Here is a 72089-nt window from a genome sequence, read left to right on the forward strand (position 1 = left end):
AAAGGGTATCAGCCACGCATTCCTACCAACCAAGTGAAGAGTGAACATCGTGGGTTAGATTACAGGAAAGCAAGTGGAGATGTTGCCTTCTTTCCTCAGTACATCGTGCTCCAAGAGAATCTGTGTAATTTATAGCAGTGGTAACCACAAGGGTAATGTCATTTCCTACAGGCTGGCCAAGCTGATTCAAACCAAATGACCCTGCAAAGCCCCACTGTAAATCTCTTTCTCACACAAGTTCTCTGAAGAAACATTGACTCACCATGGTCCTCCACTCAGAGAGTCTATTTGTTGTCAACGTCAAGCTTCCTGGCCCCCTTTCAGTGTGCTGAGCCTCATCCCACACTGCATATGCTGAATCCTTGCTTGACGCTCTTGTTCTGTACCAGCATCAGTGCTCTTCTGCAGCTTCTGCTGTTTTTTCCTCTAGATGTATAATTGCAACTTGTATCACTGTAACAGAGCTTTTGGGGTTTTCTGACTTTTTGAAAGGCAGAATGTATCCCTGTAGTGTTTACACTCCTTTATTTGTGTAAGGAAACAACACCTAAGTGGTGGGCTGCAGGCACAAATTGAGAAGATGCAGCAACTAAATTCTCTTGAGTGTTAGATCAGAGGTCTTGCACTGGAAATGTTTTTCCTCATGAGCATGCTCTGATTAGAGAAAGCAGTTTGACCTCCTGCACTGAGAATATTGCCAAAGTTCAAGAATTCATAAGTTAATAATAGCTTCTAGCTTCCTCTACTGCCTGGAAGAAATTAACACCACTCTGCATTTCCCCGTCCTTTGCTAAAATATTGGGCTAAAATTCTTAGAAATTTTAAGCTAAATTTGTGACACTATCTCTCCACTAATGCTAGCAACCATGCTATTTTCCCAGTGTTTAGAGATACATGAATGAAGCCTGATAAAAATTATTGGAGGAAGCACTTTTAATAGCAAGATAACATGGTAACGTTAGAGAGAGCCGTACTCAAACATGAGTGGGAGAAGGTACCTCCCATCCTCCCTGCCTTCAGGATATTTTCAGCTATCCTTCCCTGCTGTGTAGAGTTAGAGAAAGGCTTTCCCATGCATTTTTGCTTCTTTAAGTATCCAGATATGACACCTATTCCACACTAGAGTTTATTGCCACGAGAAAAAAAACAATTTGGAAAACCATGAAGGAGAAATGTGCAAATATTTGATTTATTAGGTTAGGGCTCGTATAATGGGATGAGTTGTGTTGGTCTCATTAACAAAGAGAACTTTCTTTCTCCAAGCCATCTGGAGTAACAAAGGCAATTGTGTGACAGTTTAAATGAAACTAAGACATTTAATGTAGATTTTATTTCTATTTCTGATGCTTACTAGTCACAGGAATAATTTCCAATAGAAAAAAAATAATCACAAATTCCAAAGAAAAACCAACAAACCAGGCAAAACAACCCAAGGAAAAGACACGCTTGCATATCACCTGTAGTAATAACAAAAATGTCATTCGGACAAAACGTTGCAGCTCAGGAGAATGCATATGCTTAAAGAAATTATTAATGTTTACGTGTTTGAAACATTTATAGCTTTTTTCTTTTGCCATTGAAAACCAAGGAGACAAAAGATAATATAGACATCTGTTGTATTTTTCCTGAATGTAATGTAGTTAATTATAATCAGTGAGTTTTTGCTTTTTATGTAACAGTCTAATATACTGTTTAAAATCAGTGTTGTTCAGATCAAATACAAAGTATGACAAAGCTGAACCGTGTCAACATATTCATGTACTGTCACAGGCACAGGCCGTTCCAGAAATGTGTTTGTCATACAGAAAATTCCCCTTTACTTCAAAAGGGTTGGGTAGTCTATAGACAAGACATTGAATTTTTCTCCTGCTTCTAAATGGTGCAGTTTCAAGGGCATGATGCATCACAGAATGTTTGATATCAGCTAAAATTAATGTGATTACAGTATGAACCAAAAGAAAAAGAGACATAGATTTGTATTTGGTTGTAAATTTGGAATTCAGACAGTTTCATTTAAAAGATCTTTAAAGTTCATAAGCCTACACATCCTTTCAGATGAGTTAGGGATGATTGATGATCCTGTATCCAACATCATTTTAATATTTTAATGCAAAACATAGTAAATTATTTTATTGTTTTGCATTCATTGAAAACCGGCAAATATTTTTTGACAAAGACTAGTAAATTGTGTCTCTTTTCAGTTAAAAATTTTACAAAAATTGTTTATTAAAAAAAGTAGTATCTGTGCTCATAAGTTATTTATAGATTAATTTCTGTAAATAATTATTGTCTCGCAAATGGGTCATTAGATATGCTGTGTGCTTGACATAAAATCAAAGGTGTTTTCATTATTTTGTTTTGGACGTAGTACTTGCACAGATGATATCAACTTGCTGACCAAATAAATATGGTTCTTAAAAAAATATTTGTACTTGCATATTCACTATTTTGAAATCAAAACTGTTCTTCAGGAGTATTTATTAATTGTTATTTTATGTTGTACTATTTTTTAAAAAATATCTTCCAGTAATTGTTTCTGCTTAAACAAAACAAAAAAATCAAACCAAAACAAAAAAGTTCATGGAAAGAATTCCTGGAAAAATTCTAATGGACACAGGTTTGCTTAAGCATCCCATCCATAACTTAGAGATGCTACTGCATTTTCATGTGAAATGAAACCAAAGAAAATTTTCATACGAACTTTTAATATTTCTTACACTTCTGTATTAGATGAAATCCAAATGGTTTAAAAGATTGTTTCTGATGTTAATCCAACTAGTCTAGGAGTCAGCTATTGACTCTTGGATATTTTTTCAAAATTCCCTCATTTCATCTAGGCTAGAAATATCATTAGAATAGCTTTGCATATGGTAATTTTGCTAACACTTCTTCCTGGATCAAGTTAAGCTTGAAAGTATGAAGGTATACAAAGAACGTATATACAGCCAACAAACAGACATAAAAGGGTGAACAACTGCTCACACAATGTTATAATGATATAGCTACGTAAATAAGGAAAGAATTTAAAAGGTGTTCTATATATGAGGATCAATGTGAAATAATGATCAAAGCAAGAAACAAAATCATTAAATTGCAGATGAGGTATTACTGATTTCCCTGGTAAGCATATGTTTTGTAAAGACATGATAAGGTAATCACAAAGAAGTCCTTTAAAAATTCCATTATTCTAAGTAAGCAAGTTGGGAAACACCTTTAAGACGGGGTTTTAATATATTTTTAAGTAAAGAAACAAATATCTGCACAGAAGGAGTAACAAAAGCAATGCTAAGGGAAATCAAGATTTCTTTTACACTGAGCAGTCTTTATTAATGTGATATGTTTATTGATGATGCTGGATAAAACAGCATCATCTCTCGACACAATTTCCCCAAAGGTCAAGGTTTCAGTATATGTGTTAGAAAATTACAGATCTCACATTAGATTCAAACCAATATACGTTGTTCTTATACCTTTGGGAGTATTCACAGTGAAGGTTTTTGTTTCAGCCCCTTTCTAATATTTATGTAGTCTACACTGTGAAAGTGCCAAACTCTTAGGAAAAGTAGACCTCCTTACTCTGTGCAACTTAATCTTTGCAGAGAAGCAGAAAGACATAGCCAAGTTCCTTTGAGCAGACTGTTAGTCTGTAAATTACTGACCTGAGAATTTGTATAGTTCTACTTTATATTGAATGACCAAGACAACATTAAAAAAGAACCATTTTCACTCTTGAAGATGTTAGTTTATAACATTTGAAGCTGTTACTTTATACAATATTTATCTTTCATCTTACTATAGCCATGTGGGTTTTTTACTAATTTCTAACACAGTTTTCAAAAAGAATTAGTAGCTTTATGTAAGATGGGGTACCAAACACCATTAGTCTATAAAACCCTTTTAGATGAATAAGAAAACAGGACTATAACGATGAATTCTGTCAAGATTTAAGTCAGAAAATTGGAGAGCAATAAAATTTGAACATTAGTTTTTTCACTTTAATCTTTGGGACCCAGTTAAAGGTTTATGAGTGCCCATTCAAAATCTTACAGGATTTGCAAAGGAAAGGCCAATAAAATGCATACTTATGAAGACATATCTTTATGAAATAACCTACTTTCAGATCTTGAAGAAAAAGATATGCAGCAACGTATCTGAGGACTATCTAATGGACCCAGATGTAAATAAGATCCAGCAAAATGAAGTATGGAGTAGGAGTACAACATTATTAGATTAAAACCACCCAATGCTAGAAGTGAAAGACATGATTGTACAAAGCATCCAGTCTTTTAGGCCCAAGGCAAACCCCAAGATCAAACAATCAAAAAACCCAGCATGCTACAACTGAAGACAGTTCCCAAACAGGATCTGCAGCAGAGCACAGGGGTACACATGTGCATCAGGGATGCCTTGCCAAGGAACACTGGCCCCATTCACACCTCCCCATCATGTCCAGCCTTGTGGCCAGAAGCAGCTTTGTACTTGGGCATGGCTCAGGACCCAGTTACTGAAGAGACCTCCTTGTTCATGTGGCACCACCAAACTGAGACCCCCTGAGGTCTGGTGCTGGGACTCATGGATGTCATCAAGACTATCCTCTGAAACAGTGGGTGGCTGGCTGCCATGGGACCTGGGAAGGAGCAGTCTTGATTTTGGAAACTGTTTCCTACCTGTACAAGAGTCAAATCTGATGTCCTCTGTAGGACTTTCTAAAGTCTATCTTCATCTGGAGAAAGGAATGGTTAAAAGAAATTAATCTGGTGCCTGTGACAGCAATCGGCTACACTGGACGAGTCAGACTACACCACAGTATACAGATTTTGTTGGTTTGGATGTGGATTTCACAGTGAAGGAGAGGCACAGTTCTTCTATGGCATAAACAGGTAAAAGACAAATGTAGTTAATTTTGAAAGTATGCTTAATACTAAATCTGAACCATAATTTTGTATAGAAGGGTCACTTAACTGGGAACTATAAGATGTTGGTATATTTTTTTCACTTGGTCATGTAGGAATATCTACATCTCAGATATATAATATATTTTGAAACAAAAATAACTTCCAAGCCACTTGCCAATACATCTTGACAGAACTCTAAAAACCACTATGGTACTGGAACAGTGAAATTCCATTAGGCAAGCTGCAAATACCAAATTGAAACAGACTGAGATCTTAAAAATTGGTTTCCACTTGGCTAAAACCTCCACTGGAGAGTGTTAGTGAATGTGTCAAGCAAACAAATGCTAGCTGACAGGATTTTAAAGTAAACTTGCTTCATAATGATCACTATCTCATGAGAGAGCAAGAATGAAATAATTTTTTTGATTTAATTTGCCATTAGGATATTCAAATCTCTTCCATCTTTTTGAAACAAAGTTTCCTTTCAATTTAAACATTTTTACATTACTGCATTTCTTACAGCAGTGCACAACCTTGTTTGCCAAGAATGCAATTAATACAGTGAAAGCGCTTTGCTAATGGCGCTATCTTCCTTGTTCTTTGGTATATTATTTCCTGCAGCTTAAACCTAACTAATTTAGATATTTCTCCTTAAACCAGTCTAGTGCTGTTGTACACTTAAATGGACTGAACAGTGACAGCAGAGCTTGGTTCATGTTTAGGGGATAGATTCGCTGTTAACACATGCTTATCAATACTAAAGTCAATACCATTGCCCCAGGTTTAAGACCTGTGTGGCTAAAGTTAGAGTGCTTGATCAAGATTCAGGATTTTTACTTCAGCATTGAAGATTGAAATTGAATCAGTTGTTTATAACCAAGATTCATAGTTATTGTGAGACAATTTCTTTTTGTGAAAAGGCAACCAACAGAACTTGATGGAAATATGTTTCAAGATTAAATTATTGGGATTAATCTGAAGACTTACCAGTCTTAACACTAAGGGCTGAATATTGAATGTCTCAAGTAAGACAAAGGTAATGCATATGGATTCTGATATTTGCATTTTGTAGAGAGAACTGAAATGTTGTTATTAAACTACAACATCTATCTGTGTAATGATCTTCTAAAGAGGTAAGGAGATACATATGATCACCTCTAAGATAAAACTGAAAATTAGTAAGGATTATAATAGAACATAATAGCACGAGCTTGTAATACTTAGCAGATTTCATCTTGCATACATTTATATACATGATCATACACACATAAATATGCACTTATAGACACAGAATATGATGGCTGGGGACACTTCTACAGATTGGTTTTGCATTGATGAGTCCAATTAGCTGCATCATTGTCTATATTTGCAGCAGCTTTGGCTTTAATTTAATATCTCCTAATTTACTCCCTAAGAAGGGGGACATGGCTAGTGAAATTAAAAATAGAAATGAGGATAGGCCATTATTGTATGTATGCCTCAATAGAATCTTTCTTATGCAGTAAGTCACCCCAGCAACCCAGTTTATTGTGTTTTCAAGTTGAGTGGTTATTCTGTGTTGTGCTTGGGGAAAGGCACTGTCCAAGCTGAGAAGGTTCTCAGCAGGCAACTGTGCACTTCGTTTGCAACATGGGGGCAGGGCTGGTTCCTGGTCCCTATCCATCACTAAACATTTACCTGCTGAGGTCAGTTCTCTATTACCTGTTGATATTTAAAATACCTCCAAGGCTTCATCTGATTAAAACTGGAAAAACAAGGTTATTATAATTTGCATTTCATGTGAATTTTGTACGCAGGGAGCACCAAAAGAACTGATGGAAGTGAAACAAAATGAGAGGAGAAGTATCACAAATGTATGTGTAAGAAGTATTACCTCTCACTGTATAGAAGATATCTTCCAGTGATTGGGAAAGAAATCAGTGAAGCTGAAAAGTAACTGAAAGTCTGGATAAATCTACCTGTTACCAGGGTGTCAGAAGCAGTGGCCTGGGATGTGCACATATCATATGACGCTTCCTCAAAGGCTGGATCATAAAAGATACAGTACAGGGTGCTAATGTGATAACTTCTAAGAAACATTTCACATGTCAAGTAAATGTAACCCCTACGTTATGCCCTCCACATTTTCTCTGAAATACTGCAGAAGGTGTAATTACAATATTCAAGGATAATGATTAAGCAGAAATCTGTTCCTTAAAATATAAATATAACATAAGGAAACCAGGAATAATGTCCACAAGATCACCTTGCCATTGAGTGAAGTTAATCCATATCAGCATAGGCTCTTTTAGCAAGAATGGAAAAGCGGTACCACTCATCTGAGTGGAAACAACATGCAGTGCAACACTAGAAATCAGGTCAGATAAGTATTGTGGTCAGACTCAGACCAAAGTTGGTGGGTGGTATTTAGGGCAAATCAGAACACGATGGTCTGAAAAAAAAAAACAAAAAAAACCAAAAAAAAAAAACCAAAAAAAAAACCCCCAACCAAACAAACAAAAAAAAACCCAAAAGTAATTCAGAGGTAAAAGCCATGACTTAAGGCTGAAAGTAAATATAATCTCAAGGCAGTCTAACCCCTGTTCTCAAAACACACCGCTGTTCAGGAAATCCTCAGCGTTAATGAGCTGAAAATCAACCCCAGTTTGAGGAGATGTAAAACTGGCTGTTAAATCAGTTTTGAATATCCTGGTCCAAACCTGTTACTGTTTTTCTGAAGCGATGACCTAAAAAAATTCTGAACAACAAAAAGTTCGAGATATTTAGATATTTTACATATGCAGTTTTGCAAAATGCGAACTAGCACAGATGATAGAATTTCCTGATGTGGTTCAATTATATCCACTGGAATACCATAGTAGAGACACTTGCAATTTCTATTTTTCAAGACAGCATTGACTTCCTCATTTAAGGTTCTCTGAAGCACATTACAGTCATGTAACTAGAACTGACAACTGCAGCACTGAAGATGCCCATGTACTCAAGTCACAGTGGTTTTTGTGTGTAGGACAATTTTCAAGCAATCAGAAGTTTAACAGAACAGATGTCTGAATTTCTGTTGTATATTGAGGATCATAGGTGTTATTCACTGAGAAGATACAGTTCATATCTTGCCTATTTTTGCCAATTTGACTTGTAGATTGCTGTAGCCAATTTAGAGTCCCAACTAACTCCCCTTCCAAAGGAAAATCTCTGTAAAAAGGCAGAAGAATTTTTTGTTTCCTGTGCTATTATAAAAAAAAATGGAACAGTAACATGGTAAAACGACATGAAGTCACGTGGCCAGAAATGACAGAAGAGCAAAATGAAAACCTATTTCTGCCTGAATAAAACTTGGACCTGGAAAATGAGTTTCCAGGCAAAATGCAGTGTAAAAAAGTAGGCATAAATTAAAACTACCACAAACAGCATAAACATGCTAGTACAACTGGCTGCAAGGACTTCTGCAAGTATTACTTTTTCTAATACAGTAAGCAAACTGTGGCAAGCATTGGTATGGGATCACCTCATGGCATCACATCACGTTTCATGGACTTCTCTTTCTGTGTGGATAATACCCCACAATTTCAATTACAGAGGCACTGCAGTCCTATTAAGGTATCAAAATCCTAATAAGGTATCCTAATTCGTATACCCTGCAATCATAATAAGGTATCAAAACTTCGCTAGAGTCCATCTATACTGGCATCTTGCATGAGAAAAAGTACAATATTGCTAATAAGGGCCAAAACAATTTTTGGGCACAGTTGCATTGAGTGCTGAATTTGATCACATTAAGCTGCAGCTTTCCCAACAAACACTTTTGTGTGCATTATTACATTATCTATGCACTGTGGTTTGTAAGAATAAAATAGGAAAAAGAGCCACAATCCCAGGCTATATACTCTCTTAAATTCCAATCAGAAAACAAAACCAAAATTAGCAGCAGACTTTACCACATGCCAGCTGATGACTTCAAGCTTGAGAGAGTTTGGGAAAATTACCAGCAGTAGCCAGCTTAAAGCCTCTAGCAAAAATTTAATACACCCCCTCCACTCTCCAAATTGCACAAAACCTCTTGTTTCAAAAGCAAATAGCTATGAAACAGCATTTGGATATTAACAGAGAACAAGCTTAAATTACAACATGTACTATAAAATTAACAAATAAGGAATATTATCAATAGAGTCCTCATGTTAGACAAATTTACTCCGTATGAATTGCAGAAGTCTTAAATGTTCAATTAGCAATGAGTAACTCTCTAATGATTATGATATCATGCCATAAACTAGCTAATGAGTCCTAATGAGTGAAAAAGTTCACTGGAGATATATACGTATTAAGAAAATCAATGGAGACTGTGGCACCTAAATGAGTTTCTGAGTACTGCTTTCCAGAAATGTGGTACTATTAGGAGGAAATCACATTTTTTAAATGGTTAGCAGGGCGTTTTTTTAGTTATCTACCTGCTTTGTGAATGTTCTGGTCCCTCAGGGTTCTTCAGGGAGGGGTTGGGCAGGTGGGGACAGCGGCACCAAAGATGAGGGGGCAAGCCACTGGGTAAACTGGAAGTGTGCAGGATCATGACCAAGCTCACATTGCAAAGCCCTGGTGGTGGGAAGCTAATCCCTTCCCCTGACCCTCATACAGCCCTCTGGAACAGGGCACGTTTTCCTCTCCCTGGGTTGTTTGATGGCATCTAACAAACCACATTATGAAACTTGCAACTGGGACGAGCTGGTGATGTCCAGAAGTGGTCACATGTTCACTGCTCCATCTATAGGAGGAAAAGGGCATTGCTACAGGACCTAGTTAGCAGCAGCAGTCACACTGGAAAGGTCACCTGATGACCAGTTATAACATCATTACCCACGTTAAATAGAAGAAATATCCATTCAGGCTCTTCAGACACCTTGAAATGGGAATACTTCAGCTTTCTCAGAGGTTCATTCAGTTGCAGCTTAGCACAGGTGTTGTGGACTGGATGCTTGGAGACCCAGTGCTAAGCAGCCTCAGTTATTACCACTCTTCTGTTCTTGAAAAAGACTCCCACATTTTGTTCAGTGGGACTTGCCAACCCTGTGTTCCACAGCTACTTTTAAGCATCCAGTTTGTAACGAAAATGCGGTCACACTGTCACCGTATAAACTAGGGATGGCAGAGGCAGCGTATGCCTGAAGTGCTCAGGACTTTTTATCCTTTGCTTCAGAGAAAGTCCTGCAAATGTAAAGAAGCCTTATTTCTCCCTCTTAAACATCTGTTCAAGATTATTTGTTGTGTTATGCTCACTATCACACATTTCCCAAAAGCCACAAGTCTCAAGAATTGTATATTTAGAAATAGACCTTAAAAAATACTCTCAGAAAATTTCTCCCCAAACCCAACATAATTTTCATCAAGCTGCACTCCAAGTATTAGAGAAAGGCAAACAGATGTTCACACTCAATCTTATGGTCTAAGAAAATGCTGAACCTATTGACAGATGTAGTAACAAATCCAGCTTTAAATAAGTGGAACATCCCAAATAATCATGCTAAACTTCTACTTTATTCTGGTAGGCAATAATATGATTTAAACACAGAGTGCTGCTGAAACTGTAAAACACACTTCAATGTCAGGGGAAGAAAACATCATTACTACTCAATGAAAATCAAAGGAGATTATTTAATTAAGATAATTTCATCCTTTATGCAAATAAAATAACCTGAGTCTGTTTCCTTCTGCCTTGCTTCTTCCTGCCCCCCCACCATCAGTTCGTTGAATCATTTTGGTCACAAGCACAGTTTAAATCCACATCATATGCTTTCACAACACCTATTTTACACTTATTAGCCATTTCTAAGCTTTCTTTAAACAAAATAGGGGGCAATCATTTCTAACCACATCTTCCAGAAACAGGTTCCTTATTAGCATTTAATCTTACTTTCTTTTCTTTCCTATCTTCTCTATGGTCAATTATCTTGTTTTCTGCCCTGTTATTTCTTTTTCTAATCACAGCATTATACAGTCTTTCTCTCAAGGCTATATTCCACACTGTTAAGATCTTATATCTTCACACTGCAAATATAGGAACTCTTCAGAGTAGGTGCTGTGTCTTAGCCATTACAGCAATTTGGTGCCTGCTACTTTGCACCTTTTGTCCTGTAAATTCTTTGTCTTAAAATGGCAGTAATCTTCACAGGTTTTTTATTCTTTAATGCCTTATGACTAACAGAATAACTGATTATTATGCCAATACAGGTAAAGTATTTACAACAACATCAGATATTTTACTGCAGCTAAAGCTACTTATGTATTAACGTTTATCAGAAAATACGGGACTTTTGAAGGAATAATATCTCAATACACAGACATAGGTTTCTTGTAAGTCTTCTCATTTCTGCCTCATTGCAATTACTTATTTTTCTCTTATTCTTTCACTTTCATGCTTAAGTTCTGATCAATTCTGAGTAGTTGCTTTCATAATACTCCTTTCTCTCTTTTCTCCTCCAGAAAGGAAAACAAATAATCCCAGAGGCCAAGAACTCTTTTCATGTTTTCTACATCACAGAATCAAAAAAGACCATTGCTTTGGTATGTATGAACACCTCTGTTATACATCTGGGTTGAAGAACACATGATAGAATTTGGGTTGGGAAAAAAAGACAGGTCCAGGTTTTCTGCAGTATTGCTGAAACATTCAGTATGATTTTACCCAAAGCATACTTTTTTATAAGCATTGCAGTGACAGCACAGTCACCACCACCAGTTAGTACCATTGTTTGCAGATTCAGGAAGTTATGAATACAGAGAAGCTTATCTTCTTTAGTAATATGCAGTGCTGTGTACATGACATCAAAGAACAACCTGAAAGGAAGACTGAAGACAACACACTTATGTAATTTTTTTTTTTTTTTTTTTAAGTAAAAAAGAAGAGCAGGAATGAAAATATTCTAGTACATCAGAAGAATTTAATGCTGTGGAAGGAAAATAATAAAGAACATGCGTTTGGTTCATGCCCAGAGAAGTTCTTAATTAATTTTTCTTCATTGATATAGAGTGGGGGTCCATGCTTCCAAAAATATTTTAGGAATAATTGCAAAGAGAAGTAATACTTTACAAAATTACTGTGCTATTTTTTAAAAATAAATTTTTGCACCATTTCCCTGTAATATTTTTTTTTTCAAAATAGAATATAATAACATAACTGGACTTAATATGGCAAAGATGTTGGGTTTGTGGCTACGTTATACACAATAGAGCATCCTATGTCTATTTTGTAAGTGGTTGGTAAAGGCTTTTATGGCCAAGATAAAAAGTATTGCCATATTTATATGGGCAAAAAATCTTACTCACTCAGAATAAGCATTCCTGAACAATACCTGTCAACAAATAGACAGGTGCCCCGTACCACCAGAATTAGCAGGCAGAAGACAGCCTTATTGTTCTTTAAAACAGAGTGAGCAAGAGCAGTTATGCAATTTAATCTTTTTCCCAGTGCTGTACACACCCACTCACAGATGGACGCTTTGCAAGAAGTACAATCCAAATGGAGAGTAGATAGGGAGCAAGGTGGATACTGGGCAGATAAATGTATTGTAGATTGGGACCCTTTTGGAAAACTCAGGACTTAGATCTGAGAAAAATCCGATGAAGGATGAAGGCCCATGTCCACATTACAACACTCAATGCAGAAACCTGGTGTGAAGCTGAATGTTTTCAATATTTTTCTGCCCATAAGAGGCTAAAGCTACTACAAGAACACCAGCTTTGAAGTGCTCCCCTATTTTGGTTTGCCAACTGGTATGGTCAGAAAAATATCTGTTTAATCTAGGTGGAGCTGACACACTTTTTCTAGGTTATTGTGATGTCACATAGTTTGTCAGGCTTTGGCTAGGCGTAAGACTATAACAGCGTTTAAGTAAAAAGTCATAAAGACCATAACTTCTTGAGTAATTTCTACAGTGGGAACTTCACCTCCAAGGTGGGTGTTGAGAACACCTGCAGTCAGAGAGAGCGCCTTTGGGGCTTGCGTCTGGCCTGTGATTTCTGATTCACACCCAAATTGAAAGAACAAAAGTTTGGGATGACAACAGTAGTGCCTAGAACTAATTTCACATACAAGAAGACAGTAGGGATTTGTTCAAGACTCAAGCTTAACCTTCTTAAGCACAAATAATAGGAGCAAATGCATATTTCTCTTAGGTTTCATTTTTGTCTTTGAATGTATTTTGTTCTGATTTGCTATTCCAGGAACCTTGCCAAGTGTCCCAAGGATGTTTGAAGAGTATATTGTTTCTAGCTAGTATGTCTTCTGCCAAAAAATTCCACCTTGTACCTCTTCTTTTCCACAGCACCCCAACAAGTGAGAAGTGCAGGTTCCTTCAGGGCAGTTCCTCTTCCTGCCTCCTAGGAGCAGGGGCAAATTCTTGCATTGTTTGTGCCAGCACTCCTTTGAAGCTCAGTACAGGTTCAGTTTAGTGTCAACAAATGAAAAGGATCAGAGTAGATATATATAAACAAAATTAATTTCAATACCTAAAGCATAATCTAAAATTTTGCTGAATATGCTAGCAGGGAAAATCTCACTTTTGAAGTAGGCTTTCAAATAGAGATAAGTCTTATAGAAGAACATCAGAGAGCACTGATAGCTGCTTGCTCTTCACTCAGCCATGTGAAAATATTGTTTAATTATGGATCAAGTTCAGCCTTTAGCTCCTTGACCAGTGTTGATTATTCTTTTCATTTCCTTCTGTGAGATCATGCTGAGCAGGGTTGATGTGCAGATAAAATTTTATATTATTCACCCATCTATATTCTCTAGAGAACATCAAAAACTATAAAAGGAAGGAAGAGGAAATAAAAAAACCCACCCCTTGGTGTGCTTTGAATTAAGACAAAAGATAGAATTGAATTAGACAAAGGATAGAATAGCGAGAACTGGGTCTAAAACAATAAAGTACAACTCTCTCTAGACAAGAGATTCGAGAAATGGAGACAACAACCATTTTTCTCAGGCACCTAAATTAAAAAAATATATAATTCTTTGACAAAAACACATAAAACAGATCTCTCTTAATTCTAATGCTTTTATTGTTAATGCAAAGCAGGTTGTCTCTGAATAGACCATTTTTTTTTTATTTTCTTTTAATGGACAGGATAACCTAAAGGGCAGTTTGCTCTCTTCTTTACCTTAGCTTATGTCTCCTGTGTGGTGTATTTAGCTCTAAAAGGGTTATCCGGCAGCAGACAGCAACTTGTCCCTTATGAGGTGTTCAGAACATTGTTACTCCTTGAAATACCAATGGAACAGAGAATAGAAGTTGCAATGTAAGACCATTTTTTTTTTGGACAAAATTCCTACATGCCTCACCAGCCATTGTCTGTGGTTTCAGACCTTTGCATCTATTGAGAACTCAAGAAATTAATGGGTTTCAGTATGGTGTATCAGGATCACCTCTGTGCACAGCAGGATAAAGACAGTAAAAGAGCTAAAACTGATGTTATGCACTTATCTTTGAACTGCATTGATTGCTTTTACCTTACCTTCAGTGTTTGTTTCCTCTGTGAGAGCATAGCTCAGCATGATTTCAGCAGCTGTGTTGATCTCCTGTGAGATAAACTATTTTTAACAATGCTTTATCACAAACATATTTTAATTAATACAAGTGCAAGAAAAGACCAAATTAGGAACTGTTTCTGCATCTTAATCACACATATGTAGACATTTTCTATAGACTTACTTGAAATGAAGCCAGTGAAGCATGATTAAGAAACTGTCAACTTGGCCTAAATAAGTGACAACAGTATACTGAGAGCAACTGAGTAAAAGCTCAGTATAGGTCACTAGAGCTGCCAAGCAGATGTACCCAGCCATACCTATGAAGAGTTCGTGAACCATTTTGTCATTCTGGAAAGCACTGGTGAGAAATGAAACAAATCAGCAACACTGACTAATCTAATACAGTTTATGTCTTTACCTACACAGGACAACAAGAACTGTGTCTTTCCTATTGCATCTGTTATTCTTTCTCTCCCTGTTTGTTCCCTGTGTGGTTGTATTAGGTTAAAAACTCCTGAGAGTTTAAATGAAAACACGACCAAAACGCCCAGCATCTGTGCAGCATCCACTGTACAGTGTAGACATTCAGAATAAGTAAAGACAAGAATTCTTAATTACAGTGATTAGCATAGTATAACACAGCCAGTCTGTGCTGAAGATCCTGAGGGAAGATTTGCTGAAGGACCAATTTTTTTAACCTGGGATGACTTAATGGTATAATATAAAGAAGCTCAGGAGTCTATTCTAAACAGCAGCAGCCTCTACCTTCATCTGTAGCCTATGTCTGTCAAGCCACAGTGTGAACATGGCAGATATCATCAAAGCCTGAGAGCAGAAATGACTGCCTGAAGACCTGCATTCAGTTTCAAAAAGTAAAATTGAAGATATGACCTTTATAGCTGTATATTTTTCATTAATACCACATCATATACTTTGCAAATCACTCCAACAGAGAAAATGTTTTGCTTCACTTCAAAAGAGCTATATCATGTTTTGTTGTCAAGCACAGCGAGAACAGTTCTTACAGGTTTTTTTCTTTCCACGTATCACATCAGAGTATGTCTACACCAGCATAGTAAACATCAGCCTAATAGAGGTAAATACAGGGGCAAATTTTTCACTGCAACTTATCAATCACTTCTATAACATTCTCATTTTGGGGCGTCTCTGCCAGATGTAGTTACAGCCCACTTTCTCCATCTGTCTGCCACCAGACATAGATCAGCTACTGTGAAAGGCATGTAGCTTAGATTATTGACAAATAGGTCAGTTATTTCCTATGCAAAGTTCAGTCTCCTCAGCAGAAGTACATGAATAGAACTAAGTCTTATCGGAAGCTTAAGAGTCTGTATAAATGTTACACATTTCTCTGTAGAGTTGTACTTAGTCCTGTCTTAATATTTCACAGACAGCAGCTGGTTCAATCTTTTTTGCCATCCTGACATGCATCCAGTTGCTAAATTGGTTGCTGTTTAGGGTATGTCTATTCTGCAATTCAAAAGTGTGACTGCTGATGAGGCAGACATATTTAACTTGCCTTTTAGAGGAGAGGAAGGTGACAGATGTGCCATCAATCTCTAAAGGTGATTCAAGGGTAATCCTTAAAATGACACACTTGAAAGTCAAACACGCCATTAAAATTTGTTTCCAGAAAGATTAAAAAAAAATAAAAAATAAAAAATTAATGACCATTGGGATCAATATGACATACTGGGAAATAATCAACATTGCTTTTGTAGCTGGAAGTCATAGCTAATACAGTCACTAGATTTATATGAAGAGATCACCTAGTACGTGTGGGTAAGCATGAGATAGCTGGTACCATGTAGTTGAACTTTCAGAAAAGCTTTCAGCCTTGCTTCTCTTCAAACACTGGTTCCAAAGGTATTACAAGATAGGAGAGAAGACAAGGCCAAGAAATAAAAACATATTAAAAATAGGAAATAAAATATAGAAAGAAATGGTCATTTTTATCAAAAGGGAGGAAGCCACAAGATTGCTACTGAGATCTATGGATTTTACGTATTTATAAATAATAAGGAAAAGATGACAACTAGATAGGTGCTAAAACTTGCCGACAACATTGGAGGCATGAAATGGGTTCCATACAAAAAAAAAGAAAAAAATGTACCAGGATGCTTTATCTTAAAAATAATATGACTGAAGGGATACAGTTGCAGTAATAAAATGACAAAGGAATTATTCAAATGAAATTATCAAAGAGCAGGTTTAACAATCATCCAAACAGGAATACATTCACTTCTAAGCTTTCCAAAGAACATATTCAAGTTTTGCCTGAAAAAGCAAGGTTCTCATACTCAGATTCAGTCAAAATTGTTCATAAATGTCCCTTAGGTGAGGAAACCAAAAGAAAATCTAGCGGTTTATTCACCTGATTAGATACCAGGAAAAAGGAAGCTGCAATTACCATGAGGAGTGCTGCTGTGATTTCCCCCAATGGATACCTGTGGTCCCACAGGAGTAACCCTGACAAAGTAGACTTACGGGACTGGCTGCATCAGCACTTCTCCCAAGTACTTAGCTTTGCATCCTGCCCTGTGCCATTAAAGAGCAAGGACAGATATGTGCTTTGGGGGACTGCCTGCTAGCTGGGCTGAGTTTTGTCTGGCATTGTTGATTTACCCAAATAATGTTTCCACCAACCGGTCCCACAGCTCAGCTTCCACCAGCTGAATTCAAAAAGTGAATCAAGCCTACTAAGTCTCTCCAATAAGTGTGGAAAAAGAGTAAGTAAGAGGATTAAATAGCTAGTAATACCATGGAGAAATATAAACTCAGTACTGGGGAAATTGTTCCAGCTCATGGGAACATTTTGTATTAATATGTGGCCTTAACATCTTCTTTTGTAGTCCAGTGCAGTAAAAGAATGGAATCACTCCCTTATTGAACAGTATCTACAGAAAATAACAAAATGCAAATGTTTCTCTGTACACTGCACATGGGACATCTGTAGGGTCACATCATCTTTTTCCTTTCCTTAATATTGCAGACTCTACTAAGAAGGACTGAGAGCTCAGTCTTTCCCTTTTGGCTTTCCTTAGAGCAAGCCAGCTGCCCCATGGAGCTATCAAGCAGGGTTTATTTTTCCTGGCTTGGATGCAAACCTCTAGTTATTAATATGAGAGTGAGCTCTGCTAGCTGACAATTTAAGATAAAGTAAATTGGAAGTGACATAAAGGAGCGTGTGGGTGTTAATGTGCGTCACCAAGGTTCTTTTCTGACATCCTGAAAGGTCTCGTCTGTATGGTCGACACTAGCAACCTTTACCAGTGACCCTGTGCTATTAAAGGGTAGGCACTCTCATTGATTTGTAAAAGTGACAGATGCGGCATGTGGTTGTAAATTAGCCATGTGAAGTCAGTCTCCAGAGATTTCCAAGTGTGTTTTTTCCTTTGCAATGATTTGTGCTCTTCCATTTGCCAAGCTGCATGAAGTGAAGCACTTAACTCTTTTTCACCATCTTGTTGTACTTCACTTTTTTCTGAGTTTGTTTTATTTCTCCTACTCTCTTTAAGCTATTGTGATCCATAAGGCTAAACTTCTGCTCAATTGTCTCTCAAGATTTTTTTTTTTCCTCATCATACCAGTTCTGATGGTTAGCAAAGTCATCTCAGGATAAGCTGAAATCTCTTTCACCCCCTAAAGGCCTAGATTTTATTTACAAATGTGTATATATGTATGCATGCATAAATATGTTCATTAATTTTGCGTATAACAGAATGTTCTTGTGAAGGCTTAAGTGAAGGCTTTGTTAACAACTGAACCATAGCCACTGCTCACATGCTCTGCAGATACAGACTGCATGAGCTTCCAAGTGTCTTCAACTCTTACACAGAAACCCAGCTGTGACAGAATTGCGCAACTTGAGACAGGGCCAACAACAACTGCATAATCGAAGGATGATAACATGAAGTAAATGTTATTTTCTAGGCTCAATCACATGATTTGCTTCAGTCTTCTAACAGGTATCTACAGTTATTGCATGAAATTAAGACTTATGGGTGATCTGGAACAACCACATGGTCCATCCCCACCAGGCAGGCATTAGTTAGAACACACAGTCTGCCTTCTCTGTTTAGTCTGCTTGAGAATTTCTTTCCATGGAAATTCAATCATGCCTTTGTAATGCTGATTTTAGATATGCACTTACATTGTAATTAATCTGCTACAATAAATCAGAATTCCATTTATGTAAAGATTAGCTAGATAATCAACCTTCTAATAATTAAATTTAGGGCATCTAAACACTTACCACAAAAAGTATCTGTGTGCCACTGCTACAAAACCAAACCCAAAGCAAAACAAAAACATGTCAAGACAAATTATTCCCTGGACTAAATGTCACCAGCTGTAAAAAACACCATCACAAAAGGTGCAGGTTAAAAGGTCATGACCCCATAAAACTACTATTCTCGCTCCTTATCCTAAATCACTTCCAATTATGTATGGTAAGGTCTTTTCATTTTGAACTGGAAAATACTTTTTCTGAGAATTTCAAGCTGGGCATTCAGCACGGATCCAGAGGGGAAAGGTTCAGAGTTTTAGCTGCTAAGCTACCAAATCTCTGTCCTCTTCTCTATTGTCTTTTCTTTTGAAGTTATTTGCAACAATTATTTCTAGTGAGTATTTGCTCCATGGGGAGGGCTTGTGCGGCAGTCATGATAGACTCTGAAACAGTCTTACAGATTATTTAGGTTTCTACCAGTCCATAACAATGCCATTCTTTCCAGCTTTAGCCAAATGCATATAAGCACCCTTTTAAGACAGTGGTGTTTGAGGCTGAGATGTTGGTCCCTAAAGTTGAATTTGAGGCAAAACCCCTGCCTAATAGATTTCCAAACTTCTTCCTATGCAACTACCATGTGATCTTAGTGCACTGAGATCACTCCAACATCTGTGTGGATCACCTCAGTACGTACAACACCATCACGGACATTGCTGGGTGTCGTGGTTTAACCCTGGCTGGTGACTAAGCCCCATGCAACCACTGGCTTACACCCCCACCCCCATCCCCAGTGGGAAGGGAGAGAGGACTGGAAGAGTAAAAGTGAGAAAATTTGTGGGTTAAGATAAAGACAGTTTAATAGGTAAAGCAAAAGCTCCACACGCAAGCAAAGCAAAACAAGGAATTCATTTACCACTTCCTATGGGCAGGCAGGTGCTCAGCCATCCCCAGGAAAGCCGGGCAGTTACTAGGGAAGACAAACACCATAACGCTAAACATCCTCCCCTTCCTGCTTCTTCCTCCAGCTTATATATACTCAGCATGCTGTCATATGGTATGGGATATTCCCCTGGCCAGCTTGGGTCAGCCGCCCTGGCTGCATCCCCTCCCAACCTCCTCTGCCCCTCCAGCCCTCTTGCTGGCAGGACATGAGAAACTGAAAAGTTCTCGACTTAATACAAACATCACCCAGCAACAAGTAAAAACATCAGCGTGTTATCAACATTTTTCTCACACCAAATCCAAAGCACAGCACTGCACCAGCCACTATGATGACAATTAACTCTGTCCCAGCTGAAACCAAGGACACCGGGGCAAGCTCACTTCCTGAGAGAAAGAGAATGATTGCAGAAATGACAGGACTCCTTAGTGTTAAAATTTAGTACCAAGCTAGAGCACCATAATCTTCACAGTAGAAGCCACTGTCTCATCAAGCTGCCAAATCTCAGGTCACAGTGTTAATCATTTATGTGTTCAGAACTGCTGTTTGGAGTGGTGTTGGAAGGCTAGGTTAACAATGTAAGGGGCTGGAAAGGGTTTAAGTTTTTTCAGATATTTTTTTTCCCCCTAGTAGCCTCTAAATGTTTTATAATTGTTCATTTTAAACCTATTTCCTGGTCAATCATTCTCAAGCTACTCATTCCCACCCTTTAGTAAAGTCCAAAATTGAGTGTTACTATGGAAACTGCTACAGATGTAACAGCTGCAATTCACAAGAAAGAGAAAGAAGAGGAAAATGGATCAAGAAGTGTCACTTGCATTATGCAAAATTTCATAGCTATGTATGAATTGCATGCTGTGAATAAGGTCCTTTGTGAACCTAAAAAGTTAGAAAGGTCACCCTAGCATTAGAGGAAATGATTTCTAAGTCAGTAAATGAATTGCTTTCAAAATTTCAAAATTCCTATGTGAAAAAAGAGTTATTCATAATCTTTCTTTCTAAAGTCCATCTGTCTTTTCATACAAGAAAAATGTATTTCTTTTTTCTCTTTTAAGTGTTCTTAGCTTGTAACCTGATTTTGTACTACTCTTTTTTTTTTTTTTTTTTTTTTTTTTTTTGTGTCAGAAAACAGAAAAGTCAATCCTAGGTTTCTTTAAGTCTTAAACCACTTTAAGCACAACAGACATGCCACCAGTGTTTGTTACGAAGTTGTCAGTTATTTCTTTAATTTGCATATTTAAAGGTATTTTCTCCCACTCACTTGAACACATCTGTGTATTCAGCAAAAGAAAACAGGGCTATGAACACTCAAAAGAATAGAATTACTGTAGTAAACAAAAGCTGTGCAGGCGTGTACTCAGCCTGTTTCTCTTATCAGCTACAATATTTTTACACCCCCATAAATTCCACTGACTGCCGGCAGGTTTCTCAGACAGGGCCTGGAGAGCCTTAGAGAGGGGAGGGAGAATCAGGCCTTTTGTCTGGTGCTCAGCTGCCATCAATTATTTAGGAGCAAAATTATGTGACATTTTTCTTTCAATTATGCTGTTTAACAAGGCTTGGGAGTTAATGCTGACCAGAAGATATTTTATCCAAGATATGCTGTAAAATACTCTGTTCTCTGTAGAATAGATCTCCCTTGGCTCTCAATTAATGACTGCAGCCATGCAGCCACACTAAACTGGCTAATCTCACTTGACGAGCTGAAAGCACCTCTGTGTTTGTTAAAAGATTTTTTGCTCTTCTCTAAGTATATTGAGAAGAACTGTTTGTGCTGGACACACAGTAATAAAAATTTGTCAAATCTGTCAGACGGCTTGGTTCCTAAATACAATTCTTCAAAGAAAGAAGTGTGTAAAAAACAGAAGGCACGCTGCTTTATTATTACTATGGGGACTGTGTGATCTTGTGTCTGACAAAGATCTGTTTAAGATGTATGAGTGGTGCTGTGAGTCTATATCCAACACCATCCCTATTGTTTTTCATCCAGCAGTTTAGTCTTCAGCCTGGAAACTCACTTGTGCCTTTTGCCCTTGACTTCACAGTTCTGCACAAGCTACTAAGTACATTCCCAAGCTGTGCATTTTACGCACTCTGAACAGTAAGCAACCATTTAAACATTATGACATCTACTGGGGCGTGCATCAAATGTAAAGAAGAAATGCTTAACAAGTATATTTTTAACAAAGTCTTATTTCCACATGAAGCACTGCCTGGCATCACAGCTTCTGAAAAACTGTAATGACTCACTCACTGGAAAACTCAGTGTAAATGGAAATACAGTTTCTGGATTTGACAACTACCTGCGCCCTTTACAGCTCCATTATTTGACATTTGTTAACTTGATCATAAATCATGGGTCCTTTGAGAAATAAGTTCATTCCTTGTCTTCAAACCTTATTTCTTCCTTTTGTGTCCATCTATCGTTTTCTTTTCATATATGCAAACAATACCCCTATATTTTTCTGACTGGTTTTGCTGTCTTTTCTTCACCTCCAGGAGCAGCAAAATGTGTAGCGTAAGAGTTGCAAGCCTGTGCATGCTGTTGTCTATTGTTCACTTACGTTCTACCACAAATTTCAGATCAGCACTGAAAAATCAATTCTGACACCAGCTAACCTAGCATTTCTTGATGTTCTGGTAAACACAGAGGCTACAATTTCAGGGAAGTCTTAACATCTGTGAAGAAAATATGTCTGCAACTCCATTCAAAGCATCTATCTTTTGGAGATATAGTTCAGCCAATTCAAAAAACTTCAGAAAATCTCTAATCTGTATTACCTAGGTTTTTTTCTATTCTTTCATCACTTGCAGTCCTTTATAGGCAGAATGATTGCTTTAAAATGCTGCTTTATCTTTCAGCCATGATACTTCACACATGTTGGTTAAATCACAGATTAAATGGTAACACTGGGGAACTAGAGGGATTAATGTGATTCAGCAAAGCCAAAGAAACTTCATTTCACATAAATTTGGTGTCCCACATCAAACTGATTCAAAGTTATTTAGAGCATGAACTACAACATAAGGAACTGAGATTGCACGAAGACCTATTTGGTCTAAAGGACTGATTCATGCAGCATTTGGGGTTGCGTTTGCATTACTTTAGCAATCTATGCACGTTGTTTGCTCTGATACTTCGTCACAGACTGCAACCCACCTCCTGCCCTTCAGCCAGAGAGGCACTTATGTGCGTGCAAACTTGCTGAATTCCTGCAGTCACTTAAAGCTGGGTGTTGCCTCAGATCACAGAATTGAGCTTTGCAACCATGTCCTGCAGGTGAAGCTCAGAGCTTGCAGCCAAGGGAGAAGACAGCCAGGAGGACAGCTTTCAGCCACAGTTTTGTCGGTCCAGGAGCTGGTGAGGTCCTTAGCATGTCTGCAATAGCCCCAAGATCGTGTCTGTCTTCCAACAGACTATGCATACCATGGTCTGCCCTGCTGTTTAGCAGAGGCATCATGGCCCTTCCTGCTTGCTATCCGACTCCTAGCAAGCCGTTTTCACTAGAGCTTGCCCAGCACGAGGAACTTCTTTGTAATGCAGAAAGAGGGGCTTTAGGATTCTTTCGTGGTAATCTGGCCCCTTCATCCCTAAGAAAAAGATTGTGGCATCCCTCCCACACACAATTCAAAGCAAAATTTCTTGTCTCAGAAACAGGAGTTTCAGGGGAATCAGCTCTTTCAAGACTTACCTCCGGAAAGCAAAATCCTTAGACATGAAAGCCAGGGTCCATTTCCTCTTTCTCAACTGAAATCACAGTATATCCCTTTCTCCAACCCAAGGAACTTATCAGGAGCTCACACTGTGGCAGATGATCTATCAGCAGACAAGGCTCTGTGAAATCATCTCACTCCCTTCACAAATATGTCATACATTAAGGCTCCCTTGGAGTATCAGGAACACTGTTTCTTTTCTTTAAGAAAGAATGATCTTTATTTTTTCAGTCCTGTAGCAAATTAGAAATACATAGGAGCATTTCAACAGCCAGCTGGTCAAGATAATGATCTTTTCTTCACTTTTACTGGTATCTTCCTTCAAAATACAAATTTAAAATGTGGCCACAATTCCTCTTAAGCATCTGATCAGAACTGCAGAGCATGACATTTCACACAGAAGTGCCTTCTCAAACATTTGTATAATTCAATGTGAAAAATATCCTTTATCCCAGAGGAATTTTATGGAAGAGTGAAATCTCAGGCACATGAAATCACCAAAAATGGAATGGAATGGAAATTTTTCCTCTTGTAAATTTTCCACATAAAAATATCCCCTCTCTTTTAAAGGCCTATATTAAAAGCAAAACGTAATAAAGACAGAAATAAACCCATGTGTATTAGTCATGGTTTAGGCATTAGCATACCTTATATTTATGAATTGTTGAGCCATTTTATTTTGTAATAAATGGTGAATAATTGATTTATCTCCATGCTTCCAGTAATTTGTTCCACATTCTGTGTACTTGTGATTTTATTTCCTTTTCAAAGAAAAGCAAGTGAGGAATTGATTGACGTACTTTGGCTATGGATATGCACAGTTTTATCTAGGATGGATTTCAGAGACCACACACTTTTTTGTTTTGAAAGGCTGTGTTTCTATTTGAAAAAATGCATTCATTACTGTACTTGTGTCTTTTTTCATTAAGACCATTCTTTTCTGTATTATTACCATTTATTGGTGAAAAGCACTCTACAGTACTTGCAGAGTTTGCTTATCTTCACATTTATAACAAGAAATACTTACGCTGTCTCGCATGGTGTGACAGCCAGGAAAAATGGAGAAGCCCAGATGAGTTATATATCCATACCCATTCTATGAAATACACCTGAAAATGAAAAACAGTGGCTATTTATTGTAATGACGCTGGCTTTAGGATGGCCTTACTGCTTATTAATGTCCTTTTATTCCCCTTCAAATCAAGGATAAACTGTAAATGTTATTGAAAGTTGTTACTGAAATTATATCACTATCAAAAAAACCCAAATAACTTCCATATACAGAAAATAAAGATGAGGTGCGAGGCCCATATATATATCCAGTAAATGGAATATGTAACACATCAGAAATAATTGCAAAAGAAGTTTAGAGTATCCAGGAAAAACTGAATCCAAAACTAAGAACAATGCTTTGATCTTCAGCTGGTCTGCACTTTACAATACCAAGACCTCATTGGTTATCCTCTAGAGTTTGTCTCAGTAAATTAAACTCCATAAATACAAATAATTTTTTTTTTAAAAAAGGCCATATATGTGGCCTTTCTTATACAATTATGAGAGTCAAGTGAGTGAGCAGCAAGCCATTCAACTGTGAAACATGGTAACATATGACGTGATCCAACCTAAAGAGCCTGCAGTGGGAAGCAACAAGTTAGAAAAATCTGGTATAATTATTGAGAAATGGAGATGATTTGGGAAGAGAAACTGTAGGAATAAAATATGAAGCCCTGATGAGACAATTAAAATTTAGCAGCAAAGGCTGAAGCATGTCTTAACCTCTGATACCACTTGATGCCTTACTTAGTGTCATAGGAAGTATGAATTTTCTAAAGAGAATAGCTCGGTGACTATCCAAACCTTTATAAAGGCAACTTTCCATGAAAACAGCTGACCATGTGACAGACACTTCAGCAAATGTCTGTCTTCAAAAGAAATAAAATAACGGTTTGGAGGGCATGTTTTATAAAGGCAGTAATCTGGCTCTTTCAATCACAAGGCAACATGTTACTACATCTATTTTAGATTGCAGTGTGGTTGTCAAAAAGTTGCAGCATTGGTTTAAAATTTGAGCTAATATAACTGTTGAAAGCTGTCTTGAATGAGTATAATGTTTAGAGGAACAAATCATGACATAACTTCAAAATTCCTTTGAAGAAATGTTATTTTTCTAGTTGCAAAAGCAGTTCACAGTACTACTATGTATGACTTAGTGATGTTAAAAGCTAATAATTTAACAGAAACGTGTATTTTTTTCTTTTATTGACCAGAAGCTTAATTTAGTCATTGGAAGACTATTTTCAAAGCAAAGCTAGCATTAGAACCTCAGAAGAGTCACTTTTGAAACATTTAGCCACCAAAGCACTAAATGGTAATCTATGTAATCATTGCTTTATGTAGAACTTAAACTGAATTCCAGGTAAGAATTACCATTCATTTGTAATGAAAGAAATCTAATAGGAGAACCTGGGAATTATGTGTCTATTTAAAAATGGAAGACATTTCCCATAGCTGCCTTTATCTGACTGGAAGAGCTCACAGCCATGGAACTATAACTACATAGTTCCCTCATGGATGAAAAAAAAATCCCAAACCCTATCTGCTTGCATGCAATGTTATGAGGCCTCTTACCTGTACTTGTCAGGCATCGTCACTCATGACAGACACCAGAAAGGATGCAAGTGTGTGTGTTATTGTGGGCTGAGAACAGATTACAGTATTTAGATAGCTTTTATGTCCAGTCACATACTGGTGACACTATATATCAATGCCAGGTTTAGGACATCATAGAGGTGCTCTGCTGGACCCAGGGAGAAATCTCTGGAGATGAAAAGCTGTTCCTAGAAGTGTAATAATTATGGAAGTGACAGGTAATATGCACTTGGGCTCAGTCCACCCTTTTACAGAAAATATAGGGTTAGTCCCAGGAGTTTTATATTTCCATTAAGAAGGGAATGGACAAGTTCTCTATAAAAAAACAGATTTCCTCTCTTTAGCTGTATGACACAAAAGGGCCCCCTCTGGTAGTTCTGATTTTTTCCCCCCACTGTGTTCACAGAGGTTCAGCACCTTGAGCGTGTGTAATGCTCTGCACACCAGAGCAGGGACATAGCCTTCGGGCTGCCAGGTAACAGGGCAGCACACACCAGTCTGCCTCCCAGTACTGCTACACATAGCAGGGGTGACCCAGTGCCTTTCAGGAAGGCTATAGTGAACTCCAAGTCACATCTGTTTTGAACGCTCTTTGAACACAATCTTTTCCACATTTTCATTGTATATTACAAAGACTCAGCATTTTTTAGCATCACAAAACAGACTCAGGATGTGAATGTGACCAGCACAACCCAAACCATTGTGTAAGAATTCCTGGCTTAGGAAGGACCATGGCTAGAAATGCCTGAAGAGGACAGAGTCAACATGCTTACCTGTAAGGCAAGACATGATTCTGAGAATCACAGAGTGACTGAACAGTTCAGGCTGGCAGGGACCTCTGGATTTCATCTGATTCAACCTCCCTGCTCAAGCAGGGCCACTTAAAGCTGGGTGCCCTGGACCATGTCCAGACAGTTTTTGCACATGTCCAAGGTGTAAGACTCCACAATTTCTCTGGGCAAACTGTACCAGTGCCCAGTCACACTCACACTGAAAAAGTGTTCCCTTTTGTTCAAGAGGAACCTCCTTGTCAGAGTCTGCTGCTCTCTGACCAGGTTATTTTGTATGTTCCATACATGGAATGTGTAATGTTTAATATCAGATTTACTTGTCTGAAGATACTTTGTTACAAGGAATTTCTGATTTAGCAGAGTGATACAAACTTAGCAAAATATATGTAGCAATTGCAATAAACAGTTTAATCACGATGACAATGTGCTTCCCATTATTGGTCTCCCTAGTATGCTCACCATCACGATACTGGGCATCCCCAATTGCCAGAAAGGCATCTGTGGGTTGAAGGCATCTCAACTCTGATGCTCTCTATGAACGCCTTTCATTAGTTTTTAGGTTCTCTGTGCTGAGCAGAGCCACTTACTCACTCCCCCTATGTTGACCTGTGTAACTCAGGAAGACATTCAAGTTCTTTGAATGAACTGAGGGAGAAACTTTCCCACCATCAGCTGATCACCACTCCACTGTTGATAGCTGTTAATCTAAGACAGGGGTCCTCACACTGTTTAAGCAGGGGCCGGCGCGGATGCAGTGGCAGGCAGCCATCTGCGGCTGCTTGGTTTCCCACCCAACCCCCGGCGGGGGGGCGGGGGGGTCTGTAAATACCGGGGGCCGGATTGAGGACCCTGGGGGGCCGTATCCAGCCCGCGGGCTGTAGTTTGAGGACCCCGATCTAAAACAAAGGCCACCACCAGGTCCCTTTGGTGTTAAGATCAGGTCAGCTGCTTTCAGCAGCTGTGATCAGTCCCAGGCTGCACTCTTCTCTGAGCTTCATGGGCACATTGCCCTGGCCCATGTCCTCTGAGTCTTCTTTCGTGGTAGGAGTTTCTTGTTCAGTCATGGTGGCAATACACTGAAAACAAGCAGATGAGGGGGGAGGGCACCCCTGTGAAGATCTCTGTGCCCTGGACACATACTCTTCCCTCAGGAGACCTTGGCATTGTGTATGACATGGGATGCTCTGACATGCAGAGCAAGTGGGTACACTGGTGTCAATTTCTATGTTAAATGTTAGTAAAGCTTAATTTATTTGTAGAGCTTTTTTTTTTTGTTTTGTATGAACTAAATATAGTTCTAGTGCCTCTGCACACCCCAGGGGATATTCTTGCTCACCCCTGGGGTTCAACCCCTCTGTGGTGGAGCCCAGGGGGTGAGAAAACCGAAGTGAGGCACAATTTGCCTGCCCTCTGCGGGAGGCGACATTGCAAGGCCAGAAGTTCTCAGCACCTGCCTCGGTACAAGCGGCATCCCCAGCTCCGGGTCAGCATTGTTAGCAGTAATGATTTTGGTGGTTAGGTTTTAGTAGGAAGACTGTTTCCACCTCAGACCCTTACTCAAAGCTGCATTCCCACATTGGTTTGCTTCTATATGACTTGACAAAAACTTGGAAAGCTCTCAAGTGAGGTGAAAGATCTGGGACTTAGTAGAATCTGAGCTTGATTGTTACAAGAAATCAGTAATTGCTTCTGGATCAGTTGGTTCTGCTTTGACTGGTGAACTAGAAAGTCAGTCTGGGATTCGGCTGTATAAACAGGACAGGACAGCTGGGTGGGGTTTCTTATTGCGACAGCTTCCAGGTACCTGACGCTGCTGGCTTGGTACCTGGTGGGTCTCCTGATCTGCCATAGCGAGCAGCAGGGTCCCAGCCCGCTGCCTGTGGCGGTCAGGTTTGGGCAGCGAGGGGTGGCTGGGGAGTGGGCATTCGGTGGCCCTGGCACGGCCAGAGCAGGGGCTGCTGCCAGCGTGGACAGCCACGGGACCCCGAGGTGCCCGAGGTGAGGCCGCGGGGCAGCCCCGGGGCCGGCAGGGCCGCTGCGCCCGGTGCAGGGGCAGGAGGGCGGGAGACCCCGGCCCTCTGTGCAGGTGCCCGGCTGTCCGTTGGAGCTGTGCCCTGGCTGGCTGGAGGGGCAGGGGCGGCAGGAGCCGCTGCTGGGGGCCGGGCAGGGCCTGGCTGCGCTGCGGTGGCAGGGAAAGGGAGGGGGCGCGAGGTCTGGCAGCAGCGGCTGCACCCCCGCGCTGCACATCTGGGCTGCCTCTGGAGTGGTTTTCCTCCAGAGCTGGCACCGGTGGAAATGCAGCTGCTGCTCTCCTCTGGTGGCCAACTCTTTGCTTGCTGTTCTGGTTTAACCCCGGGTGGCAACCAAGCCCCAGGCAGGCACTCGCTCACTCCCCCTCACTTGGAGGGATGGGGAGGAGAATCAGAAAGGAATGTAAAACTCGAGTGTTGAGATAAAACAATGTAATAGGTAAAGCAAAAGATGCATAGGAAAGCAAAGCGAAACAGGGAATTAATTCACCGCTTCCCATGGGCAGGCAGGTGCTCAGCCATCCCCAGGGAAGCTGGGCTCCATCCTGTGTGATGGTTACTCAGGAAGACAAACACCATAATGCAAAATGTCCCCCACCTTCCTTCCTCTTTCCCCAGTTTATATACTCAGCATGATGTCATATGGTACTGAATACCTCTTGGCTAGTTCAGGTCACCAGTCCTGGCTGTGTCTCCTCCCAATTTCCCGTGCACCCCCAGCCCTCTTGCTGGCAGGGCCTGAGAAAATAATAAGTCCTTGACTGAGTGTAAACACCACCCAGCCACAGCCATACCCATCCGTGTGCTGTCAGCATGTGCACCAGCTACTGAAAAGAAAATTAATTCTACCCCAGTCAAAACCAGGGCAACCTCTCAAGCGAGTGGGGATCACTTCTCTTGAAGATGGGTTTGTAGTAGAAGCAAGAAGAAGAGTTAGTCTTTGGAGTGGGGAAACACCAAGACAGGAGAACTGAGTCTTGTAACAGCAAAAGACCAACATGGGTCTTTGCAAGTTCTATTGGGCATTTGAAACCTAAAGCTTAGGCAGAACAAAAGGTTATGCTCTGGTTCTGTGATATAATGGCCACCCTTGTGTTTTCATCTGAAACGATGAGAAAGGAATGAATCTCTAAGCATTTCCTGCCCTTCTTTCTTCCATTGCCAAGGCCTATGATACTGGAAGGTGAAGCTTTTGTGCTACAATTGCTATGAGAGTCAGTTCATGCACAGGGGATGTGATGTACCTTGCTATGAGCAGAAGATGCTTTTGCTTCTGCCAGAAATTCACCAAGCGAGTCAGACATTTTTGACTCCTCTTGTACTATGGTGAATGCATAGAGGTGGAGCTGATGAAGGAAACTTGTCATGCTGTCAGTTTTAAAAACGGTGGCACAGAAAGGTATGTGCCAGCACCTCCTTTTTGAGGGGTTCCTTGTCGATGGCAACATGATGCCATCATCAACCCACTGAATGGATGGAAACCAATTGCTTTGGAGAACTCTTCAAAGCTTCTTTGGAAAAATGAGGGACGTGAAATCATCAGTTTCACCAGAGGTCTCCTCTAAAGAAATGCAATGAACTCTGTTGGTTTTGTGCCCCCCCCTGCATGCTTGGAAATGTTTTTCATCCTTGAGGGATGCTAGATCAACATCACAAGGTGCGCTTTTGATCCATCCTGGAGGGACAGAGGAAGTTGAGTCTGTCAATTCGAAGAGCTCATCTGAAGCAAAGCAGGAGATATTTCTCCTGAAGATGGCCCCCTTTCAAACTCTCTTGACAGGGTTAGACCAAAGTGGTGCCTAGCTGTAGGCATTCCTCTGGGCAGCTGGGCTTGGTCCGGCCAGACAGCAAGCACTAAAGAGTTGGCACCAGCTGGCTGAGGGTACTAAGTGGAAGTTCTCAAATGTCTCCATGATGCTGTGCCTAATGGCGGTGACATCAGAGCCTGGTGCCCGTGTGCTGGCATGTTGCAGCAGTAAGAGAGGAAGCTGCTGAGCAGCAGTTTTTACTTGTCATTTCCAGTGCTGCAGGTGCAACGGTCTTGAAATGGTGTAGGTGATGCCAGGGCAGTGCTGTGTCCCGTTTTTGGTAGGAGCTGGTGGCCAGGGAGGGAGAGGGAGGGCTGCAGCGTTAGGCATCACAGTGTCCCATGGTGGAGGTTATCCAGCTGGGCACTTCCCCCCCATCCAGAAGTGTCGCTGCCCTCTTTGCTGTAGTGGTGGCTTTGGAGCTCCCTCCTGAGAGCATGCTTGGGCAAGAGCTGTGATGGATGGACAGTGCTGGTGCTGCAGCCAGTGCCCAGGCTGCTGGGTTTGTGGAGTTTCTCCTCCTCTGAACATTGCGTGGCCTTGGACATGTTGTGCCCTGAATAGCTGCAATCTGGACTCCTTTATTTCCCTCTGGGTTCCTCAGCTCTGTGTGGAAATGCATTTCCCAAGTAGTGCAGGTGAAGGGAGATCAAAATCTCTGCCCAGTTTCTCCCCATTTCTGAGCCTAAGAAGGGCTCTGTGATTTAAACAGCCCTCCTTTTGTCTGGGCAGTCCTGGTACCCATATGATGCTCCCGGATTTAAGCAGTTTCTCTGTGGCTACTCTGTAGGATCAACTGAAGGTAAAACACTAAGTACGTTTTGCAAACGATATAAATGGGAGATAGGAAACTGTCTCTGTTTCTTTGAATGGGTTCCTATGTTTTTATTTGACATTTAAAATCCAGAAAGCAAATGAACAAAATCAATAATCCTGTCAACTTTCTAGAGTCAATATTCTCTCTACTGCTTCAAGTATTTTTTGTGTAGAGGACCGGTTTGATACAGTGCAAGTAGGAATCAGCACTTCTGTTCCCTTCAGCATTTGAATCAGGCTCAGGGAGGTTTAAGAAAGCCTGGACTAAGCATGAGGACAATACACCTTGGGAACCTGTGGGCAGAGCTAAGTGACTGGAGTTTGGCAGGGTAAGTGCTGGAGCATCCCTAAAGGCCTAGCACAGGAAGAAGTGAGTTGCAAATCAGGTGGCCTTTGCTGTTAACCCTGCAATGTTGTTCAATGCAATAGCTTGGGAAAGAAGGGTTGTGTCTCTGGGCTGAGTGGGTTGCCAAGCGAAGAGGAGAGAGCTGTAGGGACATGTTCGTAGCAGCAACTGCAGCAGTAACTAGTATAAGAACTGTATAAAAATAATAGCTACTACCAAAAACTAGTACAAGTAATTTGGATGGTGTATTTGCTTTAATAAAGTTCATTGTGCAAACATGACAATGTAAAAGCAATGCTGAGGCACGAGGCTTTGGCTGTGGTTTGGGAGAACATGTCTTCTCTGGTACATCTTTCCTGTGGTGGCTCATCTCACAAGAAAGTAATTCTTAGTGTATTTCCTTATCGAAGCAGAATCTGGCAAATACCACGAGCACATTAGAACATCAGTACTTCAACCAGCTGTGTAGCCAATCTCCCAGACAGTATTGTTTGTTCTAGTACTTGTTTCTTCCAATTTTCAGCAACATTTTCCAGTCATCTTCCAGCACTTCTCTCACTATTAAGAACAAAACCTGAAAAGAAGCTGCTAGAGATTTATCATTAAGGTCAGTGAACTGTTGTGTCACCCTCACAGTAAAAATGTATTTCCTGATGTTCAGAGGGAACCCCCTGTGTTTCAGTGTGTGTCCACTGCTTCTGGTCCTGGCACTGGGCACCACTCAGAAGAGCCTGGCTGTGTCCTCTTTGCACCCTCCCTGCAGGTATTTATACACATTGATGAGGTCCCCCATAACAAACCGACCCAGCTCTCTCAGCCTTTCCTCATAGGAGAGAAGCTCCTGTCCCTTCATCATCTTTGAGGCCCTTCCCTTGACTCTCTTCAGTATGTGACAGTGTCTGTTTTGTACTGGGGAGCCCAGCACTGAAAGTACCCCAGGTGTGGCCCCACCAGTGCTGAACAGAGAGGAAGGATCACCTCCCTCAACCTGCTGGTAATAAATTGTTTAATGCTGCCCAGGATACCATTCACTTTCTTTGCAGCAAGGCTACATTGCTGGCATATGCTCAACTTGATGTCCACCAAGACACTCAGGGCCTTTTTGGCCAGCCTGATTTCCAGCTGGGCAGCCCCCAGCACGTACTGGTGCCTGGGGTCGTCCCTCCTCAGGTGCAGGACTTTATACTTCTCCTTGTTAAATTTCATGAGGTTCCTGTCAGACCTTTCCTTCAGCCTTTCCTCCTTGTACTAGATCCTAGTATAGTAACTTTTTAAAAATTGAACTGAAATAAGAAAAGTCTTTTTAAACTCAGTCTTTCAGCTTGGTATAGACAGTACAGTGTTGATTGAAGGCAGCATGGGTTTGATTTTGAAAGGTCAAAACCATGGTATGGTTTGTCTTTGCAGGACTTCTATTGTAATAAACTGTGTAGAGCATTTTGCCTCACTTTCCTTAGCCATGACATTTTATTTGTGCAGTATGATAACTTTTAAACAAACACCATCATACTGTTAACATATAGCAAACAAATAATTGCTTTTCTTGAAAGCTCCCTTTCTCACCTCTCAGGCATCCACAAATCATAACAAGTACATACCTGACATTAATATCTTTCTCACCTAGAAAGGTCACCAAGTTGCTCTGGGAACCTTTTAAGCATTTTGAAGTCATCTTCCATCCATATATTTGCCAGCACAGTACTAGGGCTTCTTTTCAATTTGCAGTTGCGCTGGGGAAGTATTTTGATTCTTGATTTAGATCGTGGTCTCCCAGAGGTTCCAGGGTTTCCGGCTGAAAGATAAAGCTTCATGTTTTATGGTTCCTTGCAGCAGAGCAGTAACACACACCACACACTGCAATCCAGTCCACAGTTTTTTGAAAGTAATTCCAGTACTTATTTTGTGGGTCTTCTGATACTTGAGCACTATTTCCCAAGGGAACGAGTCAACCTGTATACATTTTCAGCTTCTCTTTGTTGCATGAACTATGTGGCACTCCCAGGGTACACTTGCAGTGGTGTTAGGTAACGAACTGGAGGGTCTATATAGAAATATCTGAATATTTGTCACCTGGTATTACAAGCTGCAGCCTAGAGCCATGCCTGCATTCAAAGAAATCCTGTGTTCTCTAGTATAACCTATCCAACAGTGGGTGCAGGATTAAATAAAGCTCCTCAAATCAGGAACCACTGTTTGTTCTTTCCTGTGTAAAGTGTATTGCAAATGACCATGGAGCTGAAATAATATTTTAACCTTAATAACTATTTCACACTCCAGGGTATCTTGAACTCATTGTTTCAAACAAGCTATAGCCTATCCCATATGGGAGGCACAGAGCCAGCACAGACAGTTCCAAGCAGAGCAACCTGCTCAGTGTTCATCTGGAAACTATCCAAGCACTGACCCACTTGAAATTACATGTTTACTAAGCTTCACTTAATAAAATGCATAATACAGAAATTATCACCACACATCCTTTACCATCTTTGCAAATCTACAGTGACGACACAGTACAAACAAGCCCACAGCTATTTAAAAAAAAAACCAACTAATTTTAAATTACAGATTTACGGTTGCATGCACAGAAGTATTAACCTTGTTTTTCTCTGCAGACCTAAAGAAGCTCTACATTTTATATGGCTTTGCTTCCCCTCTACCCCCACCACATGACTTGTAGGTTCGCCAAAACATGCTTGCTTTCTTTCTTTTTCCCTTTGCTTTTCAGAGGCCTGCTAGGTTCTCTTTTTTGTGTGTCAGTTCAGGCTATAACCCTGCAGTTTGAGTTTATCTTGGCCGTAAAACGCAACAGTAATTTATATGCTCCCTTACTCGGCACTCCTCTGAGGCATTGCCAGCTGTCTAGCCAGCAGTTTAAAGAAAGAGCTGTAATGAGCACAAGTGTGCAGGGGGTAAGGGGAAGGCACACGCAGTACACAGCCATGTTCCTGTTTCCTTAGCTGGTGGTGGTTACATTTAAATGGTATTACAGCAAGCTGTCAGCATGGCGAGAATCTCTGCACAGGCACTGCACACCTCCTCCTGTGGATTTCTCATTCCTTTCTTTCATTCCTCAGCGAAGAATAGGTTTCAAGGATGAGACAAAGCCCAGAGCAGCTGTTATGTGATATGGAACGTGAGTTATGAGTGTAAAACCTTGCTCCCTCCTGCCTTTTTCCCCTTTATCAAGAGTAAGCTCTTTGAGCAGGCAGACAAAGCCTGATGGTGATCTTGATGTACTTGACATGGGCTTTGATTTTAGCTTGCCAGAGCTTCAGTTTTTGATGTAATACAGTTGTGAGTTTTATTTCTTCCATAGCTGTGCAGTGTGCTTATTTAAACTTTGCCAGCACTGTAGTGTTAAAAAAAAAAAAATAGGGAAGGAAAAAAAAAGTATTTTGCCTGTAAGTCACTCCTGCCAAGGACTTTTTTCCCTGCTGTTGTCTCTAAAATATTGTGATATGTATATTTAAAGCAAAAGTTACATGTTCACACAGTCCCTGTGTATTGCTGAAATCCTTCAGATAGCCTCAGTACTTTCCCTAAAGTCCATTAAAAAATAGTAGGCTAGACTCTGATCTCAGTGAGGCCAGTGTGAATCCAGAAAAAAATCCCACGTCATCCCACTAGGATCAGTAGAATTCATTTAGCATTACACTGATGCAACAGATGAAAACCTGGCTCAGTACAACCCTTCCACTTACATGACAAAATGCTTTCTTTTCCTATAAACTTTCTACAAAATCAAACTATCCAATATTTAACTGGAGGTTTTGGGCTCTTCAACACATCAGCAGAAAAATATGGCTTTGATTCTTACGATATTCTTAAATAAGATGAGAGTTATGATCTGACAAAAAACAATGTCAGTGCAGAAATTCAGTTCTCCCTCAACCCCCACCAATATTGCATAACCTCTAATTGGCCTTGAGCTGGAATTTCCCTTTGCTGTACAGCAGGACAAAAACTAAGACTCCTTAAAAAAGGCAGAGTCCAGAAAATGCTATAAATACTTTAACCCCAGCAGAGCACAGTGTACAGGTAAATTCTTTCTTATGTGGTGTTTTAAATTATTGGTCCCACACACAAGGTACCTCGAAAAGGGAAACTCCCCCTCAGTCACTACACTTAACCTGTCCAAATCCATGATATATAAAGCATTTTGGAGTATCTGAACCCACAATAATGAGTAACTCATCTAGGCTGATCTAAGCTTCATTAATCAAAGGAATCATATGTAGATAACCCACAAGTCAACATATATATTTTGAAGCACAGTTTTGAGTGAGATCCCATCTGGACGGTCTTGACTCCTATGCTGTTTATTCTAATTAATCCTGGCTAAGTAGTTAAATGTAATAAAGCCCTCCCTCAAGGTGTAATTTTCACTATGATTCAATACAAATAAACCTACAAATGCACAATTTCTTCTTTCAAGGATCCCATGAACAGGTTTGTTTAATCATAAAACAAAGTGTCCTAGAGGGGTCAGAAATATAGGCAGGAAGTAACAAAACGAGATTCAACATGAAAAAGGCAAGTTAACGTGTCTGAGGGAAAATAAACTGAAACAGATATTCAGCAGGAGGGAGGCACTTGCAAAACAGTGAAGGTAAAAAAGCTCAATAAAAATAATAGAAAAGTCAAAATTAGCAACGAACTTGTAATAGAAAAGCGGTGGCAAAAGTGAGCAATACATTTTATGAAACCATATGAAAAAGCCATCATATGGATCTGTATAGCAGTGGTGTGACTGAACTCAAACATCAATATTAATTTCTTGCCAACTAAGGTGAGACACAAAGTTGCTAACACGTCAGAGAAAGTTCAGAGAACTTGCATAAATAAAGGATTTAGCAGCATGATCAAAACCACAGGTCCTGAGATTTCTTCTACAGAAATCATTTTCAGTACTTCCAGACTTAAAATGCAGCAAGATCAGCTAAATACCAATTAACGGCTGCTATGATTAACTGCAGGATGCAGACACCAGCAAGACATCAAAATTACCCAGGTCAAGGACTGACTACGAGCGATCCTCTGAGACCCTCTTCCTCTTCATCATCAGAAGCAAACAAGCTTGGAGACTATGTGGTGGTCTGCAGTATGGAGACACACAGAGTTCTTAGTCCAAGAAGGTATAACTGTGAGTCAGAAGATGGAAGAAAGCCAAAATAAATGTAGATTGAATATCAGAAAAAACATCCCTGTTCTGAAAGCCAAGTCTAGCCTCCCTAAATACTTGGAAGAAAGTACCACCATCTGTTGGATCATGTAAAACAAAAGAGTATAACACACTACAAAATATGTATTTTAGCAATTTAAATGATAGCTCTCTCTCTCTCCACATCTCATACTACCTGTTTAGATTGCCACCTGACGCATTTGTGCAGCACAAGCTGTCGCTGTGCACTCCCTCCTTTGGCTGGACTGTTTACCTGCCTGCCTTGGACTTCCAAGGACCAAGTAATTTCCCCCACATTTTCCATCAGTAAAATCCTTGGGCCAAAGACCCCTTCACACTCCTTCTGTCCATGGGTTTATCCATAGAGGTCACTTCCAGCAAGCTGGCAGTGCCTCTTTTCCAAACCGGCATGAATGGGAGAAATTAACCAGTCCCTCTCTGTTGAGGCAACTAACAGATGTGCCTCATTCACCAGCGTAACATGGAGAAATTTCATCTAAAAGAATGACAGACAATATTTTGGACTCAGGATTCAGCAATATGTACATCCTGGATAGGCTAAATGAGTCTAAATTTCCACGAGCTGCTAGAAAGAGTCACATACTCTGAGGCTAATTTAGATATTTGCATCTCATCTGAAACATTTAACTTGCTCCTTCGTTTATGGGAAGATGCCTGTGTAAAAATGAAGAAGAATGTCTTTCCTTCCATCTTTCCCACAGTTAAGGTTTATTTACCTTATATAATCACTTTCTTCCCTGTCGCCAAAAAGCAACAAATGACACAGCATAGCACTTCCTAGAGCAGTGCACAGAAGGAGGAGCCACGGGATTAAAAGGCTGCTGTGCAGACACAGCAGCTTCATTAACACTTCCTTCCTCCTTTCTAAAAACTCAACAAGAAAAGATTGAACTTCAAAAAAAGAATGACTACTATTATTTTTTTTTCCTCAGATTCATCGTCTAGTTTTTCGCTCTGTATCTGACCTCAGATCCCATTGATATCCTAAACCTGACATCTTTCTGGGTTTCCTTGGGCTTTTTCAATTCAGTTCCAAAGACATAATGACAAAATTGGTGGAAACACTTCTGGCTACTTTGGATGAATGCAGAGGTACCTTAGGCTTTGCTCTATCATTACAAGTTTTACCTGTTGGTTTACAATGAAGAAATAACATAAATGATAACTGTAAGTGCCAACTGCTTGATATCCAAAAATCCAACATTATTCCAGAGAATCATGCATTATATGCCTTCTCATGCTTTACATGTTTTCCTCTTTTTAATCACGAATGTGTAGGCAAAATAAGCATTTAAATTACACTTGTTTGATGACCATAATTCGTTGAAGAGGGAGGTGGCAGTTCTAGTATCAACAAGAGATTCTTTTTTTTTCTGCCCCACCCCCCCACCCCCATTCTTGGTAATTAAAAGGCATAAATCACTGTCTTCCTTTGAAAGATTTTGTTCATATTTTGAAGATTTTTATCCAGTCAATTAAGAATTTCTAACTTTCAGATACTAATGATGCACTGTGAGAGTTTTAAATACCTTTTTTTTTTTATAATCACTCATCACGTTAAGAAATTCAAGGAAAAACACTAACAAAGCTGGTTTTGATTTTTTTGATCACCAACCTGATTAGAAGGTTGCTGGGATTGATTTCGGGTTTTTTTTAACAGAAACCGATTTATAGAGAAGATGGCAGTCAGCAAAGAAAGTAATGACACATAGAGCCTTTGAAAGAAAGCCCCTTCCGTGCCCTACAAGTACATAGTCAAAATGAGTAATTGGATGAAGAGCAGATGTCAAAACTAGAAACACCAAAGTCATGGCATCAGGCAGAGAACAAAAGAGGCAGAGGTATTTTTAAAGGCATCAGCCACTTCTCCGATGACCACCTGCTGAGTAAGCTCCTGTCCCCTGATAGCTGAGACAATCCACACAAAGGCTCCTAACTGGTTTCTGAAACAAAAACCAACAAAAGATGCAGAACTGCCATTAGCCATCCCTGATTGGAAGCAGATTGTGGCCCTCCTCTCCCCCCCCTCCCCCCCACCTCCCTCCCCGCACCCCCCTCCCCGCCCCGTGGGACTTTGCAATTTCTGCTGCGCGTCAGCCCCTGCAGCCCCCTCCTCTGCGGGACAGCTTTCATCAGCACTGGGGGACCTGCGCTTGTTCCCAGTGCTCTGGCTGCTGCACGGAGGGCAGTTTTCAGTCCTTCTTATATCCCTACACCTTTTTCCAGTAGAGACTAGGACCCTCGCATGGCAAATCTGAACAGGCATGCTTTTCGCATTTACCTTCGATGCAGTTCCATGCCTATGAATACCCGAGGATTAAAGGTTGAAAACGGCTATGAAGGTGCATTTTAGACTCCTGTGCTCCAGCAGAGCGCCCACTTCCCACCAGATTTACACAAATGTTTGGTGTAAGAATTTGGAAGCCAGCAAACACAGGAGTTGAGCCTGGCTACTCGGTTACTGCTCCGGAGGCAAACAAAAGGAAGGAAGCGAACAAATCAGGGGGAGGGAGAGACAGATTAAGTTACCAGAGGCTCTGACCCTGAAGGCTCAAGAAGTAAAGTCAGGGAAAGCAGAGGCACTAGTTAGTTGGAAATTCCTTTAAATTCCTTTAATCCCTTAGGTCGGTTTAAAGGGAAATGATCTGACCATTCTGCATCTGCTAGTGATTGAAGGCAAATAAGGAGCATTGTGTGATTTCCAGTTCAAGAAGTATATAGTACACACAGCTTTTATGAAAGCAAATACAGCAAATCTCAATTGACTTAGGCTGACTAATAAACCCTGAGATGCCTCTAACATATGGGAAGCTGATGCTGGCTACAGACTCCCCAGAATAAAAAAAAAGAAAACAAAGAAAGAAAAAAAGCCCCAAACCAAAACCAAAAACATGAACCCTCCAAGTCTCTAAAGTGAAGGAGGGGGGAAAAAGGGAAATAATTTACTGCAAGGAATGTTTTTGGCTGAAACACTGTAGTCCCCAAATCATCCTCAATATTTAGTCTGCTGTTATGTAGACAGAAAAAAAGCCTAAAATCACACCCTACTGGGCCTCTCAGATTAAGCCTTCTGCTACACGTCTCTAACTGGAAACAGCCTTCCAGGGCTTGTTTATGTAATAATGACACCATACAATAAGAGCCTGGCTACAGAGGAAAGCTTTATTGGACCTTCTAATAAATATTATTAGTGTGTAGCACTGGAAATGATCCCGTTCAGGCTTGTAATGTACAGTGATTAAGGGCTAGACCATGCCTGTAAAGCAATAGCTTGGCAGTGGGTGTCAGTTAACACAAAGACATGCTTTACAGAGACACCGCTCGACTGCACATCCTCTCCAGGCTCCCTACCCATTTCTCTATCATTTCCCTTACATCCCCACAGGTGCCACGCATGGCAGCCCCACAGTAATGAACCTTCCCCTTCCCCACTCTGCCCAGTCTGAGGAGGTTCATTTCCTAGGGCCTGGAGCTCAGGAAATCTGTAACTGAGATTAACCTTTATTGAAGGGGTCAGAGGAAAGACTTCCTGCCTCCTCACTATCTAAATCGGTATCAACACATGGAAAATAAAATGCATAGCTATGAAATAGCAAACACCACAGAGCAAGGATCAGGCAGTTGCTGGAACACACGTGTGGGTGTATACAGTCCTCATAAGTTGTTTTTTAGTGCTTGGTAAATAATACTAAGCCAAGTTAATTTTAAAAAAGATTTGACTCCTCCAGGTTGCCAGTTTTGGCTCAGTCCCCTACAAACATCTGAAATACACCAGGTCTGACTGCTAAAGGTCTGCTCCTCCCTCATGCCTCATTCCTGTTTATTAGCAACATTTTCAGCATGAAAAAATAGTCTTTTTTTCTGACTGCATTTAGTTACAAAAGACTCTTCTTTCAATGTTCATGTGTATACACTTTGGTCTCCTGTAGCACATTATAGAGCATCACCTTTCCAATGCATGAGCTCTGCACACTGACTGAGGCTGGATAGAGTTTGGCTGTGCTGCACAGCAGAAAAAATTTGAAAAACATTTAGGTTTTTGTAAATTAATAATAACTTTCTCTACATACTCTATTTTCTATTGGTATGGCTCTTACAACATTTAACAATTTGAAGAGAGAGAAATTTTATAACAGAGTGTTCTGCAACAAGATTGCCTGGCCTCCTCTTCTAAATACATAACTGCTAATTCTTTATGCCAAGTGCTGAATTCTTAAAAAATCCTTAGTTACTCCTGGGATAAATGTCTCCATTCCTTTCTTGTAAGTTGAATGATTTTGGCAAGAGTAAGAGTAACAGAAATAATAACACTAATAATAGGAAAAGGATTTGTAATGTCAATTTTAAATGTTGCATTCAGAAACCTACTGAAGTATTTTCCTAGGATTCCAAATGCTGTACTGGTTCTTGGCAATGCTCAAAACTATCCTCTCACTCTTTCATGCTGCTCTGTTTCCTACAAATCTGCTGACAACATCTTTCCAAACTGTTCCAAAGGAAACAAACCAGCATGTCTACAAAGTCAAGCCTCTTTTAAAACTGGCTTCTAAGCATACAGCAAGATGATGTGCAAGAAGATAACCCTCTGAAATCATGTCGAAGCAAAAGTATTCATATTCGAAGAGAAAAAGCAACATAGAACTCTACAAATATAACAGTAAAAAAGTGTAATTTGCAATCAGCCAGCATTAAATGCCAATAATGCTCCATAATGAGATGGTATCTTGATGTTGAGGTCAAAGGCATGCTATAACTACCAGAAAAAAAAAAAAAGAAAAGACATCTTTCTGTTATTAGAAGGATCTTAATCTTAAATGTTTTTCTTCAACAAATAAAATTCACTTTTTTTAAAGCACCTGAATAAATATGTTTATTTGAAGGCTGATTAGTGTAATATCGTAATTGGTCATATCAATTATAAGAGATAACAATGTGGGAATATAAATGTGAAGATATGCTTAGTACAGACTTATGTCTAGAAATGTAGGGAGATGTATTTCCAGGAAGTACTTACTGAAATGATTGTGAATATGTGAAGGAAAAAATGAAGATTGAAATATCCCACTGTCTTGGCTCTCCTTCTCTCTCTCTTTGTACTTGGTAACACTGAACATGGGGTCAACAATGAGCCAGCTTCTGCAGGTGCATGAAATCAGAAACTAAGTATGTGGAGGGGGAGAGGAAAAAAAAACCAAGAAAGAAGAAAAAAAACAATAATTATGGCAACATACCAAATTCCTCTCTCAGGAGCAGATAGACACATAGGAGAATGTGTTTTGCAACTGGACATTTTTTAGATGACAATGGAAAAAATCTGAAATTACAACAGAGCTGAATACAAAGCCAAACAAAGCAACTGGAAGAGGTTGCAGCAAAGGCAGCAAAGACTGCAGTGTGGTCCTTTGTTATTTGAGTAATTTGATAACAAAATGGAATGGCACATGTAAAATTCAAAAAGCACACAAATAGTTTAACTATTGCCAAAAGTCAAACCTGAAGGATATCTTTAAAAAAAAAACCACAGGATCAAGAGCCTGGAAAAAATGTCTGAATAAGCTGTGTGACACGGCTGACTCATGCAGTTACTAAGCTACCCTTCACCCATATTTTTTGATTGAAGTAGTCATTAGAAATCATAGAAAATGGTTAAGAAGGAAACATGACTGTTGGAGCTCAGCTTGTTTGTAACCTTGGCCATGTGACCTAGCAAGGCTCTACTTGTAAATCCTCTTCTTTCTCTTTTAAATTCTATTCTGGATTTTAAAATTTCCCCACTAAACTGAACACCTCTGCATTGTTGCTTTTGTGTATCACCTCTGTTATGGCAAAACAATTTGAAAATTCTGAGATTTTTGTAAAGGCAAATATTTTCCCTTCCTTGATTATTTGTGTGTCTCCTCCTTGCAGCTTGCACAATTTTCCCATGTGTTTCTTGAGCAGTGGGCACCTGGACACAAATACCTGCTATACACTCTTCTTACTCATAAAAGTTATTTGCAAGCTCTGCTTCCTGTGAAAGACTACTTGTCCTTATCATATTCTGTATCAACTGTATTCTTCAGTTGACTGTGTATGTATGTATGCTGCTGTTTGTCTTCCTAGGAGCACAGGTAACTTCATCAATTTATAATATTCATCCTGTTCTGCCAAACAGTTGTGTCATCTGCATATTGTAATAGTCATGACTGGGAAACCTCTTTCTGGTCGTAAATAAACTGTGTCATGATCAGAACTCTTTAAAAAAAATGGAATAAGAACTTCCTAATTTTAAAATCATTTTACTTTCTTTATTATTTATTTGTTTGTTTGTTTGTTTATTACATTATTTATTTATTCTTTAGTAATGATTGGTAGAACTTCACCGAAGAGTTTACCATTTTGTTTGATAGACCCATCATTATATACAGCATCGAAAGCAATAAAAAATGAAAATTGGTTTAACATTAGCTTCCTTCCAGCTCTGCAGAACATCCCATGTTTCCAAAAGTATGGAAAAACAGTGTTAATGGATCAGAGAGGTCACCAGCTAGCTTCTTTAAGATGATCTTGTTTTGAAAATTTTAAATCTCTTCAGATAATTTAGATTTAACTGATGATTTAACTGTTTAACAGCCTTCAGTGTTACTTACAGAATGGGAAAAAATATCATCTTTGCCACTAATACTGTTGGGTGGCATGTACAATACCTGGTTGCAATACAAGAACACAGACAATTCAAATGCTTCCATCTTGTTCTTGAGTGCAATTTGGTTGTTTGTAAATACCTCCTGGTGTCTGTTCTCCAGTGCTCTGTCATGATTTTGCTTCATAGCTCCTATCACTGTGACAAAACAAGCAATGCTATTTCTAACAGATAGCTGTTGGCTTTCCCTTCTCACCAATCCAGATAGAGTGGCCAGAGCCCCAGGTCCCTGTCCTGCAGACCTCTCCACCATGCAGAAAAAACAAGATGAACTTTTTTCTGAGAACACATAGGTTATTGAGAATTCTGCTAGTACAGTCACCAATTTTCAGTTTTATTTCTTCCTAGTTTCATGTCTTCTTCACCTAGAACAATTGGTTTCTCTTCCAACAAACATGGAGGACTATGTAAACTGAACCCCTTCTTCCCACAGAATACCCTAAAAAAAATCAAAACCTTCTACATCACATCTTATAACCACTGTCTAGTTCATTGCCTTTGACATCTGAACATAAAAGATCTCAATTATAGTATCTTGGACTTTTGCTTCTGCATCCTTCAGTACCATACATTGTCTGTAATTTGTAATTTTATTAAGAAGGAATGAAACTTTAACTTACTCAAGACTAAATTATCCATTTTTAAAAGATTTTAATGTATCTTGAAATGAAAAATACAAAAATAGAATATACTCTTGTAATGAAAAACTTGTAGCATTTTAAATAAAAAATTTGGCACTTCTGAAATAAATTGTTTCATCTGGAAAATGTTGAAGAAGTGTCTAAACTTTAAATTAAAAAGTTTTCTTCTGGATGCAGGAGTCTTCTTAAATGAATTCAGCCTTAATAATTAAATAATTTAAGTATTCCATCCCTACATCCTGTTGTCATTACTACCACTGGAGAAAAATTCACACACATTCTAATTCTGAATATGTAATACCAAAGAACAATATTGGCAAAAATTAGTAGCTAAAGCCTTACAACAACAGATGCCTTGCAGCATAAAGACAGTTGCAGCTAGGTACATCTTTTGCTGAAATCTACAGCAAAATTTTGATTGCCAGCAAGCAGTAAGAGCAGGATTTGCAGAAGTCACCACTGTAACCAAATACACTGGGATCATGACTGTGAAGAGAATGTGGTATCAGCCATGGCATAGCATGGCCATTCCCACATTTGCATGCTACAGCCAGGAGATAGATAACAAATTGATTAAAAGTAAGAAAAAATGCTAAAAGTCGGTACAGTATTATCCCAGGGAGACTTTATGACTTCTCTGTTTTGACTTCACTCCTGATGCTCATCTCTACAAAAGCAAATGAAGTTATTTTCAAGTTTTACAAATCTCCCCAATATACAGCTGTCCTACTTACCATAGCACTGATCACATTTACATCCTGACATTTCATGACATGAACAAGCCACCTATCATGTATTGGCAGTGAGGAACTACCGAGAAACAACTGCTGTAAAACAGACAGTCTTGGCTCTTTAATGAAGGACTCTTACATCAACAAAGCATGAACTTATGCAAACTGAAAAAGAATACCTTACAATAGTGTTTGCATGCAAAAAAGATTTTGCAGTGTGGCCAAGGACAGATAATTATTTGCACAAAGACTAATGACAAATTCTTAGAGAGACCTTCCAAAATGGTTATTCAATAGCATATGCTATTGAAGTGAAAGTGATATAACAAAGGACCCGAATGCTAATAATACTGCCAAGAATGCCTCTAAACAGATCAAAAGTGACAATGAGGCTCAGAGCAAGGGTGAAGGAGTCAGAGGCTCAGATGGTATTTTCATTAATCCTTCCATCAAGGGTCAAAGGATCAGACCAGGACAGATTCATCCTACAGATGAAAGTAGGGCTGCACAGATGGTTCACCAGGAGGGCTTTAGTTTCCCTGACTTTGGGAAGATGCTCCATAAGCCATTGGTGGAGGGTGGTTTCTATGTCATGAAAAGGATATGTACATATTTGCATGATATTCACTAGCTTTACAGAAGAGACTCTTCAGCTGCAACAAACTGGGAACAAGAACCACAACAATATGGGTAAAGGCCCTTAAAGCAAGAAGAATGAAGTTATTCAGAGAAGCATCACAGAAAGGAAGTAAGTTATATGTTTTTGATTTCTGTGCACCAATACAAGAAGATTGGGAAACAATCAAGAAGAGACATAAGTGTTAATTGAAGATGAAAGCTATGATTTAACTGGTCTAACAGACATTTGTTGGGAAGAGTGATGTGATGAGAAGGAAAGATTTGGAAAATGTTGATGTGTCACAAGAAGCAAGCAAGTCCTGGTTTGGGGGGATCAAAGACCTTTTGACAGTCTGATAATGAATAAGGCAGAACTCAGGAGCCCAACAGTCAACACATTCAGACAAATGAACTGCAAAGTTTCAAAAAAGGCATAGAAGTTAAGGCAATTATGAAAGAAAATATGACAGATTATCTGAAAAATTAAATACTTCTAGTCATGTAGTCATGACCTGTTTTACCATTCTGGGTTCTCAGGGAAGCATCATCATCTGTGATCTTCAAGAAATCACAGAAGACAGAGAAGGCACCAGTAAAATTACAAAGGCACATCTGGGTGATTTAGAAAGGAAAAGAAGTTACAAAAAGTTTTAGGGCAGACATGTAGCTTCAGTTCTGGGAAAAAAAATGTTGAACCAGTGAGATATTTTGCTGACATCATCAGAAAATATCATTAAAAAAAAAGGGCGGGGGGTCAGGGAGGGGGGAGAAAAGAAAGAGATGAACAACAGCCAGCAAGGTTTTGTCAGGAACAAATTATGTCAAACCAATCTAATTTCATTCTGTGACAGAATACCTTATGGATACACAGTCATTCTGTGACAAAATACCTTATGGATACAGCAGAAGCAGAAAATGTCATCTTTTTAATTAAGGCCTTTGACTCTGTCTCATATAACGTGCTCATAAGCAAGCTAGGAAAACATGTAGAGATGAAATTGCTTAATGTAGATGCAAAAATGATTAGAAAGCTGTATTCAGACAGCAGTTGCTGTTCTCTCTCTTATAGAAGGAATTTACCAAAACTGAAGGTCTATATTCTGGTCCTGTAGTATCAACACTTTTATTAATGATTGAAATGAAAAAGCATGCTTATTAAATTTACCATATACTAAGCAAGCTGGTAGAAGCTGCAGATATTCTTAAAGGCAGGACTGAAATTCAAAAGGATCCTTACAAACTGAATGAAAGAAAAAGAGAAAGAGGGATGCAAAAAAGCAAGGAAGCTGTAGAAGGGTTAAGCAGAAAAAGCTTAATCAAGAAAGAACGAAATGCCTCCTGGGCAGCAGTCTTACTGGCTAGTCTGGAGGCTGTAGTGAAATCATAAGGTGAACTTTAGTCAATAAAGTTGCAAAAAGAGCCAAGCATAATTTGGCATACATGACAGGACTATAATTTATAACCACGGAATTAATCCCTCACCTTCTACCTCTACAGCATTACTGAAACACAGTGTAACAGATCACTTTTAGGCAACACAGATTCACATAATAATTAAGGTTGGAAAGCAGCCCTCAAGGTCATCTAGTCAAAGCAACACTAGCTTCCAAGCTAGGTCAGATTGCTTAAGATCTTAATTAGGTGAGTTTTGAAAATCTCCAAGGGTGGAGGTTTCACAGTCTCTCAGAGCCCCTGTTTCAGTGCTTGCCACTGTCACTACAAGTACTCAGTTAAAATTTCCGTTGTTGCAGCTTGTTACCACCGCCTCACGTCTTTTCACTGGGCACCTTAGAAACATTTGGCTCTGTCTTCTCTACACAGCATTAGGTTGTTAAGCAGCAACTAGTCCTTTCTAGCCTCCTTTTCTCTGGCCTAAACAAACCCAGCTCCCTCAGCCTCCCCTTCTGAGTGTGTGTGTTGCAGGGGTGGGGGTGGAGGTGGAAGCAGGCAAATCTACAAAAAGACCTTTAAAGAAGAATGTTAAAAAGTCCAGAGGAGAGCAGCTGAGAATAATCAGTTGTCTAGAAAATGTGCCCTGTGGGGAAAGATTAAAAGAACTGGCATTGCTTAGCTCAGAGAAGACAAAACTGATAGGGGAACATGGTAGTGGTGTTCAAATACACTAAAAAAAAAGGGTAGAGAAAGGGAGAGGAGAATACCTTGTTCTCCACATCAATGGCAGTTAGAATAAGAGGCAATGGATTTAAATTGCATAAGGGAGCATAAGATTAGATTAGGAGAAATTTCCTAAGGGTAAGGAAGGTGAAGTACTAGAACAGATTGCCTGGGGAGATTGTCAAATATTCATCACCAGAGAGTTTTCAAAACCGATTGGTATAGTTTGTCCTGACACAGGGCACAGAACAGTCTAGTATTCAAGTCCTATTTTCTGGGCTTTTGTGTACAAAGCTGACTGAAGAACAGTTTTGTGGCCCGGAAATACGGCAACTGAACAAGAGTAAAGGATAGTCACTCTGATAAAACGCATTAATCAAAGCAAGTGTGTGCTGGCTTCAAGGCAGGGACTAGAAATAATTTGAGGGGAAATAAAACATCAAGGTTTACTTTCTATCTTTATAAAAAATACATTTATGATAAAGGTCTCACTTCCATCATTCTGTCAGAACTGGCAGAGACTATAGGAGGAGCTGCATCTGCTTCCTCAGTACACTGATGCTATTAAAATTAAAGAAGTGTACAGAAGAATATCATATACATGTTCGTGTGCATATCAGAGAGAGAAAGATTTCACTGAGAAAAGAAACTCTCAGAAAATATGCCAAATCCATTCTGGAGTAGAAGTCTGTAACTGCAATGCTACAGTATCTGTACAGGGGCCAAACATGATCAATGACATCAGCCAACTAGGGAGCAATTAAGATTCATGTGGGAGACTGAAACAAGCGGAAATTCAGTCACATCACCCTGTCACAGTGCCACACCAACCAAATGAAGAGGAAAAATCCCTGCAAAACTAAGAATTAAACTTGCTGGGATTCTATTAAAGACATAGGAGGCCTTAATAGGCTAGTACATTACTTGCACATATTGCAGATGTGTAAGACTTAAATCTACCTCCAGAAATATCACAAATAGCAGAGATGGAAGGACTAACAAGACCCAACAAAAATGCCTGGGGAGAGGGAATGAGAGAGAGAGGGAAAGACAGATACATGACTAGAACTACAATCCAGATACTTTAACAAACTTAACAAAATGTTTCCTTCTGAACACATCTGTATGCTAAGACGGCAGTATCTTGTGCTGTGCAGATCACTCCTGGCTAGGCATACGTGTTTCAGCAAACTCACACAGGCATTTATCCAGTAGAAACACATGGCAGGAACTGGTGCTATAGTGGACACTGACTTCTCAATTTGCAGAGAATTATTCACAACCTGGGGGTAGAAAACAGACAATAAAAAACAGAGGTATAGGAACAGCCTCCTGAAGCACCACCATCTCAGCAGAACTAGAGGCAAGGCAATCTTCTGCCATGACAGGATTTTTATTTGCCCCACCTGCAACGTCCATTGAGCACTTTATATACCAATGTGCATTACAGTAGCCTCCCAGATTCCCAAAGAAAATATCTTCTTTCTCAGAAAGGATTATTTAGCAACACATTTTTATAAAACGCAGGCTAAAATATGCATGGGTGACTTTCATCACACATACATGCATATGTTGGATAAGATTCAACACATTTAACAGACATCCACAGATGGCCTTCATGCAAACTGTAAGGACTCAGAGGTGTCCCCTGCTCACTGGTCATCAGTGAGAGGGGAGACACCTCATCCTTCACACCAAATCTGTGCCCTGTGCAAGCACTGTGTAGAGGTGAAGTCTTCAAAGTTTGTCAAGGCCATAAACCCGCTAGGTAAAACTCAGTGTGTTTTTAAGAATGTTGTCTTTCATAGATATGGGAGTCACTGTACAGCAATAAACATCCTTTCAAATTTCTTTTCACCAACCAGCATCAGGCCAGTATAAACATCTAATTTTAAGGTAACTGCTGTTTCCCTTTTTAGGCAGTTTCAGCTGAAGTCACAGTGAAAAACAAGAAACTGCTTTTGCTTTTGTCAGAGTCCCTTGAGACAAGGCATTACAATAAGCATTTTTAAAGTATCTTTTTCCTTCACAGAAATAATCAGACCAAAGGAGTGCAACATTACTTCTGTCACGGTAGAGATGATTAACTGATTATTCATTCTAGACAGATACTTCTTGGTCATCTACACTAACTTGAAAACCTGGGAGTTGTGCATTTTAACACGCATATTTGGGTTAGAACAAGAAAGTGACATACCGCATCTATTTAAAGTATATGTTTAAAGAGAAAAGATGAACACCAGAACTTTGTATATCTCAACTTCAGCTATTTAAATCTTCACAACGTGAGCACTGTGTCAGCCACTGCTTCATTTGTTTTTTTAAAATATAGGTTTGTGGGGTGTTGAATTTTGGGTAAAAGCAAAACAGTTTTAGCTGCTTAATGATCATCATGTTGTCTCACATTGGTCACACAGTGATATAACATGTGTTTAAAGTGCTGGTACATACTTCAAGGTAACGCACCATCACTGCCTTCCCCTGTTGCCCTCTTTTTTTATGTCTGGTAAGTATGACCATTCCAATCCACTGAATTCTACAATTCCTACACTCTTAGTTTCTAAACTTACTCACCTGAATACAAAAATAGGGCTATTCTTAGGTTCCTGGATGGGAGCCTAAAATCCTTCCTTGAGTTTCATCTAGAAAAGTTAAGCCTCTGTTTTCTTGTCTGCATTCTCCTGATGTGATGCCGTGAAATAGTTTCCATGTTGCATTTCAGAGACTAGAAGTGTGGGTGAGGGATCCCAGCTGAACTGGAAAGAAAATATTTTGGGACTTTTCTGTATTTAAACTGATACATAAAAACAGCATAGGAAATTACATAAGTAATGTATTTGGTCTTCTTACACCTTTAAATTATACTTAATTGTGTTGTGTAATAAATATGCTTTTTGTTTGTTTATAATTTGGCTTAAAATAATGTGTATATATGTATATGTTATTTGACTTTAAAACTTCATTAAACCACAATGGTTTTTACTTTCACTTTGTCCCCCCGTCCCCCCATCCACCCCCCCTAATGTTAGCATGCTTGTTGGGGGAGCTGGAAAAAAAAAAGAAAGGTCCAAATAAAATCCTGTGAAAACCCAAACAGGGTAGATAGATTGATATACCTGTTCTGAATGGCCAATGTGAGAAGAGTAAAATTTCATAGACAGTAAGCAATAGAATAGACAGAGGTGGAGTGTGTACGATAACAATGGTTAAATTGAAGAAGTGAAGAAGTGACTTCTGGTTAGTGGAGCAGAATCTTGTTAGTGGTCAATTAGGCGGTAAGGCATTAAGAAGCCATTGGCCAAATGAGCACGAAGGTTGTTGCACGCCAGTGTTCTCATTCCAGATACATTGGATGGTTCATACTCTCAGCTGAGTTACACTGCACCTCGTTAATGGTGCATCTATTCTGTTTTGTTTTCCTCAGCAAAACCCTAAAAATGAGATGTCAAAGTGTGATAATAATTTGCAGGGAGGAAAAAAGAAATAGAATTTACCAAAAGATACTCTTGAAAGAAATTTTAATTAGACCATCTGCATGCTAAATACAATGGAAAGAATATGGCCCTGTGGAAGGAATTTGTGTTTATGACACATAAAACTCTGGTCACTTCTACATTAAGCATCTGAAGAGTCTATCGCTGAAAAAAATGTAACAGTGATGTCTGTTAACAAACTAACTGAACTGATGGTAAACCAGATACTCTTTTGGATACATACGGGCCAAGACTATGAGCTCCTCTGCAGTAAAGTTGCATCAAATGCCATGTATCTTACATTAAGTTTGCAAAGTTAAATGTTCTGTTTAAGCAGGCATGTAACAACGTGCTGTTGAGAGCAGATACTTGCATTTGACTGTAATCAGTTAATATTTATGGCCAGTGGCTTTTGTTGCTATTATAAAGAGGAGTGTCAGTGTCAACAAACAGAAATTTCTGGACACTGAAGAGTAGAGGTAGTTGGCAACATACTATTTTTTTTTCCCCCCACTGTGGAATTAACAGTAGTGAAAAAAAAAAAAAAAGCCACATTCTGATAATGCTTATACCTGTATAAATTTGGAAAGATTGGTGTGGGTTTTCAGTCCTGCAGGTAGCTCTTCAGGGATACAATCCATTTAGGGTCCAATTAATTTGCATAAAATAAACATTCAAGAGTTATTAACAGGGTGAAATATTTTGATGTTCACAGACTACTATTAATTCATGAAATCATGAAAACACATTATAAGACTGAGCATTTCTTTTCAAGAACTATTATTATTTCAATCCTAATGAAGACCATGCAAGGTTTTTGAAATGCTTTTCCCCTTTATTTTGTATTATCTTGCTGTACCCAGAACACAAGAAAAACTCAGATTTGCCGAAAATAGTGAGGGGAAGAAAAAAAAAAAAAAAAAAAAAGAGAAAAATGGTTTCTCTTAAAAAAACCCCAAAACACCAAACAAAGGTGTCCTGTATCTTCCCAGCAAAAGGACCTTCCCTGTGGGACCTCTTTGGCTTTTGGCATGAGTGTGGCCTCATCCATTTTCAACAGCCAGTAGGATAACGAGTCCATTGTTATGGAAATAAGCTCACTGCTGGTAATATGCTCTGACTCCTGTTCACTTTACACACTACATCTTGAATTTTTTAACAAAGTTGTATATTATAAGAAGGGAAAAAAAAAAATAAAAGGATGACAAATTAACAACGGTTTCATCAGGTTTTTTTATCTAGTGACCTTATATAGAAATGAAGTTATAAAGCATGCCTACGATGTGGAAGTTGAAGATTGTTAAAAATTTTTGGTATTAAAATGATTGATTCAGCCATCTTGGGCCACTGTATAGGATTTGTTAATTCCTGCTTTAGACTATTGTTTTCAGGTTATGTGAGGCATTTCCATTTAACTTCTCCTATATAGGGAGAGAGAGTTGATTTCTGGATTTCATCTACGCTAAATGCAAAAGTGTTAATAAGACCCAGTCCTAGCATGCAACCCTTTTATCTTTGTTCTAAATAGCCCATCACAGACTAACCTAATAGAATGTAGAGGCATCTGGAGAAGTCGTTTTTAGCTGAATCTTTCTGATTAATTTCACCTGAGATGGGAGTATGATAGACATTGCAAAGACAGGGTCGGCACAAGTGCTAGGGAATCCCATGTTGCAGATTACAGCGAGTGAGGTGAGAATAAATGATTCCGTATCCAGTTGGCATTATACCTGATTAGATATCCATGAAAAGACATACTGACATGAACTTCTTATCTGGTTATACACTAACTTTTCAATGAGCAGCTAGCACTTTGCCATTGTCTTATCTACAGTATTCTGGCTGTGTTCTGTTGGCTTATTTCCTAGTAGTCTATCAAATCTATTGGCAATACTATTAGTTAAATGAATTAGTCAATGAATTAGATGAATTAATGTTCGGAGTGCCAGGAATAAACCTATTAGTCACCCAAACTGGCTTCCAACTTGAAGAACCCATGAACTTTGTGCAAAACTTCTGTTTCCTTATCTGGGAAATGTATCCATGTATTACAACTGGGTCTTTTAGTATGATGAGACAAAACCAAACCTCATCCTGCAGAGATAACAGAAAAATTCATCAGAGCTAGACAACAAAGGCCCATTTCATTTGTAAATATACATATCTATTTAAAGTATTTTGATTTAAAACTAATTTCTGCCTGAAGATGCCAGACTAAATTTGAGCCCACTATGCTTCCTTGAAAACAGTTATGTTGCAAGAATTAGTTGTACACATTGCTTTTCATTTGAACTGTGAGGGACTTTACTATACACACATTTTTTCTTTCCTCAAACTTTTGTTTTCCTTTATTTTTCCATAGGTACCTGTCTTGCTGCAACAGTTCTCTGGGAACAGTCATGTCTGCAGTAGCAGTGGATTGTAAAATGCTTTGGCCTTGTCCCACTGGCACTGTGGACTGGGCTGTGACAACTACAGAGGAATGGCTGGTGGGGTGCTTCATGCCTCCAGAATGCTGGGATTTTCATCCTGATAGGGCTCTTCTGCTTGGTTCATTGGTTCTGCTTTTCTCTCAAATAATGGTAGATGCTGGATGGGGAAAATGTAAGAGAAAAGAGAGGGAAAACCCTAGCACTACACTACCAGGGTCTGTAACATGCCCACTTAGGAAACCGTGAGACTTCAGAGTCTGTCAAGGATTTAGGGAATAAAAAGTAATTTGATTACAGGTGCTCAAGTAGCATTCATTTTATTCTTATTAGCTGAGAAATGTCTCTAGGGATTGCATGCTAATCTTCTCAAAAGCAGATAAATGGCTCTATTAAAAGCGGTGTACATAGCTCTGTAGCATCAGAGCATTTTATGAACCCAGGGAAACTGTAAATATAAAACAAGAGAGAGGAAACATCTTCTTCAAACCTTGTGTAGATGACTATATTTGTCTTTGGTGATTTGTAATCCTAAAAGGAAGTTTATACATAGAAAGAATATTGAGGAATTGTGGCAATATGTTTCCCTTTATTTGCTTTAAGGGCCAGACATACTGAAAAATGCAATATAAAGCATCTTTATTTTTGAAGATTAAAGGGAATTAAACCCCTGAACCTATACTTTATTGTTTCATATATGCTTTCCAAAGTGAAAAGGGAACAAAAAAAAAGGAAAAAAAAATAGCTAGAGTGCTACTTAAAACTCAAAATGTCTATAAATTAAAATGAATATATTTCTTTGTAGTTACACATGGTGAATTGCATAATTTAGATTTTGTCTTGTCAACCAAACTAACGTTTTTCAGGTTTTTGTAGTTACAATATTTTGAAAAGAAATTTAGGAAAAATTATAGACATGATTTTGTAACAGTGTACAGTATACAAATGCCATATGCTGCATAGCATTAGACAAGTACAACATATTTTGAATACAGGGCACTGACTCTTCAGTATATTTACACTTAAGGATTGTTTTGAACTTGGATAACAAGGCATAGGACTCTGGTCAGTGTAGTGCCTTCAGACATGTGTGTGCAACTTCCATGAAAATTAATGAAAACAAAGCCCAGACATGCAAATCTAAAACTAGGTTTCAAAGGCCAGATGTAAGCCTCAGTGGAAGTCTTGACTTAAATGAGCTTTGGATCAATGCCAAGAATTTACTTTGTAAATGTTTCTCCCAGCAAGGTTCAGGGTACAAAATAAACATTTCCATACCGTGTTTTGTAATAAACAATTACAAAGGTAAACTGAGAAGCTGTCATTGTTGAGGTGGAAGCAGCTTTGTGTTGAATTTCCTTTCCTTTAAGGAAAATACAGGTTTGGCTCTGCAGAAAATATCATTTCATTAGTTTCAAATACCAGTTATACACAAAATACTATCTGATGGCTGAAGAAACTGAGCCAAGAACACAGATCAGGGAGAGATCTGTTGAAGCTGTTATTTCACAGACTCACAAAATGGTGAGTGGAGAAATGCCAAAACCACAAAGCTGCAATCAGGCGATGAACTTCTCTGAAGTTCAAGGTCACTTCAGCTGGGAGGTTCAACTAAGCCCAGCCCTGTAAGTAGTTATTTTTTTTCTCACAGAACATTTGGAGGTCTAGTCCAAGCAATTTGCCATTTTAAGGACCTAATCACAAGCACGATGCACACTGGTCCTTGTGCGTCAGCACAGCTCCAGCACAGTGACCGGAAAGTCTGCGGCTACCCCTGCACATCTTGTGTGCCTGCGGATGGTTGCGATTACATGTATCGGCACAGCTGCATATTCTTTTTTTAAATACTTCCCTGTCTGCTGCCAGTGACTGTAAATTTAATGAAAGCACCTGCTGCCCTCTTGCCTAGTTAATTCATAGTGATCTGCCTGAACTAAAGGAAATTTCAAAAAAGCCTCTGTTCTTCAGTAATAAATTACCAGTCTATATCATGGCCTAAAGGGCCTTTGATTCATGTAATATTACACTTACACTAAGCTCTGCTGGCAGCAGGGACATTTAGTTTCCCTAAGTAGACTGGAGGGAAGGGGAAAGAGGCAGGAGGGAAGGGAGAGGAAAGGGAGGGAAGTGGCTGGTGAGATTAAATAAAATGAGAAGATCAATTGCCTGAATATTGACAGCTGAGGAAGGTCTTTGTCCTTGACCTCTTACCTTGAGGCATTTTTTCACTATGGGTAAAAGCCCTGGCTGCTGAAAATTCATAATCTGCATTGACAAGCTATATTTTAAAATCTTTTTCTCAAACAAATACGCAATAACTTCTTTAGTCTGAATTTTCGATTTAGCTCACATTTATCAGTAAAATGAATGTCATTCTAGTTAGGTAGTAACATTGTAAACTGAAAGCAGTAATGCCTGCACCAATTATCGTTTTATGCATTTCCTTTAAACAGAAACAATAAATCAGGAAGCTTCTGAGAAAATAATTCTGGAATAAAGAATTTATTGGGGTGGAGGAAGAAAGGCAGGCAGCTGAAGTGAATATAAAATAAAGAGCATTGTAAAGGGAAATAGATCAATTATATTCCCCTGGAAAAGCACGTGGTGCAAATGAAAAGTTACAGCCACATTAAAACAAACCTGAAACCCAAAACATAAGCAGTATCCGAAAAAGATTTATGTGAAAGTAGAAACTGTGGAAGTGCAGGGCATTACAAATAGAATTTTGTATATCCCACAGTTTCTGGCTCCCTCAGAATTTGTCTTTGAGGTATTGGGAGGTTCTGACTTCCACAATTTGAATGACTAATTTATGTCAGATGCATAAGGCATTCTGTCAGGTAGGTAATATACAGCTCCTGTAAGTAGTATCTCCACACCTGGTAACTAAACACATGTGCATATGCCTTAACTTTAAACATATGCAGAAGGATTTTCAGGACTAACCAAAGCCCAACTGAGTGAACTGAAACAAACACTGAGTATGGAACTATGCCAGGTACAGAAAGGTGGTAGAAACAGAGACAAATTAAAATTGAAATGTGTAAGAGTAAGAAGTAGGAATATCATTCAATCACTTGCTTTTAGTTGCCTCAGGCTCACATTTTAGGGACTGCAACATCCATTATAAAAAATAAATCCAAAGAAGCATTTTATCCTTTGAACAAATTGTTAATCCTAAATTAAACATATAGTTAGATGATGTTACATTGTATGCAGCTTGACAGAGATCTGAACATAAACTTCATGCCTATTTCTGCATCTGTTTTAAAGTATCTTTCTATTATAATAAGGTATAAAATGTTTTCCTGAATACAAGTCAAGTTTCTCACTTTTGGCATTATAAGAATCAAAACCCAGCATGAAACTCACAATTACATCACAAGAATTGGCAACACTACAACTTTTCTACCTTCCCCCTTTCATAAGCACTTACATTATTGTAATGCAGGAATAAAACATTACCAGTCTGGGCCGGTAACATGCCAAATCGACTTCACACTCAGAACACAGGGGTGCAAATGTCCATAGCAGGACATTGTCTCATTTTTCATAGCACTCAGACATCTCATTCTCTTAACACAGAATGTCGCGTGTTGTGTGCATATACAGAATAAAATGTATGTAAATATTTTCAAGCTACTCTGAACCATGCCCTGGACCAGTCCTAAACTTAAGACCCTGACAATTTGGGGTTTTTTTAAGAGGTTTGGGATTTTTCTTTTTATTGAGGCTTGTTGGAGGATTAGCTCTCTTTTTAAACCAGAACTGAGAGGCCATTGCATAGAGCCATGGGAGGGTGAGAGAGTTCAGACGTGTCCTGTCATCACCACCCAGAAGAGTGTAATGAAATTACAGGAGTGGATGTGTAATGGATAATTTGAAAGTGCAGTAAAAGTAATACAGTGCCCACAATATATCATGCACTGCACAGCATTGTAAGTAGATGAGGATCTAGACGTTAAAAACTTTCATTTTGTTTCAAGCAAAAGACTGAAAACTCTCTTAGTTGTTTCAGGTATCAGTAGCAGTTTTGAGTGCCCTTGGCCCCTTTTTCACGAGCAAGTGAGTTGCCTTACACACTTTTCAACCCATATGACACCACATCCCTTTCCCTTGTATTGCATCAAAGTGCTCGCTGATTTTAATGGGATCATTTCTGAAGTAAACTGAGAAAGAAAGTATCAATGCTGGTCTCACAGACAGCAAAATGTGACTATGAACACAAATAAAGACATTACCTGCATTGAGAGTTGCACCCATTCATCCACCTATAACTACCACACGTGGAGAACAAATGCCCGGACACACAGAGATGAAATGTTGAGTAGATCAGATCTTGGTGTGGATACCAGATTCCACAAAACAAGCTTAATAAAAAGTGCTCTGCCCTTTTCTTTTTACACTGACCTCTCCTATTGTATCAAATCTCTTCAGCACCTTGTTTTATAATCATAATTATAGTATGGATGCAACACACCAGTGTCTGTGAGCTTTTATTTTGCTCAGTGATACTTACTATCTAGGTGAAGCTTATCTGTGCAGGAGATGATAGTTTTATTAAAGCCATCTCAAGACTTTCTCCTTTTTTTGTCCAGACTGGCTTCCTTCAGCACATTGCCTTATATGCAGCTGAATCCCTGACTGGAAAGCAGTCCATATGCACCACAGTGACAAACATCTCTCCAGAGTGAATGCCCTCTTGTGAGACTCCAGCAATGTTGATGAGGATGATGTAACACAAGGGGCTGTTAGGGAAAGAATGAGCATTTAAAGAAATTTAAATCTCTGCTGTCACTGCTGTTCCCCTCCTGTGTTCATCATACAACATAGGCTTTACACAGTAGTATTTTCCAAAGCACTAAATCTCCTCTGGCATTTTTCCTTTTAAATAAAACATATTGGAATAGCTGCCATAAAGTCACCAACCCCAGCTTAATCTGCTTTCTGTACGCAGACAGTCCTTCCTCATTGTTACTAGGTGACTAGATTTTATGTATATACTTTTTCTCCTTGAATGAATAAAGTCCCAAAAGACTAGGTAGCCACACATTCTGTAATTCCACCCAGATAACAGATTGCAGAATTTATAGCTTGGTTCCTGCATGGTGCAAAGTCATACAGTGTATATAGAATTGGGCTGAAAACTTGAGAGATTCTCAAGAGAGATCTAGTCTGGCTGACTCTATTAGAGAAACTCCCTTTACATATGTAATAAACTCATTCAGATCACATAAAAGGTATCTGAACCCATTAAAATTTTGCCTTGACTGCTGGATGAAGTCTGATGTCTGTGCTTCCCAGCTAGGTTTCTATGATTTTATCCTCACTTAAAATATTTCACTAGGAACTTGACGGACATTCAGTCCTTTCTTACAGGACTCAAGCCCTGTGGTAGCTGCATTGTGTTTGTACAATTGCCATCATTCTTTCAAACTGTAACTCTGGAAACCATTAATTAAGTAATCAAGTTAGAAAGTAGAAATTAAGAATTTGTCACAGTACCTAAACGGTAAGCCAATTAATACAACAAAACAAAAGAATACTGAGACAAATGATACATAAAAACAAAACACTCATTAGGAAAACAGATTTTATCAACATCAGCATGAATTTACTACACATGGAAACAAACAAAGGATATCCTTGTTGCATTATGTTGCATTCCCTTCGAGGAAAGATGAACTGTCCTTCCACAATATTCCTCTTCTACTAACCTGTTAAAATACAAACCTCAATTCCCAGTGGTTTCAAGAAGTAGAAGCTATCACTCTCTAAATGAATGAAAAGAACCAGCTTTTCAGATTATTCAATTAAAGTGAAAAAGTATCTCAAAACACAGGAATGACATGGAGGAGTTCAACCTCAAACTTTTCAGCATGGGAACTCAGTCTTTAGAGGTCCAAAACTGACTTGACATTCCTTGCCACTATAGGATTGTTAATGTGAAACCAACAATCATGTGCGTATGTATATACAACGCATATATACACAAATTTTGTTTCTCTTTCTGATGGATGCCACTTTCTTATGATGTGTGTTCTGTTTACATCACAAGGACTGATGTATATAGTGGTTATGCTCTGTAGCACCAGATGGGCTCCAGCTTCATTTTTCAAGGTACTTCTGAGACACACAGGGGTATAACTCCCTATCTGAAAAAAAAATATAGTCAAAACAAAATTGGTCATACATCCTTCCCCCTTGAACCACTACTGGCATGTCTCCAAAGCATACGTTTCCAGTCTGAAAATTTATGCTTTAAATTGCTATGTAAACTGATCCTGTCATGTAAATTGTTGCAGTCTGTTCTTCCTGCATTTGTGGACTCTTTGCTATTAGTTGTAAGCAACAGTCAGCCACTCTGAATAAGTTAATAGCTGAAGGGCTCCTCAGCAGGCCAAAGAACAGGAATACAGCATAGATCTCTGCGAAGAAAATCATGCATTTACTAGAAAATGAAAAATCCTCACTGATGTTTCTAGTTCGTAGTACAAGTCTTTATTCCATCTTCTTCCACCTTTTCCTAATATTTTTCTGCCAGAATTAGAATATGCATACACTACATTTTATTTAATTTAAGACAGTTTATAAATTTTAACTTAAAAGATTAAATGTAAAAATTTATAAATAGTCTTTTATTTTTTTCTCTTTCAATATTTTAAGTAATTTCCATAGACCAGAGTTCTGACCAAAACCAAAAGTTGCCTATTTAATGTGTCAAAACAGTCAACTACTTTGAGTGGGGTTTTTGCTGTTAATTTCTTGCCCCCTGCATTAATCACCAAATAATGTGGAACAGAAAATGCCAGCTACATGATCTGCAGAATTGCTTGGGAAAAATTGATAGATGGCTGTTTGCATCAGCAATCAAAGAGCTTTGACTTTTTCTAGTTGCCAAAGAATACCCTTCCAGAAGGTGGTTACCTTTTTTACGGACTTTGATTAATGGTTTGGGGTGAAATAAAGGCACTTTTGTGGGGCTTAGCTTACAAAGAGCATTGAGTACTGCAGCTTTAAAAATAAAGCCCCCTTTTCAGATGACTAAAATTGCTGCATCAAAAGCCAGTGTTAGCATCTGAAAAATGTATCTGGTGCTGCTAAGATGTTTTGACATCAAAAAAAGAATTGCTACACATTTTTCCACCTGCAGTATATGAGAGAACACTAGCACTGCTAACCCTGGATTGCAATTACAGCTTCCATTCATGTCTCTTTGGCATTCAAAAAATGTACATCTACAACAGAAAATCCCACACTCTTCCAAGAGCATGCCATCCTGACTGAAAGCTTTATAACCAGACCCAGTGGTATCTCATAGAACAATTGGAATCCCAAGCATGTTTTCACAATGTTATAGGAAAACATTTAGCTTGTGTAATGAACAACAATAGAAGCAGCAATCAAAGAAAATCATGATTGTCAACAATGAGAAATAATGTCTCTTAGCAACCAAGTTTCAATTACTCTTTGTTTGCTAACAAGCACCAAGATATTTAAGGCTGGTAGCTTTATTCCAGTAAGTAGTGCACTATCAAAGACCATGATAAAGAGCTCCTGTTTTAACCAGCTCTAGTTTGCAATCAAACATCTTGCAATTAATTTTATTAGTGTTTTAGAACTAATTTACTTTGAATAAGCTGTAACTATGATTTGTTATTGTCATGCAATAAATAGAATTGTAATGTGTAATAATTATTTGTTTAAATAATAGAATCATTGGCATACAGATGATAATCCAAGCAAGAAAAAAATTATTACCATTAATAATAAGATTAAACAAAATTGTATCCAAGAATAGATCCCAGGAGAACCCTTCAGCTATTTTAGGTGAAGTAGAAATAATAGTACTAATTAAGACAGAACACTGGCTGTCATACAGATAGCTGCAAACAGTGCTTCCTAGTGAAACAATGAGACTTCGTCAAATTGATAAAAATGACCTGACTGCAATCCACTGTGCCTATGGCTGTTACCAAGCCTCTGAAAAGTTACTAATTAAATGCCCTGCTCACTTTCTTACACACATACACACTGCCCATGATCATGAAAGTGTTGAATTTATATACTTCTTGAATGAAATGCATATAATTCTGAATTTCTGGATTCTTTATTTCAGGAGAGGTTTTAACCAAACATCCAGGCAGGTGGTCTTTTTCCTGATGGAGCGGCTGGAGTGCAACACAGGTAGCTCAGCACTGAAACCAGCTGGTCCATTTACTCCATCTGCTGTGTCTCTGCGTGTTACAGAAAGGAAGGGATTCTCACTCCCCTGTTTGTTCCTGAGCAGCACAGGTTTTTTACTCAGAAGTCAGGTATTTGAGCAGCACTGTGTAAGGAATCGGAAGAATGCAGAAGTCAGAGCAGGAAGAAGTGCTAGCGTTGGATGGAGCGTGCAGGTTAAGAGGTTCACCAGCCCAGGCTGACAATGCAGGGGTGCAGCTCCCGTTCCAGAGGCAGCACAGGCCCTAACCAGTTCGATGCTTCCCAAAGAAAGCTGTGTCAGTGGGGGAAGTGCATGGCACACTGAACCCTGGTGAGGGCAAAGGGCAGGACCTGATGTCCCATGCAGCAGAGGCCATCGTACCACTGACACCCCAAGGCAGCCACCCCCTCTGGGTGCTATCATGCCTGCTGGCCATCCCTGCTGCTGCCCAACCATTCTTTCTTCCCTGCTGCCAACCCCAAAAAGAGGTTACTCCTTTTTTCAGTTCTTCAAAGATATCTTTTTTATTCAGGTTTCCCTTCTGTAACCGGAAGACTTAACAACTCCTTTGCTAGTGTTTTCACACAGTATTGGTGTCTGGGGCTTCGCTGGAACCATCAGAAATTACAAGGCCCATGCTAACAAGCTGCAAGAATTGGCAATGCTGAAGTTCAGTCTCTACAGCTTGTATTTTCATACTATGGGGGTATTAGACCTTATTCTACCCCATTTGAGGTGGTGTCAGTCAAAAAATTATTTGGATTGCAAAATCTTCTAGCCCCTAATGTATAAAGAAGTGGCTATTTCAGGTGCTTTTTTTCTTCAATTAGAACAAAATTAGTGAAGACATAATACTTTGTGTATTGATCGATTGATTTCTTCTTAAATTTCACTAATAATTCCCTTAAAGATTAGATAAAATGTACATTAAATGAATGCAGGTACGTGTATGCTGGCTCAACATACAGTACAAGATGCTTTTGTGCTTCTTCCAACGTGTGACAGAGGGAAGCCCATTATCCCATCAGTGGTAGTATATTTCTCTTTCCTTTGCTCTATTCACATGCCTCAGTCAGTCTAGAGTTAACAATTCTAACATGTTCATTTAATCCTTTGTCTGAGAGGAAGTTAAGAAGGTTCTTTAATAGCACCAATTAAAGAGGTTGGTTGGCCCCCAGGACTGCGGAGAGACTGAAATGCTTTCAGTACCGGCTGTCTAACAGCAGACAGCTAGAGAATAATATTTTATGAGTGATGCTGACTCAGACAATCATGTCATTGAATAGCGTTAGCACCATGGACCCATTGTTCTTGTAAACTGCCATAGCAGGTCAAAATTTTGTGAGAGTGTTTTCATGGGGTTTTTTCCCTACATGAAACCTGAGGAAACAGTAAGGTCTCTGACCATGTAATGAACCAGACCGAGGGATGACTGGAGACCATGCGTTTCCAATCCACTTTCTGTGCCACCCTCAGATATGATCAAATCCATGATGTAAATTCAGGCATTTGTTGTTTCTCATGTAGAGAAGCTACCACATAATTATTTCCAGATTTGTAAGGGGAGACTGCTTCCCCCTCCTCCTCAGAAATTACACTGATCTAAGTTTTACTCACAGAGTAGTCAGCCGTATTAGTACAATCTCATACTTTGGATCTGCAATTTGTGGTCCAGACTAATACTCTTTAAAAAAGCTTAAGGACTGCTTTTCAGGTTAATGAGATTTTGGATCAGACACTGAAGAGCTAAGGATCCCTGCTATCCAAACCACACTGATCATTCTGTGCTCTTCCTGTTGACTCCCATTGCATTATTTTTGCTTTAACCCACCCACCTTCAGTGTCTTTCAGCTGTTCTCTCAGCACTGTAGGGGGTCTTGAACTTTTGAGAATGAATGAGGTGTGCCAAGCTAAGAATAATTACTTTATTGATGTCACTTCAGCTTTCAACCCACTTTTAACCAAGCTTCTACTGCTTGAAACAGTAGGTCATTTGTAGCACATTATGCAAATGTTAAAACTAATCTTTTGCATAATACATAAGAGCTCGGTTTGTGCATTAACTAATTTATCTGACTACACAGGAGCTACAAATGCTGATTTTTATTAAGCTTTTCATTAAGTCAAAATGTAGCTGAAGTGTGTGCATATAAATATATATATATTTATATAGTCACAAAAAGAAATTACTTCAAAAGCAGAAACAATCACTTGATACATGGTCTTTGTCAATTCCACTAGTAAATGAGGACTCCTTTCATGACAGATAAGCATAATCTGGAAGAAATTGGATTCTCCCTTTGCAGTAAATAGGTAAATGAATGAGGACATGCATAGCCTTTCGAAAGGATCTGAAATTATGTTTGTATGAGATGCAAAGAATGTATATAGATTGTCAACTATCATACAACCCTTCCCTAGATTAAGTCACTAAAATTGGATTAAATCTCATCCATCTCATCTGCTGGGTTTTTTAGCATGGGAGAAGTAAAGGAAATTATGAGTGACCTCTTTTATTTAAAATTTCTTTATTTAATTTCCAGAGAAAGCACTTTATTATCTAAATATAGAACATAATTTAATAGCAAAAATAAATTAAGATTTCTAGGTGCTGTGCTACAGACAACACAGTTATCATACTACCTACAACTCTGCACTCATAGTTCATTGTTGGACAGCTGCTTTATTGACCTTGATGGGGAGTTTTGCATGTTTAGGAACTAGTGATGCACATAACACCTAATATAAGCAGGCACAGGACTGTGCTGTGCTGTGCTGTACTGCGCTACACGTACCTTCAGGTCTGTGGCCTTCAGTTCTGTGCTGCCCTGCACAAATTCCTTGGCTGCAGCTTGAACTCAGCCAGTACATTGCAAGAGACAAGGCTGTAGGCAGCTCCCACTGGGTACTGCGCCACCTTCGTGGCTTTGCCTTTACCTAAAAGCACATCAAGAAGTTCTCCAGAGAGCATCTTCTAGGAATACAATTGTTTTCTTGTGAGGAAATCATATGACCAAAAGAGAGCTTGTTTTTCCATGGACAGAATCTGCTCTGCACAGCGTGGTGTGTGAAAATCTGAGCTCCAACCAATACCACACAAACACAGGGCAACCAGCAGCCAAGGGGACATCAGATTTGCTGGGTATCTACATTCCTCTTCTTATTAAAGCAATTATCTTATTCAACCATTTGTTGCTGGGTCTTTCATATTGAGATCCAGAATGAGTCCTGCACTTTCTGTCTTTCACCCCGCTGTTCCCACCATCCAGTGGGGAACAGCTGTTATTGGAGAAGACCTCTTAGATCTTCTGCTCTACTGGCAGCATACAGTTTACCAAGGCCATGTGAAACATAAAAACACACAAAGAACACACCAAAAACAACTGCAGCAGCTGCTTTCCAGTTCTATTCAGTCTCCTTCCCCTTCATGTGAAATAAATTCACATTTTCCCTATTTGTGTCTTTCTGGGCAAGCAGTGAGAGATTAATTCAGTCTCACATTAAAATGTATATTGACATTGTAGTCACTTTGCCAAGAGCCTAGAAGGTCAACATGCTTCAAGAGAGGTAATAAGTGATGCTCCCTCCTTATATTCAACAGCAGTATCTAACAGGCTGCAACAGATGGGGAAAAAGGAGTGAGATGTCAGCTATCCTCCCAGATCCTGCAAGGTCTTTAGATGCAGTTCATTAAAATTAATGACCAATCACCATGTGTTATGCATAAGAACAGATCACTCTTCCATTATCCATGTAAACAAAAAAACCCCAACATTACATTACTATTGTGATACTCTGTGCACAAACAGTTCTGGGATTTGGCCACATGCCCCACTTTATGGCAGAATATTTATTAAATTATTAAAATTTATAGGTTGATAGCACTTTCAAACAATTTATTGTAACTGTAAAATATTTTAAGTTTTGAAAACACAATAAAATTGATTTAATAATCCCCTAATCTTATACACAACTTCCTCTAGACTTTTCTTCAATTACACCTCATAAATTATAATTTATTGTATGTTATAGAAACATTAAAAAATAAACACTTCATGAGAATTTCATCAGACTAATTTATTTCATTGAGTTAACAAGGAAGCATAACAAATTCACACATGACCTCTGAACTCTGAGCACAGAGCCTCAAATTCAGTCCACCAACAAGAAAATCCATCTGCCAAAGATAACAACTAAATGTTCTGTTTAACTTGTGCCAAGAAGTTTACCCTAATGACTGGGGGGGGGGGGGGGGGGGGGCGGGGATAGAACAAACAAAAACCTCGCACAATTATTTCAGTTCTTTTAAAACAACATTAGAGTTCAAAGATTTTTAAAAATCAACACTGTCTCCTTTTTATGAGGTTTCTTTAGTAAAGATGTGTCTCTGGAAGTAGAAGTAGACAGCTGTAGTAAAGTCTAAATGCAAATAATTTCTACTTTATAAATGAAAGATATCACTCCAGTGTCAGCCGCAACTACATCACTTCAGTCAAATACCTTATTAAAATATTGCCCTGATTTGTGGTGATGTTGTTTTGGGATTTGTTTTATTCTGCATGCACCACAACATTTAAGTTGCGCCAGCAGAAGCCATGGTGAATATTGAGAGGTTCAGAATATGAAGAATTTAACACCCCACTGCAGCAGACCTAAACGAGTCAGGAAATTGTCATAAATTAGCCATCCGCCAAAGGACCCTGTTAGGCCAAATGATTCTTAATAGCGATGACCACTGCCTGATAGTGACTAGTGTTTCTGCTGAGTCTGGACGCTTTCATAGGATTTCACAGTATTTAAGCCATCATACATTCACTTACAGTCATGTTGGATCTGTTGTCTTCTTCAGTGATTTTCCCCCCACATCTTACGTGTGACTATATATAGCAGCATATGATTTAATTCACCAGCTCCTGCTTTTTGCAGTTAACTTGCTCTTTCTAGTAGTCACTTGCCATTCCTAGAGGACATAAAATGCGCTAGTTTAATTCTCGGTGCTTCTGCTTCATGTGCTGATTATGATTAACCTTGTTGACTTTATTGATAGGGAATCTTTTAAACATCCCACTCCATCAGAAATTATAGGATAATCTTGTGGTATGTATAGCTATTCCCAACAAGATTAGGCAGTATGGTAATTTTGTCAGGGGGTAGAAAAAGATGGTAGGTAGAGATGATTAACGGTCACACAATAGCGCTCTTGGTTGCACTATTTCAAGTGCATGGTAAACTGGAAGTTCTTCGGCATCATACGTGGGCAGGCCTCAATAGTATGATGGACTGTCTACTTCATTGAACTAGTACCCATAATTTATGAGTAAAGCTTGGCTCTAATGAGGCAGAAAAAAAAGAAAACTTTAAAGTCTGTGACAGTATCAAGTACATTTTAAAGAGTTAATAGGAAAAAAAATCACTATAATACAATATGTTTCTGAAGTGGAGCAGTTTTTTCTCCATCAGATCAACTAATTTCATTTCTCTACTACCTGATCAGTATTTGTTAGAAGATATTTTGCTTCAAACCCTATTCCTGCTGAAGTCAACAAGAATTGTCTTCAACAGGGCCAGCAGGATTTTACTCTGAGAAATGCGTATGCATTTTTCTCACAATGCAAACCTTGTTGCCACACAATAAGATAAGGTAATGTCTGCGGCATATTTGCTGTTACAAATATTCCAAGGTTTCTATTGTCAGTATTGAAGACAGACGTCCTTTGTTAAAGTTTATAGCCACTATTTTTCTAATTTATGGGTGATGCTTTACACACCATGCCCTTAGCTTTCTCAAAGGTTCTGCATAAACTGCCTGTCTCCTTTAAAAGCAGCACAAGAATTGAACACAAGCCTAGGTTTTGCTATGAATTCTGCAGCACACAGGTAGTCTTATTACACTTATTACACTAAAAGCCTGCTTTTTCCTTATAACTGAAGTTATTCTGTTGCTGTTTTGTGTCATGCCTAGTGGGGCATAATGCAGAAGCTGGCAAAGCCAATAGATATGCTCACATTTACTTCTATTTTCTCAATGAAGTCATTTAAGGTACTTGACTTTCTAGAAAGTCCTTCTTTAAGGGAGAATGGGGAAAACACACATTTTCTTTCTACCCACACAGATTCATAAAAATTTATCACATAGACACATGAGCTTAATTTTAACAACTACAGAAAATATCTTGGTAAACAATTTATTTTTAATTTTCATTCATCTTACAGTTAAGAAAATATTAACTCACCCTTTCACAGGGAGAAACTCAAAAAATGTAAGAAAAAATGTGCACATGTACACAGGTTCAGAAGATATTACTATTCCAACTCAAAATTATACAGGCTTTTGGGATAGTAGAAACATTATTGCCACTGTGAACAAGCAGTGCTGTTAAGGTTGCACAGTAATTCCACTACAGTCTGTTGGCTGCTACCTCTAGCTTCAATATTCTTCAAAAATATGTCAGCTTCTGTTGTGTTTTTTACCCCTCTTATCAGAACTTCTTCACTGTAAATTGTAATATCCCACAGGATCTGTTCTTTTGAGTGATACACTTTTGCTGCCATATACATCCCCAACAGCAGTCTGCAGAAACTATGGCTATGTCTACACGAGCCAACAGAGCAGCCAGAGAGCTCTGTAGAGCTGCAGCTAGTGGCAAGAACCTGAGACTTACACAACACACATCTCAGGGTTTGTTTGTATGCTTGTTTCTACCTTTTTTTTTTTTCTTTGGGGAACTATTTCTTATGGGCTGTGATTGGGGTGCATAAGGTACCTTTTGCTAAAGTGTATTCCATTTTAGTTTCATCTAACAGAAATCCATGCTGAGCACGCTGACACTGCTGTGCGCTATGCAGTTCAGTAGAGACAACTTGGGCATCTGCTTCAAAAGCATGCTTCTGATCAAAACTAAAAGCCCATGTAGGCACATCCAGTGTTTCCCTAGAGGAATACTGAACCTGTCTTCTCTGATTTGCAAGGTCATTTTAAGGAACATTGCCGAATTGACATTAGTCATCTATTTATAATGTCTTCCTTTGCAGATTGTGCTCCCTTTCGGGAAATGTTATTTACCTTTTGAGAGCTTAACATGCTATAAAAGCTGCCACCAATTTTTTTTTTTTCCTTCCATGAAATGCCATTCCATGTTCTTATACTCCCTCAAAGTTTTCTTAAGTAATGGATCTATCCAGTTCTTTAAGCTTCTGCCTTAGGGCAAAACCAAGTTATTATGGAAAGTTATTATGATAGGTTGAGCACTTTCAGCTATATTCTACTCTATGCTAAGAGATTTCTCTGGAATGTGGCATACCTACTGAAATTGTAGAATAAGTAGTATTTGGTCATATAATTAAACATTGTATCATAATACATAGGAACAAGGAAAGCTTATTTTTAACAATTTTCTTTTAAGATTTCAGTAGCTTACTTGCAGTCTTAATGTTCTTGTGATAGCACATACTTGCAGCTATATTATGAAGGATGTAAAAGGCTATATTCCCATTTTCCTCCATTTTCCATACAAAACATACACCAAAAATACTTTTCTAACACAATTACTTTACTCAAGGCATACCAGATACATTATATTTCAGAACTCCTACACACACTGCAGACCTTTTTTTATAATAATTCCTTAACTGTTCCTTTATGGCTAGAGGGAAAATGGCTTTGAGTCTATGAATATGAAAAACACTTATTGTCTTCTGTATTTATGGAGGTTGAAAATACTTGAAGGCAATAAAAATGTCCAGGCTAACCCTTGTTTCAGGTGGCAGTGCAATAAAGCTGGCCTAAATAGAGCTTGCACAGGACCACTGTGGGCTCTAGAGGACATCAGTCCTCAGTATCCAGCCCAGGCTGCAGAGCACATCCCTCCACACAGACTGCAAGGGACCGGAACTCCTCTGCGGATTTTGCATCTTAACCTGTACATGCACTGGAGCATTTCTGAGGGTATTTGGGTTGGCTTTGGCTGACCCATGAGGATAAAGAGGCAAAGGAGGCTGGAAGCATTGAGCCTTCACTCTGCCTCCTCCAGCTGGAAGTCGAGTACAAACGGTCCTCCTTTTCAAAACCCAACAGGTTACATTGCTTTGGTACAGTGAGTCTCCACATGACCCTTGAGCACCACCATGTACACATTCACCCCAGCCTTGTGGTTTTCACTGGACTTTAACGAGACTTATAAAAATGTAATACTGTATTTGACATACTAATGCTTTAAATTTTTTTAAAAACAAGCATGACAATAAAAATAGATGGACATATTGTGAAACTATGATTGCAGACAGAATTTAGTTTCTGTAAAATGTAACTCTTTTCCACTTTAAATTTTAGTTATGACTATTAGCAGTTTATGTAACATGATAAAATAATAGGTAAAACATTTAGCAATGCTAAGGGAAAATGTAATCTAATAGAAGAAATATACACTGTCTTCTTAACAATTGTTTAGTAATATTTTAAAGTATCACGAATGACTTTTCAAATAACACTCCTTCTTCAGAATAACTTTTCATAGTAATCAAATTCAGAATCATTATGATATTACAAAGAAGGAAATACCCACTGTATTTCTAGTGAATACAGTGAAGTACTCCTGCAGGAAAAAAAATGAAAGCATTTTTCTCCTTACTAAGAAACTACTAGTACCAGCCATTCTTTCATAAGGAAGCAGTCACAGTACATAGTAAAATCATGCCATAGACCTCTGTGACTTAGAAAAGATTTTTTTGTACCTCAAGTCTCACCAGTTTTCCTGAGTACATCAACAGGCCTAACCAAAAAAGAATCTTCCCCAAAACTTGTCCTTATACAAACTATATTTTTTACAAACTTAGTAACCTAGTCTTAGTTTCTTGCTAAATGTTTCTTTCCTGTCGGTCAGCAAGATATTTTTAAATCATAAGGACGTGAACATACCCCAACTCTGTTTTTCCACTGGAAATGAGAAAATGAAAATATTTGTAAACATCCCATTTTAATTACTTTGACATGAATAACTGCTGCTAAGACTTTGCCATTAGAGCAAAACACTCGGGCACTGTGATAATAGGGTTTTTTTTGTAAAAAAAAAAAAAAAAAGAAAGAAAAACAAAGAAAAAAATACCTCTAGGCTTTTCCTGAGAAAAGTGAAAGCACTTACATCCCTGTGTAGCTCAGAAGACCACATTAGGATATAAGGCTATCCACCTGTGCAGCATGCACTTCATAAGAAAAATATTAATATGCAAATAATTGCTCCTAATCAAAAATCTGCATGAAATTCAGTGAATGAAGTTTCTTTAAAAAAAAAACCCACAAAATCTGCCAAAAAAAATTTCCAAACAGCAAATAAGGAAAAAAATCATTTGCAAATAATTTGTGAATAAAATCAGAGTCTAAACACGTCAGATAAACTGTTATGAAAATTGCTTTCTTGGGACTGTAGTTTAAACCTTTACTACATCAGTAGTTTTAAAATATGGCAGCTTCATACACAGTGATTTTGTTTACAAAACATTTCTACTTGCATGTTCACTAAAGCAGAATGAGAAATGCATGTTCCCTTCACATTGGTGGTACTTTCTTTTCATTTACTTCCTTTTTCCATCTACCAGTGAATTCAGAGGTGGCTGAGTTGGGATGTTCCCACCCTACACACACATTTTGCTAGCTTGAACTCTGAGAGCACACCAAAAGTATTTTTCTCTCCAGTTAGTGCAAAGAATCTTTCTAAGCTACCTAACTGCTTAGGAAGTCTTCAAGAAAAGATAAAGCTTCAGGACTGTCTCCAGAAAAGCTGCAGATATGCTTAAAAAAGATTATTGCAATGTTTCCAATTGCCACATGCTCAATATTTTGTTTCAAAAATTATTATTAAAGTACTTTAGCAGTGCTTAAAATACAGGTTTGCTTCCTTTTTCTTTTTCCCTAGGAATATTAGGGCTCATATTTTTGAAGAAAAATTGTACCTACGTCTATCCTCATCTCATGCTTGCAGTCAGATTTACTTCCAACAGCTAGATTTTGAATGTATTGAATATACATTTGAAAATATTTTGAATATAGCTTTCTAGTATATATTTTGAATAAAAATTACTACCTCTTGTTCATATTTTACTGGAGACATTTCTAGCTGAGATTTATCAGCTATAGCCAATGGTCCTCCATAAGAGACACCCTTCCAGGGTACAGTTATAGCTCTGTAAAAGAATGTAGCTGGCAAGATGATTTTTGTTCTGCTATTTCTATCACTATTTTAA

The 72089-nt window shown here is 38.8% G+C and overlaps 1 long non-coding RNA gene across 2 annotated transcripts; it reads right to left on the bottom strand.

Moving 5' to 3' along the window:
- Positions 1-32009: 32009 nt before the first annotated feature.
- LOC114013614 (uncharacterized) lies at positions 32010-39416 on the bottom strand. 2 transcript variants are annotated; one of them, XR_003556689.2, is made up of 5 exons: positions 39240-39416; positions 38838-38901; positions 36763-36896; positions 33376-33547; positions 32010-32329 (listed from the first exon to the last, which is right to left on the bottom strand). It is a non-coding gene; the product is annotated as an uncharacterized LOC114013614 (long non-coding RNA). The 2 variants fall into 2 exon arrangements; XR_008744945.1 differs by having other exon boundaries at positions 32010-33547.
- Between the last annotated feature and the right edge of the window lie 32673 nt (positions 39417-72089).

This window comes from Falco peregrinus, chromosome Z, assembly GCF_023634155.1.
Source record: "Falco peregrinus isolate bFalPer1 chromosome Z, bFalPer1.pri, whole genome shotgun sequence".
Lineage (NCBI taxonomy): Eukaryota > Metazoa > Chordata > Aves > Falconiformes > Falconidae > Falco > Falco peregrinus.